The 72089-nt window shown below is 42.1% G+C and overlaps 1 protein-coding gene across 3 annotated transcripts; it reads left to right on the top strand.

Annotated features, from left to right (window-relative positions):
* Positions 1–36690: 36690 nt before the first annotated feature.
* Positions 36691–66721, top strand: LOC133151918 (neuronal membrane glycoprotein M6-a-like). 3 transcript variants are annotated; one of them, XM_061275333.1, is made up of 7 exons: positions 36691–36829; positions 53852–54044; positions 56954–57110; positions 58200–58353; positions 59282–59358; positions 59465–59530; positions 61803–66721. In XM_061275333.1, exons 1-7 carry the CDS (start codon positions 36793–36795, stop codon positions 61953–61955), a joined length of 837 nt encoding a protein of 278 aa, XP_061131317.1. In that variant the 5' UTR covers positions 36691–36792; the 3' UTR covers positions 61956–66721. The 3 variants fall into 3 exon arrangements, with proteins under 3 accessions (XP_061131317.1, XP_061131316.1, XP_061131318.1); XM_061275332.1 differs by lacking the exon at positions 36691–36829 and adding an exon at positions 46881–47063; XM_061275334.1 differs by lacking the exon at positions 36691–36829 and adding an exon at positions 48967–49178.
* The last annotated feature ends 5368 nt before the right edge of the window (positions 66722–72089 follow it).

Genomic DNA, 72089 nt, shown 5'->3' with positions numbered 1-72089 from the left:
GGTGGGGGTTAGACCTTCTGCAATCTCGCAGAGAAGGAATTACTATTTGCATAGAGAGCATTAAAGATAAAGAACTGGGACAAAATCTAACAGTACAGATAAGCAATAATATTTTCAGCTGATGGATTCCAGGTTCTTGGCCTCATGCATTCTCTGTGTGAGCACACACATGGACCTCTTCAAATCCTTCGTGAGTATCATTTTCGTCGGCTACGACAACGAGTTTCAGCAAGCGCCGAGCTGCCACCAGGTAAAAAGTCTAGTTTAGGATAAGCAAGTTATTTATCCTGACCGATTTATTGCAGAAAAGTTAAAACTAGTTGTAAATTACAATGCACTCAAAATGAGAATACAGTCAAACCTCGGTTTTTGAACGTGCCGGTTCTCGAACAAATCGGAATTCGAACGAAAAATTAAAGTTTTTTTGCTTCGGTTGTCGAAAAGAATTCGGAGGTCGAACCTCGCGAGATGAACCGAAAGGACGCTGACGGATGCTGACTGACTCCGTTCGTTATTGTATTTTCATTACTTTGAGGATTGTATTAACCCCTAATCATGCCTCCAAAGAAAGCAAGTGGGAGCAGTAAAGCCATCCTAAAACACAAAGACGGTCTTAAAGCAATGCGACAATGAGCGCCCGGCGCGCTGCGGTTGCGCGATTGAACCAAATTAAGCTCTCTGCGCACTGAGGTCCACTTAAATTTTGGAAAGTACATCAGGACTTTAAAAATATTTTCTAAATTTCATCGACGACTCTGTCACAATAATGCGACCAGCGCTCTACGGTTGTGCGTTCAGCGGTGCGCTGCAGTTGCGTGATCGGACAAAAATGCGCAAATGAAAAAATGCTTAAAAATGGCGGGTTTTTTTAGTCTTGGAAAGGACTAAATTTTTTTCCATAATTTGTAGTGAGAAAAATAAATTCGGAATTCGACCGATTCACTTCTCGAACCGCATTCTGGAACCGAGGTTCGACTGTATTGTTTTTATTGAAGTACACTCTCACTCTAGATATTTTACATCAATTGTATTTGGTTTATCCATAGGGGTGTAAATCGCGGGTTTTCTCACGATACGATATAATATCGATACAAAGAACTACGATACGATATTTGCCGATATCTTAAAGCCTGCTGCGATTCATTCACGATATATCGCGATATAGTGCTCTACGATCGATGTTTTTTTTTTAATAAAAAATATAGAACAATATCCTGATTTATAACAATTCATACGCAAAGTCAACAGGGTACTGCAAACTCTTTATTTAGGAAATTACAAGAGTATTGCAGTATACAAAGTGCTTATTTTAACACTGAACTTTGATGTTGTGTTTTTTCTTTAAATGTGCGGCGAGATTTGTGCTCCCTGAATATTTGATCACCGCATGGCAGGATTTACAAACTGCACGTGTCTTGTCGGTTGGGCCATCTTTTCTTTGGAATCCAAAGTGCTTCCAAACGAATGACTTGAAGCCTAAAGGGGAGCAAATTTCCTCGTCTTTTTGGACACTAGCCATAGCACCAGCCCAGGAGCAGCGTCCTAGTTGTCGACTCCCCTTTCACGTGCCTGCTCTGCTCACAACACAACAACGCCGGGCGCACTGCTCCCGGAAAGAGGAAGCAAGCAACAATGAACTGGATTTCAAAATAAAGTCGCGTCTAATGTCCGAGGTCAAACACGGCGATATAAATCGATGTTTACGTTTAGCATCGATGCCAATAAATCGTAGAGCATTATATCGATTAATCGATGTGTATCGATGTATCGTTACACCCCTATTTATCCATATTGTGCATTTGATAGATGCTCAAATTCAAGAACCACAAATTCGGCTCACGTTCCTACCGAAGAAACAAAACTGTCGTAAAGCGAGATGACCTGGATTTTAATATCCTGACATCTGTAGATGTGGTAATACATTTGAGCATGAGAGGGCAGCGTGTTGAAGCTGGTCTACAGCTGGTCTTTGACTCTTTCCTCTCTTTGCGTCACAGATACCCGAGCATGTCTCTGCGCCACAGCCTCACTTTGGGCATTGTACCCTCAGCCCAGGAGCAAATGAGGATGAAATTGATGCAGATCCTCAGATTGAAGTGTTCTTGGACCTAAAAGTCAGTCACCGAGTCATTGAAGTTTCCATATTACAAAAGCTGGATGGGAATGTGATCACTCATGAATGATGTTAATACTTTGCTTTTGGTACATCGACCTGTATTTTAAGTAACTTTGGCTTACAATGCCACTGAATTAATTAGTTTGTGGCACTTCCTGTGAAATGTTTGCTAGCCAATGCTCACGTAGGTCCTGGGTGATCCACGGGCATTTTGTTGCCTACCCCGTACTAACATTCCATCTGATTTATATTTTTGCATTATCAGAATCATCAAATTACTTTTTTTCCTGTGCAGACAAATTTGGTAGCAGCAGTCTACAAAAACATCTACGAATTGGTTTTCCTCCAGGCACTCAGGTCAGGACATAGCCCAGACGACTATTGTCAAGTTTAATTCACGTTTTTGAATGCGGGTGTCATATTTCAACGTGGTTGAATTTATTTTTACTCCAATAAGTAGCACCACGGCAATTGTACGTAATCTATTTTTATACTCGAAAGGTAAACAGTGACTTCCTCTCTTAGTCTTGACTTAATAAAAGGGCTGGTTCAACACTTCCTACTATGAGCAGAGAAGTAATTGAATTGACATTTAGCACATTATGGAAACATATTTATTTCCCTTTTGGTGTATTTTTAGATTCCATGTGTTTGCCCGGAGTTTACCCTTTGGCCAAAGGGTCGCAAAGATCCCTTTCAACTTTCTGAGGATGGTATGGAACATGGCTTATTACACCAGTCATCTCATCGGCCAAAGCAACAAAGGTTTTCCACTCAGATACATTGGATTCTATTTTAAGGTTAACTATCACATTATATGATTTCTTTATGGTTATGTGTGTTTTGATCTGAAAGGCTGCGAGTTGCTTTTCTACCTTTCGCTTTCACTGACATTGTTGCAACATTCCGCCACATACAAGGGGATGGCTCCCCATATGCAGAAACGTATGTGCCACTCAGGAAACCATGAAAATACTCAACATGCTTGATGGCTATTCTCAAAACAGAAAATTATTCTTACAGGCAAGCGCAGTCTGCAGCGCCGTCTGGGAGATTTGCAACTGGCCAGGGTGAGACAGGCGGCCAACCCTTGTGGAATGCTTGGCCATTTAAATCCAAAAGGTGTTCTGTTAAAAAAAAAAAAAACTGCAAGAAGATGGCATGTTTGGTCATGACATTTGGTGCTGTTGAAAATAAATCTTTCACTACCAGATATAATGATTATGATATAACCCATGGTGACAAAGTAGCACACAGTGGTACATTGTTTCGCACGTCTGCCTCACAGTTCTGTTTTAAGGGAAGGAAAGAAAACACGGAAGTCATGTATCTGCTGTGATGTTAAAAAAGAATTGAAGCTCACAGTTCTGTAAACACAGCAAACTCAGCCTTTCTCTGTGGACTTTGCATGTTGTCCCCGTGCCTGCACATTCCAAAAACTCACACAGTAAGCCTCCCAGACTGCTGGGATAGGCTCCAGCACACAAGAGACGATTGCTCTCAGACTGCAAGGGAACCTCAGCTTCCCCTAAAATGTAAAAAAAAAGTGATCAAATATATGTATACTGTTGTATGTACATGTCATTGACTAAATATGTGCTACAACGTACTCAAATTTTCTCCCGGTCCATGGGTCACTTGGTACCGGGCCGCCAAGCCACACAGGGAAAAAAAAACCCATTTATCGATGATCAATTAATTCAGGTCAAGACGCTCATACCGGTCACGTGACATGTTTCCTCAGTCGAGTCCGCAGAGGTAGCAAAAATGATTAAGAATTTATTTTGAGAAATTTAAAAAAAAATAACTGGCGATTCTCTCCCAATTACATCCGTCGGTTCAGGTCAAGACGCTCGTCTCGGTCACGTGACATGTCACCTCAGTCGAGCCCGCGAGGCAAGCAAAAATGAGCAAGAAACAGATGTTTGGAAAGCTTCTTCGGAAAGGGAAAAAAGCCCAATGAGGAGACGGAAGAAGAAGCTCGGACTTTTAAGAAAAGGATAGTTGCATTTAAAAGAAAATTTCTGGAGTCCTACTTAAAATATGGATCTATCGCCACAGGTGACTTACGCGCCAAGCCTACTCTGCATAATATGTGGCGACAGGCTAGCTGACGAGGCAATGAAGCCTTCAAAACTGCTTCGGCACATGGAGACCAAGCATCCTGCATTAAAAGACAAACTATATTCAAGAATTTTATTCAAGAATTTTATTCGCCATGTTTGAGCGTGCCAAACAAGGAATTTGACTTCGGTACATCACAGCCTCTGTTCATCATTTAGATGACTAACAACACTCAGGACGTGTGAAAAAATTACAAATCTTCTGAGGCATCCCCTGATCATAAACTCCCAGGAGGGCAAGGAAAAACTCCAAACTCCAACTAGGGGAAATGAGAAACCTTGAGAAGAGACCACAGATGGGAGGATCCCTCTTCCAGAATGACCAGGCTGCAATGGATGCAGAGAGGACACATAGTACAAATAGTGTAGACTCTTAACCACTTCGGGCGTCATTGTCTCTGATTCCGCCTAGATGGGACCGGGTCGTTTCTGTGAAACAACCTCAGTGCTCCCACTAATTCAACGTCCATGTATAATGCGCCCCCATGTATGATACGCACCCTAAAAACGGCATGTTGATGCTGGAAAAAAGCCTGTACCCATGTATAATACGCACCCAAATTTTGACTCCTACTTAAGTCCGTAAACGTAAAATTATTTCAGAAAAAAGATCATCTTTGGGAACAACCGGATGTTATTCTGCCGGTCAGTATCACTGCGCATGCGCTAGCAAACTTTATAGTGAAGAAATGTTTCGGATTTGTGTAGGGTACATTGTGACAGCAAACGAGCAGGTGATCGAGCAAGCGTCTGATACGAGAGCATTGTGTTCGTATGGAGCGTGTTTGAAGTGAACAGCAGAGAAGAAAGCGCATCTGTAATGGCGGCTTCCGTATCATATCCGGATAAAAAATAAATAAATATATATATATATATTTTTGTACTCATGTATAATGCGCACCCCAGATTTTAGGACAATAAATTAGTTAAATTTTGCGCATTATACATGAAAAAAACGGTATTTATTTATATAAAGGCCGGTCCGCGAAAATAGTTCTGACACGTAACCGGTCCGTGGCGCAAAAAAGGTTGGAGACCACTGCTTTAAACAGTGTAGACGTTGAACGTCCACCTAGTTCAATAGGGAAGCAAAGAGTGCAGCGAAACGATACGAGTCATTGGATAAATGTTGGGCTTTGTGCCGCCGGTCGGATTCCCACCATCTCTGGGGGTCTATGGGGCAGTGGGCTGGCCTCGTCCAGCCCGACGTTCAGCTTCTGCATGATGATTGGAGGATCTGTCTGGGACTAAATATTTTTTGATTGACAGCGAAATGAGCGAATCAGCGATTGAAGGAACGGAGTTGAAGAAATTTACTTATGTGGGCTGAAATTGAGCTCCCCTTCCTTGAAAGATCAGCAACCACCACTGGTTCTCTGCCACCCTCTGCTGGAACAACCAGTCTATAACAGGACCATCGTGAGTGGACCAGTAAAGGGACTTTGATCTGGCAGAGATTGAAATCCGTCAAATACTGAATGCACAAGACACAAGTATTTTCCAACTTTCAACTCTTAACCTTCAAGTGTCTGTCAAATACCAATTATCAAATGTTTTCAATGTTTTCAGTGTCACGAGCATGTAAAAAAACAGCATGTAGATTAGACTGATGGGAGACTACCGACTAGTCTTGCAAAATCAATGCACAGGTTTGTTTTTTGATGAACATATATACCGTATTTTCCGCCCTATAAGGCGCACCTAAAAACCTAAAATTTTCTCAAAAACCAACTTATAGTCCGGTGCGCCTTATATATGGACCAAATTCCTAAATTTAAACTGGCCCAAAGCATTGTGTCATGAAATCAATCATAAGTGGCCCGCTGAAGACTATGAATCATGAATCAAAAAGACTATGGATCATTATTTTATGATTATAAAGTAATTTGTTCCGTCTGAAGTTGAAATAAAAATAATAAAATGGAGAATGATTTGATTTGGATTAAAAATCTGACATGATGCATTAATGGTGCGCCTTATAGTCCGGTGCGCTTTATATAAGGATAAAGTTTTAAAATGGGCCATTCATTGAAGGTGCGCCTTATAGTCCGGTGCGCCTTATAGGCCGGAAAATACGGTAATTGAAAGTGTGAATTCTCTGGCTAATGGAATCATAAATTGGATAGTAAACATTATCCATGGCATGCAAATGAAGCCACACTTAAAATAATTGAGTTTTGGGGGCAAAAAACAACAACATAAAATCTGTATTCTCCCTGTGTCCTCTTCAGATGCGTAGGATGAAAATAAAAATGCTGTTGATAATTTAAAAAAAAAAAAAAAAACTCCGGATCAGGTCAGCTCTTGTTTCCATTTTTCTCAGCCCTCTACACTTAAATTAACTCTTCGGCGACAACATTCTCAGACAGAATTAATAGGTATCTATCTATCTATCTATCTATCTATCTATCTATCTATCTATCTATCTATCTATCTATCTATCTATCTATCTATCTATCTATCTATCTATCTATCTATCTATCTATCTATCTATCTATCTATCTATCTATCTATCCATCTATCCATCTATCCATCCATCCATCCATCTATCCATCTATCCATCTATCCATCTATCCATCTATCCATCCATCCATCCATCCATCCATCCATCCACCCTAACCCACCCACCACCAAAATAATAAGATCCCAGATATGAGCGGCTAGAATTTCCACCGCAGTGTGTCCGGGCTCTCCCTTAAAGATAAAGTGAAAAGCTTGGTCATCATGCTGGGATTTGAGCCGCTGCTCCTCCACATTGAGAGGAGCCAGATGGGGTGGCTTGGGCATCGGCGCACTGAAAGGAGAATGACCCAGAGACTATGTCTCACGACTGGCTTGGGAACACCTCGAGATCCCCCAAGGGAAGCTGGATAAATTGGCTAACGAGAGGGAAGTCTGGATTTCCCCTCTTAAATTACCATTTAACAATCCATCCTCGGAAAAGTGGCAGAGAATTAATGAATTAATTAACTAATCATTATTAATTCAACTATATTTTCTTCAAACAAATGTGATCTAAGCTACAATGGTTTCATTTGCTTCATTTGTTATTTTAACATCTGCCAACTCTGCCTGCACCAGTTGAATTTATGGACTTGTTCATGGCGTCCTCCATGTTAATCCCATCCAAACACACAACCCCCCCACTGTGTGTGCCTCTATCAGTCAATCCATTAGTTCACATTATGTTGCACACTGTTTCTCTCTCTCTCTCTCAATCAATTATGATCACACCTGGTGTACGCTGCATCAAACTGCCTCTACAAAACTCCTAGAGAGGAGGAATCTCTGCTGCGATCTAGTGCGTTCAGAAAAAAAATATTTCTTCCACCTAGCCACTTGTTTTTCTTTTTCGGATGTTTTCCCTTCTTTTCTTTTGCTTCATCACCCCCTCCCTCCTTCTAAACCCCTTTTCTACTTCTTCTGTTTTTTTTTCCCTCGTTTATGCTTTTTGGTTTCTTTCCTGCTTTTCTTCTTTTTGCTATAGTTATAGTATTGTAATTATACATAATTGAACCATTGGGGGCATTTTTGTTTCCGTTTTTGATTAAAATCTTATATTTTTCCTAACACCAAACACCAACTAATTATTTTTTTAAGTTACAACCCTCTTCCTTTTTCTAACCAAAACCAATTTCTTTCAAGGTTAATTTTCCTCTTCCTTCGTGTTAGTTTTTCTTCTAAAGAACATTTTCCCTCTCTATGATGATAATTTTTATAAATCAGAAGGACTCTCCCCCAAGGCCGGCCTGTGGGCCAAGGTGCCCAATCCGGCCAGTGACTGGATTCCATAATCACGAGGACCAAAGAGAAAATATCATGTAGTCCACGAAAAACAGCAAGGTTGTAGGAGCCTCACCCATAAAAGCTAAGAATACCTTCAGTTTTATCATGTGAAAAATATATTAACAATAATGCTATGTCAAAGTTAGATTTTTAGTTCATTGTTATTAGTGGGTGTGGCTAATAAGGTGATGAGACATTTTGGCCCTCTGACAAATATAGTTGGTGAACCCTGCCCTAAGGGAAAGAGCTTTATTTATTGAAATTGTAGCAGCACCAAACTGTCCCTGCATAATTTGTTCCTCCACACACGGATGCTATTTCTTTCTTATGTCTTGTATCCATAAACAAATGTAATTTCTCTCTGATGTCTGGTATTATTAACCTGACTAATAGGATCGCTCAAAGACCCAGTTATCTTATGTCCTCTGGGAGACCCTTGCGCTGGTTCACCGATATATAAATACCGTATTTTCCGCACCATTAGGCGCACCGGATTATAAGGCGCACCTTCAATGAACGGCCCATTTTAAAACTTTGTCCATATATAAGGCGCACCGGATTATAAGGCGCATAAAATAGAAGCTATACTGCAACAAACTGAGGTTGACTAGGGTTGCGGTATGCATCCACTAGCCAATAATCAACGAGCCCTCTGTAAACAATTGCGTTTCTCAAACGATCTCCTATAAAATGATCGGAACTGACTAAAGTTCGATCTAACGCATTGGTACTACTTACCTATGTTTCCCTTCCATATCGATCCGTAGATTTACTCGAAACATTAACAGAGCAGCCTATTTTGACATGAAATAGCCTCGCGCGTATAGCAGCTATCGTTATAGCATTAGCCATCCGCAATTTCCCATGAGCCTCAGCTCGCAATCTCCCATGAGCCTCAGCAAAGTGTAAACAATCGCGTTTCTCAAACAATCTTCTATAAAATGATCAAAACTGACTAAAGTTCGATCTAACGCATTGGTACTACTTACCTATGTTTCCCTTCCATATCGATCCGTAGATTTACTCGAAACATTAACAGAGCAGCCTATTTTGACATGAAATAGCCTCGCGCGTATTGCAGCTATCGTTATAGAATTAGCCATCTGCAATTTCCCATGAGCCTCAGCAAAGTGTAAACAATCGCGTTTCTCAAACAATCTCCTATAAAATGATCGGAACTGACTAAAGTTCGATCTAACACATTGGTACTGCTTACCTATGTTTCCCTTCCATATTGATCCGTAGATTTACTCGAAACATTAACGGAGCAGCCTATTTTGAAATGAAATAGCCTCGGGGGTACAACAGCTATTCATGACGCCCCCTGACCACGGTTGCCGTAATGCTGGGAAGCGATGCAACCTTGTAATTTACTAGTCATACTAAAACGTACTGAAACATTTCGGCAGAGCACTGTGTACAACCAGTATGGATCAACAAATTCATCAATTGATCCATATATAAGGCGCTCTGCATTATAAAGCCCACTGTGTTTTTTTTAGTAAAATGTAAGTTTTTAGGTGCGCCTAATGGTGCGGAAAATACAGTAATGCCAGTGTGTCAATAAAGAGTTACATCTCAACTTTTAACTCGCTGTGAGCTTCTCTTTACAAACCTAAGGCTAAACTGGAGAGGATTTGCAGGTTGCCATGAAAAGAATAAGAACATTTACAAAAGAGCATCAGGTACTATGTTTTCATGTGTATGGACTTCAGACACACTATCCTTTAAGATGCATCAACTGGCCTTCCCACATGGTTGAAGTTTGTAACTGTCACAGAAAATTACCATTCAAATGTGGTATATTTTCCTTAAGGTGTGGGTCCATCCCAGTGGTCCTCTGGAGTGGCCACCAGGCAAGACTGGGTGGTGAAGGAAAATCACTTCTCTGACACAACCATCTTTGTGAGCCAAAGATTGTACTCTGCTCACATGCTGATGTCAGGAAGTCTTCCCCAATATATGACATCCGCAAGTCCTTGTGTTAAGGGCACAGCCTGAATATTCAAATTCACTAAGCATACATTCCTCTTTAGGATCATGTTGCCTTTGAGGCAAATGGTCAAGATATAATGCAATTACCTTCGTCTCCAGCCAGGAACTGACAACACCTCCAGGCCAACCATAAAATGGGTAGGGGGATGCACTATTTGTTTTCTCTCCTTAGCAAGGCGCAAGAAACGGTAAGGCCAAGGGAAACAAGCAAACAACCTAATTCAGGGGTCGGGAACCTATTGCTTGCGAGACAGATATGGCTCTTTTGGTGACTGCGTCTGGCTCACGGACAAATCTGACATTTGTTTACACAATTGAAGTTATAAATAATTGTATTATATTATCAAAGTAAAAAATAGACCTACTCAAATCAAAATGTTAAATTAGCTTTCAAAGTATAAAATATGATCACGTTTGCGATCCATCCCATCTGTTTTCTACCGCTGAAATCCACTGTTGCGTCATATCAGCCAATCTCAGCTGCCCTTCGGTGTACAGAAGGGTGATGCCAGGTCGGACAAAAAAAGCGAGATTTTTATTGGACAATACGGTGCCTACGTGAGAGGTAAATTCCATCCGCTTTATTTAAAATTTCAGCTACCTAGCTGATGTGTGCCAGGCAAGCAAGAAAGATGTCGAAGAGAAAAAAAGATGACGATTACCGAACATTTCAGAGTGAGTGGACTGAAGAATTCGCATTTGTGGAGAGAGGAGGCTCTGCTACATGTCTCATATGTAATGACAAAATCGCATCAATGAAATGCTCCAATATCAAGTGCCACTTTGAGACACGACATGCTATATTTGCAACCAAATACCCAGCTGGGGACAGCAGAAAGAAAGCGTGTGAAGAGCTCTAGAGGAAGGTCCAAGCTAGTCAACAGCAACTCCGTGTATGGACCAGACAAGGTGACTTTAATTCAGCTAGTCTTGCTGGCGTATCAGCAATTGTGAGGAACGGAAAGCCATTCACGGATGGTGAGTATTTCAAAACATTTTTGCTTGATGTGGCTAATGAACTTTTTGACGACTTCACGGATAAAGAAAAGATACTCAAACGGATAAAAGACATGCCTCTGTCAGCAAGAACCGTTCACGATCTGGCCATTATGACTGATGAGACCCTCAACGCCTTCATGAAGCTCAACCTCACCACATATCAACCGGACTACAAAGCCATCACCAAAACGATGCACCCCCAGAAGTCTCATTAATGGTGAGGTTTTTTTCTAGGCCTCAATATAAACACGTTATTAAAAAGAATACATTAGTACACTCAAAAAATCGTTGGTCTTAATTAAAATACATGCATTTAATTGTGTTTAGCCTATCGTTTTTTTTTAAAATGGTATGGCTCTCATGTAAAACTATTTTTTAAAAATGGGCATTTATGGCTCTGTCCGCCAAAAAGGTTCCCGGCCCCTGACCTCACTGGTAACACCTGTGAACTAGTACATGGACATTGAAATAATTCTGTAGGCACTTTGTGTATTTTTACCTGTAAAAGAGCTGTAAAAGTATGTTTCTGTAACTTCCTGTTTATAATTTCCGTTGCAAAACTAAAAATTAGTAGGCTGCACAATTTGCCACATAGCCCAATCAGCTTGATGTAATGTATACAATTGTCCCTCCTTTCCCAAGCAGATAACAGTGGAGCAGTCCCGTCCCACATTGATACTGTGAAGAACACCGTCGAGTGATTCTGACGGGTCAACCTACAGCACTAATGTACAGGACTGTCTCAGAGAAGTAGAATATTGTGATAAAGTTCTTTATTTTCTGTAATGCAATTAAAAAACTAAAATGTCATACATTCTGGATTCATTACAAATCAACTGAAATATTGCAAGCCTCTTAATATTTTAATATTGCTGATTATGGCATACAGCCTAAGAAAACTCAAATATCCCATCTCAAAATATTATAATATTTCCTCAGACAAAGTAAAAAAAAAAAAGATTTATAACAGCAAAACAAAATCAAACATTTGAAAATGTCCATTAATGCACTCAGTACTTGGTTGGGAATCCTTTTGAATGGATTGCTGCAACCAATGCGGCGTGGCATGGAGGCAATCAGCCTGTGGCAATGCTGAGGCGTTATGGATGCCCAGGATACTTCAATAGCGCCTTTTAGCTCATTTGCATAGATGGGTCTGGTGTTTTTCAGCTTCTTCTTCACAATACCCCACAAATTCTTTAATGGGGTTCAGGTCATGGGAATTGGCAGGCCAATCGAGGACAGTAATGCCATGGTCAGTACACCATTTACTGGTGGTTTTGGCACTGTGGGCAGGTGTCAGGTCCATCCATCCATCCATTTTCTGTACCGCTTAGTCCCCACGGGGGTCGCGGGCGTGCTGGAGCCTATCCCAGCCGTCATCGGGCAGTAGGCGGGGGACACCCTGAACCGGTTGCCAGCCAATCGCAGGGCACACTTAGACAAACAACCATACGAACTCGCACTCACACCTAGGGACAATTTGGAGTGCTCAATCGGCCTACCAAGCATGTTTTTGGGTTGTGGGAGGAAACCGGAGTGCCCGGAGAAAACCCACGCGGGCCCGGGGAGAACATGCAAGCTCCACACAGGGAGGGCCGGAGGTGGAATCGAACCCGCACCCTCCTAACTGTGAGGCGGACGTGCTACCCAGATCATGCTGGAAAATGAAATCATCATCTCCATAGAGCTTTTCAGCAGACGGAAGTATGTAGTGCTCTAAAATCTGCATTTACTCTGGACTTGATGAAACACAGTGGACCAACACCAACAGCTGACATGGATCCCCAAACCATCGCTGACTGTGGGAACTTCACACTGGATTTCAAGCGTTGGATTTTGCTCCTCTCCACCCTTTCTCCAGACTCTGGTGCCTTGACTTCCAAATGAAATACAAAACTTACTTTCGTCTGAAAAGAGGACTTTGGACCACTCTGCAATTGTCCAGTGCTTCTTTTCCATAGCCCAAGTCAGACGCTTCTTCCGTTGTCTTGAGTTCAGGAGTGGCTTGACCATGGGAATATGGCTATTGTAGGCCATTTCCCGGGCACGTCTGTGAACAGTGGCTTTTGATACCTGGACTCCAGCTTCAGTCCACTGTCCTTGAAGCTCCCCCAAATTCTGGAAGCGACTATTCTTCACAATGCTGTTAAGGTCATCTCTATTGGTTGTGCAGTGTTTCCTGCCACATTTCCCCCTTCCAACAGACTTTTTGTAGACGTGCTTTCAAACTGCACTCTGTGAGCAGCTTGCTCTTTGAGAAATTTCTTTTTGTGTCTTACCCTCCTGATGGAGGGTGTCAATGATGGTCCTCTGGATAGCAGTCAGATCAGCAGTCTTCCCAATACTTGTGATTTAGTTTACTGAACCAAGCTGAGTGTTTTTCAAGGCTCAGGAAGCCTTTGCAGGTGTTTCGAGTTAATTAGACGATTCAAGTGATTAGTTGAATATCCTACTAGTATACTTTTTCATGATATTCTAATATTTTGAGGTAGGATATTTGAGTTTTCTTAAGATGTATGCCATAATCAGAAATATTAAAATAATAAAAGGCTTGCAATACTTCAATTGATTTGTAAGGAATCCATAATGTATGACATTTTTGTTTTTTTAATTGCATTACAGAAAATAAAGAACTTCCATCCATCCATCCATCCATCCATCCATCCATCCATCCATCCATCCATCCATCCATCCATCCATCCATCTTCCGCTTATCCGGGTTCGGGTCACGGGGGCAGCAGCTTTAGGAGGGACTCCTAGACTTCCCTATCCCCAGCCACTTCATTCAGCTCATCCCGGGGGATCCCAAGGTGTTCCCAGGCCAGCTGAGAGACATAGTCCCTCCAGCGCGTCCTGGGTCGTCCCAGGGGTCTCCTACCGGTGGGACATGCCCGGAACACCTCCCCAGGGAGGCGTCCAGGAGGCATCCTGATGAGATGCCCGAGCCACCTCATCTGGGTCCTCTCAACGTGGAGGAGCAGCAACTCTACTCCGAGTCTCTCCCGGATGACCTTATCTCTAAGGGAGACCCCGGACACCCTGCGGAGGATACTCATTTCGTCTGTTTGTATCCTGGATCTCGTTCTTTCGGTCACGACCCATAGCTCGTGATCATAGGTGAGGGTAGGCGGATAGATCGACCGGTTAATCGAGAGCTTTGCCTTTTGGCTCAGCTCTTTTTTCACCACGACGGACCGGTACAGAGTCCGTATTACTGCTGACGCTGCACCGATCTCGCGCTCCATCCTGCCCTCACTCGTGAACACAACCCCAAGATACTTGAACTCCACTTGGGGCAGGATCTCATCCCCGATCCGGAGAGGGCATTCCACCCTTTTCAGGCCAAGGATCATGGACTCGGATTTGGAGGTGCTGACCCTCATCCCGACCGTTTCGCACTCGGCTGCGAACCGCTCCAGTGAGAGCGGCTTGATGAAGCCAACAGCACCATGTCGTCTGCAAAAAGAAGAGACGCGATGCTGAGGTCCACAAACCGGACCCCCTCAATGCCTCGGCTGCGCCTAGAAATTCTGTCCATAAAAATTATGAACAGAATCTGTGACAAAGGGCAGCCTTGGCGGAGTCCAACCCTCACTGGGAACGAATCCGACTTACTGCCGGAAATGCGGACCAAACTCTGGCATCTGTGATACAGGGACCAAACTGCCCTTATCAGTTGGCTCGCCACCCCGTACTCCTGAAGCACCTTCCACAAAACCTCCAGAGGGACAGGGTCGAACGTCTTCTCCAAGTCCACAAAACACATGTGGACTGGTTGGGCAAACTCCCATGCACCCTCGAGGGACCTCACGACGTCCCGAGTTGAGGTCAGCAGCACACCATCCCCACTGTAATCAGTGTTGACGGTGCACTGCTTCCCCCTCCTGAGACGCCGAATGGTGGACCAGAATTTCCTCGTAGCCATCCGGAATTTATTCTCCATGGCCTCGCCAAACTCCTCCCACGCCCGGGTTTTTGCCTCAGCAACTGCCGAAGCCGCGTTCCGCTTGGCCATCCGGTACCTGTCAGCTGCCTCCGTAGTCCCGCAAGCCAAAACGGCCCGATAGGACTCCTTCTTCAGCTTGACGGCATCCCTTACCACCGGTGTCCACCAGCAGGTTCGGGGATTGCCGCCACGACAGGCACCAACAACCTTACGGCCACAGCTCCGGTCGGCTGCCTCAACAATGGAGGCGCGGAACATGGTCCACTCGGACTCAATGTCCCCCGCCTCCCCCAGGACGTGGAAAAAGCTCTGCCGGAGGTGGGAGTTGAAGCTCTTCCTGACAGGGGATTCTGCCAGACTTTCCCAGCAGACCCTCACAGAGCGTTTGGGTCTGCCAGGTCGGACCGGCATCTTCCCCCACCATCGGAGCCAACCCACCACCAGGTTTTGATCAGTTGAAGCTCCGCCCCTCTCTTCACCCGAGTGTCGAAAACATGCGACCGCAAATCCGATGACACGACTACAAAGTCGAACATCCAACTGCGGCCTAGGGTGTCCTGGTGTCAAGTGCACACATGGACACCCTTATGTTTGAACATGGTGTTCATTATCGAAAATCCGTGTCGAGCACAGAAGTCCGATAATAGAACACCGCTCGGGTTCAGATCGGGAGGGCCGTTCCTCCCAATCACGCCCTTCCAGGTTTCACTGTCATTGCCCACGAGAGCATTGACTTCACTCAGTAGAACGATGGAGTCCCCAGAAAGAGTGCTCTCCAGCACTTCCTCCAGGGACCACAAGAAGGGTGGGTACTCTGAGCTGCCGTTTGGTGCATAGACACAAACAACAGTCAGGACCCGTCCCCCCACCCGAAGGTGGAGGGAGGCTGCCCTCTCGTTCACCGGGATGAACCCCAATATGCAGGCACCCAGCCGGGGGCAATAAGTATGCCCACACCTGCTCGACGCCTCTCACCGTGGGCAACTCCAGAGTGGAAGAGAGTCCAGCCCCTCTCGAGAGGGCTTGTACCAGAGCCCAAACTATGTATGGAGGCAAGTCCAAGTCGAGTCTGAACTTTTCTGCCTCACACACCAGCTCGGGCTCCTTTTCAGCCAGAGAGGTGACATTACATGTCCCAAGAGCCACCCTCTGCAGCCGGGGATCGGACCGCCAAGGTCCCCGCCTTTGCCCGCCGCCCAGCTCACTATGCACCCGACTACTTTGGCCCCTACAGGTGGTGAGCCCATGGGAAGGGGGACCCACGTTTTCTTTTCGGGCTATGCCCGGCCGGGCCCCATGGGCGAAGGCCCGGCCACCAGGTGCTCGCCTTCGAGCTCCACCTCCATGCTTGGCTCAGAGGGGGGCCCCGGTGACCTGCGTCCGGTCGAGGGAAAACCAAGTCCATTTGTGTTTTCTGTCATAAGGGGCTTGGGTGAGCCGTGCTTTTTCTCGTCCCTCACCTAGCACCCTTTTGCCATGGGTGACCCTACCAGGGGCATGAAGCCCCATACAACATGGCTCCTAGGATCATATCGGCACGCAAACCCCTCTACCGCGATAAGGTAACGACTCACGGAGGGGAAAATAAAGTACTTTATCACAATATTCTAATTTTCTGAGACAGTCCTGTATGTGCATTTGGCACCTGGACACCCTAGGCCAGACATGGGCAAACTCCGGCCTGCGGGCCGGATACGGCCCGTTGGGCTTTTTTATCCGGCCCGCCGAATTTTTACAAATTATCATTCATTTCCCTTTCACCTGCAATCCATTGTTTGCCCGTTAGATGGCGCACTAGTCACAATGACAGTGTTGGAGTGTAGCATTATTTACCCCCCTGGTAATAATGAGCGGACCAAAGGAAAAAAAAGTGGACGCTGAGTGTCAAGTTTTTCAAAAGGAGTGGACAACAACATATATTTTTTACTGATGTTCGATCAACGGCTGTATGTCTGATATGCCAAGAAACGGTTGCAGTTTTCAAAGAGTACAATTTCAGCCGTCACTTTGCCTCAAAGCATGCTAACTACGCGAGCAAGCAATCAACACAAGAACGGGTGGCTACTGCTCAGATGTTGGCAGCTAATTTACATACTCAGCACAATTATTTTCACCGACAAATTGCGATTAAAGAGTCAAGTACCAAGGCAAGTTTTTTTGCTGGCCTTCAAGTTAGGAATGGCTAGCAAGCCTTTCTCCAAAGGCAAGTTTTTGAAAGAATGCATGGTAGAGAGACAGCAGATCTTCTGTGTCCCGAAAGCAAAGGCAAGTTTGAAAAAATTAGCTTATCACGCAGGACAGTGACTCGCCGTGTGGAACTGATTGACAAAGATATCATTAGCGAGTTAAATAAAAAGGTGGAGTCCTTTCATTTATATTCACTAGCATTGGATGAAAGCAACGACATGAAAGACACTGCCCAGCTCCTAATTTTTATCCGAGGGATTAATGACAGTTTTGAAATAACGGAGGAGCTTTTGAGCATGGAATCGCTGAAGGAGAAAACGCGAGGAGCGGATTTATATGAACAGGTGTCTGCTGTCATCGAGAGAATGAAGCTGCCTTTGAGTAAACTTGCCTGTGTCACTACGGATGGATTGCCAAATTTAACCGGAAAAAACGTCGGGCTGCTGAAGAGAATCCAGGATAAAATGAAAGAAGAAAAAGCTGACCAGGATGTTATTTTTCTTCACTGCATCATTCATCAAGAATCTCTGTGTAAGTCTGTATGCAGCTTAATCATGTTGTGGATCCAGTTGTAAAACTTGTTAACTTCATACGAGCAAGGGGACTTAATTACCGTCAGTTCATTGTGTTCCTAGAGGAAACCGATGCGGATCACCAAGACTTACTTTCCCACTCTCGTGTCCGCTGGTTAAGTTTGGGGAAAGTGTGCCAACGAGTGTGGGAGCTCAAAGAGGAGATTGGTTCGTTTTTGGAGCTACTAGAGAAATCCGCCAAATTCCCTGAGCTGAGTGGAGGACTGGCTTTGTGATTTTGCGTTTGCCGTGGATATATTGTTACACATGAATGAGCTGAATGTTAAGCTGCAGGGGAAAAATCAGTTTGTGCATGTCGTGTACACAAATGTGAGAGCCCTCAAATCCAAGCTGATTTTATTCTCCAGGCAATTGTCAAACAAATCTTTTGCTCATTTTCCCACACTGGCCATGCAGAAGGCCATCCCAAACGTGAAGAAATACTGCAAATCACTGGACGACATGCACAGAGAATTCTGCCGTCGGTTCACTGATTTTGAAAAAATTGAAAAGTCACTTCAGCTGGTGTCCTGCCCCCTGTCACAAGACCCCGAAACAGCACCGCATGAACTACAATTGGAGCTGATCAATCTTCAGTCTGACTCCGTCTCGAAAGAGTTCAGATCTCTTAAATTGAATGACTTTTACGCTTCACTTAACGGAGCCACATTTCCAAACATCCGGAGAACGGCACAGAAGACGCTGGCATTGTTTGGCTCAACTTATGTGTGCTAGCAGACTTTCAGCATCATGAACATTAACAAAGCCCGCTACAGATCTCAGTTAACTGACCAACACCTCAGATCCATTCTGAGAATTGCCACAACGAAACTAACTCCAAACTTTGATGCACTGGCAAAAAAGGGAGAACAACAACACTGTTCCCATTGAAATGTGAGTTTCTCTACTGTGTTGTGAAAAAATAGCAACTTGCGCATTTACGCACAGCAGCGGTACAGTAGCTTAATTATCATGCTGCACATCGCTCTCAATTTAAAGACCCCTTTCTTTCGTTGGGTTCTGAATGTTGAAAGTGATTCCATTGATCTTTTTCCAGTAAATGTTGGTTTCTTGAAATGTGCACCTTTAATTGTGTCTGTTTTTTACACATTTCAACCCCCAGGTTTAATAAATTACATTGCGTGTTCAAATGCTCCTTGCCCGGCCCCTCTGTCAAATTTCTTAACCCAATCTGGCCCGCGAGTCAAAAAGTCTGCCCACCCCTGCCCTAGGCTGTAATGTAATGACCGACTTTGTGGTTGTGTCATCGAGCTGTAAACTAATTACAACCCGGTGGTGTGTTGGGTTCGACTGTGGGGTAAGATGGTTGTCTGACCTGGTGGTTTGTTGGGAACGTCTACCTGTGTCCCCTGTCAGAAGGCATTTCAATTCCCACCTCCGACACACCTTCACTCACATCCCTGGGCAGGGACAGTGAGGCTCAATTATACTGTATTGGCCCAAATATAAGAGTACCCTGATTATAAGACGACGTCCTCTTTTTCAAGACTCAAGTTTGAAAAAATACTTTTTGAACACCAAATTAAATGTTTATACAGAAAATGATTACATCTGAAACAAATGATAATAACAATATATTCGAGAGAAAAAGAATGTTATTTTGCCTCATTCAAATCATGCAAAAACTATCACATCCTAATATCTGAACATTTAAATATGTAAACTAAAGTGCAATCACATTTGTAAATGAATGGCTTCTGGTTTTTGAAATGTAAATAAACCAATCTACTGTGATAAAACAACAAAATTGCAATAACTGCATTAACCATCAAAGTGAAGTCTAACTGTTGTCTTGAAACAAATCTGGATAGGGAAAAACATTGCAATAAAATAATGCAAACTGCTACCGCTATTGTTGGGGAGCCTGAGGACTGTATAGGAAGTTGGCTCGGATAGTTATGCTCTTTTCAAATCATGCAAAAACTGTCTATCACATCCTAATATCTGAACATTTAAATATGTAAACTAAAGTACAATCACATTTGTAAATGAATGGCTCCTGGTTTTTGAAATGTAAATAAACCAATCTATTGTGATAAATCAACAAAATTGCAATAACTGCATTAACCATCAAAGTGAAGTCTAACTGTTGTCTTGAAACAAATCTGGATAAGGAAAAAGCTTTGGTTATGTCAGTTCAGCATAAAGCAAACCTTCCAAAACATAAAATGTGATTCACAACATTTTGTGACATTTTATTTTTATCTAAGACTGGAATTTTACAGTGTGAGTTCTGCAGCTCTAATCGTCAACTCTGAATTACAAGATGAAAACTCGGCTCCTCTGTTCCTGAATTAATTCAGCTCTTGACCATCATGAGTGCCACCACAGGACTTAAAACTTAGTTGAAGTGAGTCTGAGTCTGCAACCTTAAAATGATTATCAGCTATATACTACATGAACAACAATATTAGACATTTTGGACGTAGGGAGATTTTTTTTCTTCTTCTTCATTTCCATAGTAGAATTTTTGTACTCCACTGTATTTGCTTAGTAGCAGGCTTTCTTTGATTCACTCCTCATTTTTTTACATATCTGTGCCAACAGCTTGGGCAGACAGTGGCTTTTTTATTTGTAAAAACATAAACTTGCTTGCATATATAAATAAAATGAAATATTACACTTGTGTACTTGTTGATAAGGAAACAATTGTGTTTGTGTCTTAATTTCATAAGAAAATGTAACAACAAATCCAACAAGCTGACAAAAAATTATTCCTTGAATGAATGAATAGTATTGCTCTACTGCCCAATTTAATCATACAGAAGCATCGGAGCCATGACACAATGTGTTGAATTTCAAACATCAAACAAATTTGGCAACTTGCTTAAGAAAGTAACTCTTCGGTCCAATATATATCAGTTAATAAATCCAAAACAGTGGAGCTTTGTATAATTGTTTAAAGGATGTACATGTTTTTGTTTTGCCAAAATTTTCAGGGACACACAGTCAGATTTAGCACTTACGGAAGCTCAGTGTGGGACGTTGGTATAATGCAATTAAGTATAATGCTGACTGCTCACGGTTATGCAATTGGCACCAAGATATCCAAGGCCACGGTTTGATGGACGAGATGGACCTTTCAACTGATCACCCCCTCTGTTGCCTCTGACAGTAGGGGGAGATGCCGGTCCGACCTGGTAGACCCAAACGTGTTGGAAGAGTTTGCTGGGAACATCTAGCAGAGTCCCCTGTCAGATAGAGTGTCAACTCCCACCCCAGGCAGAACTTTTCCCACGAGCCGAAGCAGGCGGGGGATATTGAGTATGAGTGGACCATGGATCCATTGATGTGGTGGTCAATCGGAGCTGTGGCCGTAAGGTGGTTGGTACCGGTCGAGATGGCAATCCCAAAACCCACCCGAAATTTGGGCACGTGAGGAGTTGGGCAGTGGTGGGTGAAGCATTTCACACCTAGGCCTTCAGTGATGTTCAACTTGGTCAATAGATAACTTTCATCATGCCAGCATTTATAACACCAGTACTGGAGAATAGTTAGAAACACACTTAAGCAATACTAGGCATTGCATCACCTCAGTTGTATATAAAATGGACTAGTTTCTCATGACCTGCTCAGAGGTGGTTCACGGCCAAGTGAATGTGCCCGCTCTTATCTGTTTACGAAGCTTCCGAATCAACAGACCCTCATCAGCAATTAAAACATATCTGGTGTGCGCACCTGTTCGTAGAGCTGTGAGTACACTCTGGTGTTGCCCAAAGTTTTCAAAAGCACCGTAGCTTGCAAGTGTCCAGACGTGTTTTGGTGTCTCGCTATTAAAAAAATCTAAGTTTGCAAATCCAGTATAGCTTCTCACACCAAAGTGATTCTTTACGAACAAAAGGCATTCCCAGCAGAACAATTTGCAATTGCGGCGTCCATCAGAAACCGTAAGCCAGGGGTACCGCTCGTAGTTGCTTGCGTGGGAATGGTGAACAAACCCCTTGCCCACCTGGGACAGGTTAGCTAGCTCGGGGGTCAGCCGTCCTCCTCTAACGAGATCTAGCTTTTGTTGAAAAGATTGTCTTGAAAACGGCCTTGCCAGTATATCAGCAACCACAACCACATCTTGCTATCCTTTGGCCATTGTAGGTTGTACACACCAAATCAATAAAGAAGACATACACGTAACTAGACATTTTTGGATAGGTGGTAATGACAAAAGTTTTTATAACTTTATGATCTGATATACGTATATTTCTGAGCACTTTGAAATAACAAATGGTTTTTGATATATGGCCTGAATAGCTTAATGACCCTTAAGGAACTGTTTAACGCATACCTGATGATTTTCTAAATCACGGACACTGCCAAAGTCGTCTAAAAATGTTCAGTACTTGATTGTATCTTGTGTTTTGACTAATGCTAGACGCCAGTTTTCGATTACTACTGAACGTTCTGGACAGAGGGAAATATTTTGCCTAACAAAGAAAAGAGATGGTTGAAAGCATGATTAAACTAAGAATACGATGACGTAAGCAAGTACATGGAGTATCAAAAGAACAAACAAACAAAAACATGGGAAGTGGTGAGTACAAACTTTGCATAGTCAGGGAACATTAATAAATAGATAATGTCACAGGCAAAAGCTCACATAATTCCGTACAAAATGACAAAATTGAAAGAATGATGAATGGATGAGGTGCGACAGTGTATGTGCAAGAATGGAGGAGAATGTTTACAGGAAGGTCACTTGGAGATAAAACCAGCAGGTGCCATAGGGAGACAGCCAAGATCCCGGCCAAAGATGATCGTCAAGGCTGAAAGACGGAAAGGAAAACAACAGCCCCCACACACATCGAATCGCCCATAATCAGCACCCAACCCCACGGATCCGGCTCTCACCGAACCAGCACCCACTCCCATGGAATCAAACTCTACTGCGAACATGCCCCACCCCAAAGACTCATCACCCATCCAACTCGGCCCACACCGGCATGTGCAACTGAATATAAGCTGACCAAAGAACCTTGAACGTTGCCTTTTCTGAATGGAGACTTTCTGCTCTTGAGCATGGTCGCACGAAAGACCCAGCGCTGGATTGTACTTTCCTGAAAACAGAGCTTTCTTAACAAGAATTGTGATTGAACTCAACCAACCTGTATAAGTCTAATTTCTGCTTCAGTGTTTTAGCATTTTCCTAAATCTAAAGAAATCAAACGAGCACGCAGTGAGTAAATTGGATAACAGGAGATTGGCAATGGCTTTTGCCGTGAGGCACAGATAGCGCGCTCCCTAAATTGTGGACAAAATCCAACAATCCTAATCAGATGTCCAAGCCTCCTCTCTGGTTCCTCTCAACGATTCGGAGTCCCTCTAGAATTACCTATCTGATCTCTAAGGGACACCTTGCGCAGAGAACTAATTTCAGCCGCTTGTATCTGGGATCTCGTTCTTTCGGTCACGGGTCGTACTTGAGGGTAGGAACAACGTTGATCAACCAGTAAATTGAGAGCTTTGCCTTTCAGATCTGTTGCTTCTTCACCACGACGGACGGATGCAGGGTCCGCAGAACAGCAGACGCTGCTCGGATCCACCTGTTGATTTCCTGCTCTGTCCTGCCTTTACCCGTGAACAATACCTCAAGCACATCTCCACTTGGGGCAAGATCTCATCCCCAAACTTGAAAGGGAATTCCACCCTTTATCCACTGAGGACCATGGTCTCAGATTTGGAGGTGGTGATTTTCAAGTCAACCACTTCACACTCGGCTGCGGACCGCTCCAGTGAGAATTGACGATAACGGCTTGAAGACGACAGTACCACATCCGCAAAAAGCAGCTACTTTATTTAATTTTTTGAAACACCCAGACACACATCAACCACTCTTGTATATAATAATTAGTAATATCTTCAACTGGAAATGTAATGTACTGTAGCAAAGAGGAAGAACGACAAATTAGGTCCTGTCTGTATACGGGAAACAAGTCACATATATTGTGAGGAGCACGTACAGTTTTGAGCAGCCTGTGGTATTTTTTACTGGCCAGCAGGTGGCGACTACTGATTGCAAAATGCGTCAATAGGCTACAACCGGGCCTTCTTGTCATTTCAGATAACAATTGGTAACAAAATAGATACTGTAAAAGAATGAAATAATTATTATTGTTATTATTGTATCTTAATAAAACAGTTTAAGTGTCATCTCAGTTTTTAATGATTATTATTAACATTATTAATAATATTACAACCCGTCCATCCATCCATTATCAGTATTATTATTATTATTACTCTTATGTTAATTGTAATCATTCTTAAGCGCAAATGACTTGGACCAAATTCTTTCTCTTTTAAAGTACCCTTCTTGGGGGGGAGAAGGGGTGGGCACATTGTCAAACAGTAAATAGGACAAATTATACTCTTTCAGCGAAGAAAGTTCCAGCAATAAATAGCATAGTTCAAGTCAGCGTTGACAATCCATGGCCAACCCTAACCCTGGAAGTATAATTTAAAAAAAAACAAATCGAATAATTCTATAATGATTACAAATTTCTATAGTTAATTAATAATTCTGTAATTAATCAGGAATTTTGTTCATTGTAATTTTATTGAAAAGAAATTGATTTATCACAAATAAATTTGAAAACACACAATAGAAAGAGATTTTTTTTTATTTAAAAAAAAGTCAACTTTCAACTAATTGCAAATAATAGATTTCAATAATACATGTAAATTTTTACATTTACAGTACATTTAACCTTTGATATTTTCTTTCAGATGTGTTTGTGTGCAAAACATGTTGTTGTATTAATGTCACGACTCGTCCCCGGTTGTTTTATTATGTGTATGTTACCATGGTTTCTGTTCGCGTCGCCCCTCCCCTCCTGTGTTACCTCACAATCAATGTAATTCACAGTCACCTGCCTCTTGTTACCTGTCGTGTATTTAAGTCCTGTCTGCCCCTCACTTCCCTGTTGTTCTCGTCTCTCGCCTGTAGTCTCGTCGGTTTGTCTTTCGGTTTGTCTTTCGGTTTGTCTTTCGGTTTGGTTAGTTTCGCTCCAAGTTGGTCTGTCGGTTACCTCTGTGTCCGTTCAGTTATGTTTGCCGGTTCTGTTGGTCAAGTCAAGTCAAGTTTATTTGTATAGCCCTGAATCACAAGCAGTCTCAAAGGGCTTCACATAGACAAAAATGGACAAGGGAGAGGGAGAGAAAACAAACTCCAGCCGAATCGGCCACTACAGGTTAGTTAAAGGCCATATCATAGAAATGGGTCTTTAAATGTGTCTTAAATGTTTCTACTGAGGTAGCAGTTCTAATATCCATTGGTAGGGCATTCCAAAGCTCTGGAGCCCAAATAGAAAAAGCTCTAGACCCTGCAGACATTTTCTTGGCCCTCGGTGTCGCTAAAAGAGTAGCGTTTTGCGAACTAAGGTTACGAGACGGAACATGGGGAACAACTAGGTCGACGAGATATGAAGGCGCTAAGCCATGCAGTGATTTATAGGTTAATAGAAGAACCTTGAAGTCACATCTTAAATGGACCGGGAGCCAATGTAAGTTGGCTAATATTGGGGTAATGTGATCAAATGTTCTTGTCCGTGAGAGCAGCCTTGCAGCAGCATTTTGTACTAACTGTAGACTTTTGATGCGGGACTTAGGAAGACCAGAGAATAATACATTACAGTAGTCCAGGCGCGACGTGACGATTGCATGTATAATAGTTTCCGCATCACCGGTCGAGAGGATCGGACGAATCTTTGCAATATTACGAAGGTGAAAAAACGCAATTCTGGTTATATTCTTAATGTGCTTTTGAAAGGAGAGAGTTCGGTCAAATATTACCCCGAGATTAGTTACAGTATCGCTCTGAGTGATAGTACGGTTATCTATAATAATAATAATAATAATAATAAATTATATTTATAACGCACTTTACATTTGGGGAAATCTCAAAGTGCTACATGGCAGATAAAAAACAAGAAAACAAAACAAGGACAAGTTTAGAACAACTGGACGACAACCAAGATATGAGAAAAAAAAAAAAAAATTACGGAAATGCTAAGGTAAAGAGGTGAGTTTTAAGTCCAGTTTTGAAAGTGTCAGTGGATTGGGGTGCTCTTAGGTGGTCGGGGAGGGAGTTCCACAGTGTAGGGGCTGTATAGCAGAAGGCTCGGCCGCCCATGGTGCGCAGCTTGGTTTTAGGAACGTGGAGAAGGTGAGAATTGGATGAGCGGAGGCTTCGGGTGGCAGGTTTTGGGGCAAGGAGTTCTTTGAGGTATGGGGGAGCATGTCCAAGGATACAATGGTGAGTGAGGAGGGCGATCTTATAATCAATTCGGAATTTGATGGGGAGCCAGTGCAGAGAACGGAGGATGGGTGTGATGTGATTGCTTTTCCGCACCCCCATCAGGATCCTAGCAGCGCTGTTTTGAATGTACTGAAGCCTCTGGAGGCTCTTGCTAGGGATCCCGATGAGGAGTGCGTTACAATAGTCTATCCTTGAGGAGACAAAGGCGTGGACAAGTTTCTCAGCATCCGTCAGGGTAAGTGTGGGGCGGAGTTTGGAGATATTTCTGAGGTGGAAGAAGGAGGTTTTGCAGATGTGTTTTATGTGTGACTCAAGGTTGAGTTGAGGGTCCAGTTTCACACCCAGGTTGGTGACAGTGGCTGAGAGGGGAATAGTGAGACCGGCGAATAAGATGCTTGTTATTGGGCAGGTGTGGATCTGATGGGGAGTGCCAATTAACATGGCTTGGGTTTTGTCACTGTTAACTTGCAGGAAGCTGAGATTCATCCACGCCTTTATCTCCTCCAGACACAGGGAGAGGATGGATGAGGGAGATGGAGAAGGCTGGGTTATGGAGGGCGGGGGGTCAAGTTTGAGGTATAGCTGGGTGTCGTCCGCATAACAATGAAATGAGATGCCGAACTTCCTGATTATATTGCCGAGGGGTAGTATGTAGAGAGTGAAGAGGGTAGGACCGAGTACAGATCCCTGGGGGACACCGGAGGTGACAGTGTGAGTGTCGGATTTTTTCCCCCCCAGGGAAACGTACTCGGTCCGGTTTGAGAGGTAGGACTGAAGCCAGGTTAGAGCAGTGCCAGAGAATCCAGTGGAGTGAAGCTGGTTAAGGAGGATATTGTGGTGGACAGTGTCAAATGCAGCGGACAGATCCAGCAGGATGAGAAGTGACGGGGAGCCTGCATCGGCAGCCATGAGAAGGTCGTTGGTGACCCTAACAAGTGCTGTTTCAGTGCTGTGGCCAGAGCGGAACCCGGATTGAAATTTCTCAGCGATGTTATTGCGGGTAAGATGAGTGTGAAGTTGGGCAGCTACCACTTTTTCCAGAACCTTGGAGAGGAACGGGAGTTTAGATATTGGTCTGTAGTTGGCAAGGTTGTCCGGGTCAAGTGAGGGTTTTTTGAGCAGGGGGTTAATAATGGCAGTCTTCAGTGCAGGGGGTACAGAGCCAGACTGGAGTGAGAGGTTGATGACATTGGTTATTAGGGGACTAATGGCTGAGGTTTGTTGTTTAATGAGGGCTGTGGGGAAAGGGTCCAGGGCACATGTGGAGGGTTTCATCTTTTTGATGATGTCCTCTACCTCCGACTGCAAGATAGGAGAGAAGCAGCGGAGAGGCTGGACTGTCCCGGGTGGAAGGAGGGGGGGAGGAGGTGAAGTGGTGGGGCCAGAAGAGGAGAGGAGCTGGGTGCGGATGTTGTTAACCTTAGCGGTAAAAAAGGTCATAAAGTTATTGGACACTACCTCTGAGGATTCTGTTGGAGTGGTGTGAGGTGGTTTGAGAAAGTGGTTGATGGTTGAAAAGAGTTGTTTTGAGTTTCCAGGGGTATTGTTTATGATATTGGAATAGAACTGAGCACGTGCAGTCCCAAGGGCTTTTGAGTAGGCCTTCTGATGTTCTTTGTAGGCCTGTTTGTGCACGGTCAGTCCTGAGGCTTTAAGACGACGCTCCAGGATGCGCCCAGTTGACTTCAACAGACGCAGCTCACTGGTGTACCAGGGGGCTGAGTGTGAAAAAGTGACTGTTTTGGTTTTTTGGGGGGCATGGATACTTAGAAGGTTGGCCAAAGAGTTATTGTAATAGTCCACTGCCTTGCTGACTGATGTAAAGGTTGCAGAGGAGGAGGAGAGAAACTGGAGGTCCTGTGCTATAGTGTCTTGATTGATGTTTTTGAAATTTCTGAATGAGATTTGCCGCTTGGGTTTGGAGTGGGGGCGTGGGAAAGGAAGTTCCATTTGAATAAGTTTGTGGTCAGACACACCGACCTCGAGAACTTGCAAGTTGCTTATTGCCGATGAGGAGATGACAAGGTCAAGTGTATGCCCTTTGTCATGTGTGGGGACATTTACATATTGGGTGAGGTGTAAACAGTCCAATAGTTGCAACAGGTCAGAGGCAGGGGGGCTGGAGGGGGTGTCAACGTGGACGTTAACATCACCCAGTATGATTAGATTAGAGGAAGTGGAGGTACAGAGGGTAGTGAGTAGATCGTGTAGTTCTGGAATGAAAGAGGAGTTTGGTTTAGGAGGGCGGTAAATAAGTAAAACTGTGATGGGATATGGAGGTTTACATTTGAATGCAAGGGATTCGAATGAGGAGTGATCAGGTAGAGGGAGGGGGGACAGCTCTAGATCAAGACGGTGGAGTACAGCCAGGCCACCGCCACGGCCAATGCTGCGAGGTTTAGTTATGTATCTATAACCAGAGGGACAGGCTTCATTGAGGGATTGATAGACATCAGGTGGTTGCCAGGTCTCAGTCAGGCACATTATGTCTAGGCCTTTGTCCAGGATAAGGTCGTGAATAAATGATGATTTACGGGTGAGTGCTTGGATGTTGAGGAGATCCATTTTGATTGTGGCTGTGGGGCTGTGTTTAGGTAGGGGGCGAAGTAGAGAGAAATCCACTCCACGTTTTCTGTGCCGCATGCAGTGCAGTCCACTCTGGGTTAGAGTAAGATCCACTCCGTGTTGCTGTCCGTTCCGTACTGGAGAAATTAACACTCCGTGTTTTCCCGGCGACCCGGTGTCCGTCTTGTGTCGGAGTCCGCTCCGTGTAGGAGTAGTGTTGGCACCATGTTTTCCAGGCCACCTGGAGTACTGCAGCCCCGCATGCTTGCTAAAATAAGTTCCAAGTGCGCCAGGTATCTGATGACGTGTTTTACTTGCGACGGGGTGTCGGGCGCAGGAGGAGCAGATGGATGGTACACTGTTATGGACGGGTTGGGAGAAAACAAAGTTACGACGGGTGCTTCTGTGGATGTAACGTGGTCTGCGGAGAAGTCCAAGTTGTTTGATGACTGAGACACACCCTGGAATGGTGTGATTACTCAGCTCCAGCAAGCGGGGGATGGAGTAAGTTAATATAGTGCCGGTTGGAGAACACTGAACTTGAGTGTTAGCCATTGGCTAGCCTAGCCAGGATGCCTTGGCGGGGGGTGGTGGGGTGGGCGCGCCGTAGTAGGTAGCCGGCTCTGTGGAGGTTCGCCGCGGTCCAGGCGCACTGCACACTAAAACTAGAAGCTAAAAACTAAACTTAATAATGGCTAAAAAATAAATAAATAAAAACACTAAAACTAAACTAATTCTGGTGGAGAAGCGGCGAACAAGCAGCGCCAGCGTCCTCTCCCCAGATTACTTCCGCCTTGGTCCACACGCAGCTGAACAATCCAATAGCCGTCTATAGTTATAGTGGTTTCCTTAAATAAGTGTTAATAACGAGTTGGACCAATTATCAACATCTCAGTTTTATCGGGGTTAAGACGAAGGAAGTTGAGAGGCATCCATTGCTTGATCTCCGGAAGGCACGCCTCAAGATTACAACAATCACGCGGATCTGTCATCGATAACGGCATATATAATTGGGTGTCATCCGCGTAGCATTGAAAACTCATATTATATTTACGTATTATGTCCCCAAGCGGAATCGTATAAATATTAAAAAGAATTGGTCCGAGAACCGATGCCTGTGGGACACCACACGTAACATTATAGAGCTCCGAGGACGCATTGCCATGGACCACTCGGTGCGTCCTGTCTGATAGATAGGAATAGAACCAGCCTAGTGCTGACCCTGAAATACCAACACAACTTTTAAGATGCCCTAATAAAATATCGAAGTCTACAATGTCGAAGGTAGAACTAAGATCGAGTAGTAACAGTACAGATGAAGTGTTTGAATCCATAGCTATGAGGAGATCATTAGTCACTTTAGCAAGTGCTATCTCAGTGGAATGATTAGCTCTAAAACCAGACTGAAAAGAGTCATATCGATTATTGGCGACCATGTAATCAATAAGCTGCTGCGCTCCTACTTTTTCAAGAAGTTTTGCTATGAATGGGAGGTTTGAAACTAGCCTATAATTACTGAGACAGTCCGGGTCAAGAGTTGGTCGCTTAAGTAACGGTTTAATGATAGCGGTTTTAAAGGCTGTTGGCACTATCCCAGAGGAGACAGATTGATTATATTTAAGACGGATGGTCCTAAGATTTGAAAAAATTCTTTAAGTGGTTTGGCTGGAAGAGGGTCGAGTAAACCTGTTGTTTGTTTAGCCGCACTAACCAATTGTGTAAGCTTTTCAAGGGACACGCTTTTAAAATTTGAGAGAGTTATTGGATGATCATCAGCGCTGGTAAATGGCGGTCTCGACTGAGCGATTGGAATGGTATTCTTGATCTCCTCGCTAATGGATTCAATCTTTTGAGCAAAAAATTTCATGAACTCGTCAGCTGAGTGGAAGGAACTATCGGGGGTCGGCTGGCGCTGAGTCAGCTTTGCCACTGTATCAAATAGGTGTTTAGGATTGCTTTTATTGAGATTAATAACTTGCAAAAAATACCGAGTTTTTGCTAGGATAAGCGCATCTTTATATTTAAGGAGGCTATCCTGCCATGCCTGATGGAAAACCTCAAGTTTGGTTAAACGCCATCTGCGCTCATGCTTTCTACATAATTGCTTAAGCGTACACGTTTCATCTGTGAACCACGGAGTAGGCAATCTACGGCGAGTTTTCAGACGTAACGGCGCCACAGAGTCAATGGCATTTAACAATGTCGCATTGAATTCATTTGTAAGATTATCAATAGAGCCGATGTATGCGGAAAATATGGCGGTTGCCGGCGACAGTAACTCAGATAGCGCAGTTGCAGTCATGGAGTTAAAATTACGGCTCCTATAATTCTGATTGCTCTCTTGTCTTTGACAAGGAACTAAAATTTCAAATTTTATTGAGTAATGATCAGACAGAACAGTAGTGTATGGCAGTACTACTATATTTGAGGTTGCAAGTCCTCGGGATAATACCAGATCTAAGGTATTTCCATTCTTATGCGTTGCTGCCTGTACGGCTTGCGTAAAACCAAACCTATCAGTTAAAGTCTGAAACGCCAAAGTAAGTGGCTCTGACAGTAAATTCATGTGGATGTTGAAATCGCCCATGATAATTATATTATCCGCATTGGTTACTAGATCAGCCATAAATTCTGAAAATTCATCCAGGAAGCCAGAGTAAGCCCCGGGTGGACGGTTGCAAGTCCTCGGGATAATACCAGATCTAAGGTATTTCCATTCTTATGCGTTGCTGCCTGTACGGCTTGCGTAAAACCAAACGTATCAGTTAAAGTCTGAAACGCCGAAGTAAGTGGCTCTGGCGGTAAATTCATGTGGATGTTGAAATCGCCCATGATAATTATATTATCCGCATTAGTTACTAGATCAGCCACGAATTCTGAAAATTCATCCAGGAAGCCAGAGTAAGCCTCGGGTGGACGGTAAATAACAGCAAGATAAAATGACTATAAAGCGGTGGATCGGACAGTGAGAACCTCAAATGTTTTAAATACGTTGATCGAACGAGGCCTAAATCTAAGCTCGGAATTCAAGATGAGGGCGACACCCCCACCCTTTTTTCGAGGACGTGCCACATGCAAACTCGCAAAATTTGGAGGCGAGGCCTCATTAAGCGGCATCAGTTCATTAGGTTTTAACCAGGTCTCGCAGAGACCAAAAACGTTTAGATTATGTTCTGTGATGAGATCATTAACGAGAATGGCTTTCGTATGAAGCGATCTAAAGCAAAACCTGTCGGGGTGGAGTGATTGGATTTGTCTACTACCCCAGTAGAAAGTGTGTTTATGTGTACTGTAGCACTATTCAAACTATAACGCTCTAGTCTACACGAGGAGCTATGTGCATGCTGGGAATCTAGCCTAGAGCTAGTTAACTTTATCTTAAGACTCCAAACCCATCCTGACAGGTGGTCTAATCACCTGTGCCCCGGCCTGCTCTAAAGTGACCTGTCATGTGTGGCTCAAACAGTAGTCTATATTCCTAGAAAGAGTGAAGGCGCCTTCACGGTTAGGGTGAAGGCCGTCCTTCCTCAGCAGATCGGGGCGGCCCCAGAAGGAAGGCCAGTTATCTATAAAATACAGTCCCTGCTTCTTACAGAACCCAGCCATCCATCGATTAAGGGAGACTAATCTACTAAACCTCTCATCAGTGCCTCTCCCAGGCAGGGGGCCAGAGACAAATACTCGATGCCGACTGATCTTTCTGGCGAGATCACAAGTCCTCGCTATGTTTCTCTTTGTGATCTCTGATTGCCTCACCCTAACATCATTGGAGCCGACGTGTATCACTATGTCCGAGTAGCTAGTGTTGTTGGAACTACGCTGTTGACTAGACCTATTGCGAGTCAGCTCCCTAAGATTAGCTTCTATGTCGGGTGCTCTGCCCCCAGGAATACATATTACCGTGGCTGGATTTTTAAGCGTAATGTTTCGGGTAATGGAGTCACCTATGACCAAAGTGCGAGGGCCAGCAGACCGAGATGACTTTGGGCGGCTATGCGTCTTACCTGGCTCATCGCGATTAGCAAGCCGCTTGGGGCTAATGCTAACTGGGGTAGCGGGCTGACAACAGCCCGCGTCTGTATCCGCCACATCTACAGTTATCGCGCAGTTCTGCTCTAACTGGCGGACACGTCCCTCTAGCAGGGACAACCTCTCTAAGAGAAGGGTGCAGTTGGTGCACGAAGCCGCACAAACCTCTTGATCCGCAGCCATACTTTGTCTCCGATGATCGACGCCAGACAAACGACCACGAAGCCTCCGCTCTCCCAGGCACTCCGGCTCCGTCAGGTCGACGAGATACGAAGGCGCTAAGCCATGAGATTTATAGGTTAGATAATAGAAGAACCTTGAAGTCACATCTTAAATCAGAATCAGAATCAGCTTTATTGGCCAAGTTTGTGCATGCCAAACAAGGAATTTGACTCCGGTTGATGGACCGGGAGCCAATGTAAATTGGCTAATATTGGGGTAATATGATCAAATTTTGTCATCCGTGTGAGCAGTCTGGCCGCAGCATTTTGTAATAACTGTAGACTTTTAATACTGGATTTAGGAAGACCAGAGAATAATGTGTTACAGCAGTGGTTCTCAATAATTTTCTGTGATTCCCCCTAGGGGGAAGAAAAGATTTTGCCGCCCCTATGTCATTAACATTAAAGAAAAAAATATAAATAAAAAAGAAAGACCAACTTAAAATAAAGAATAACTATTAATAACAATGTTTTTAGTCTAGGTCAAAACAAATTCATTGTGCATCACTTTGCCTGAAATTAAAAATAAATTATAATTATTTAAACTATAAATATTGTTGACCTACTGTCATTTTATGCTGGAAAAAATACAATAAAAATAATAATAAACATACATGATATTAAATTAAATAACAGCAATAAATAATATTCAATTCAAAGTAATCAGCAACATTAACTCAGGAGCATAATATATAAAACATTTTAACCTACAAAACAAAAATGAATAAAACAATTTGTGCTCAAAATGAGGCAGCATGACCATATCGATAGCTGGAGGTAGTATCAGCTCTTCGACAATGGTGTGTTTTTTTTCCTGCACTGAGCAATTTGGTACGCTGATGCTTACAGTGCTTGCTGATTGACTGAAGTAGCATTCACAAAGTGGGATGATTGTTGGGAATATTCACTCCGTTTTCGCTGAAAATCCACAAGCATCTTATCAGCGTGATTGGGGTGCAATGACTTTGTAAGTGCCGCCTTAATTTATTTGGCTTCATACTGTCCGCTGCCAACATTATAAGGCACAGTAAATACACCGGTCTTTCCTCATCTCCTATCTTAGTCGCACTGAAGCCGAGCGCTACGTACGCTTCGTCATATTTCCTTGTCTTAGCTTTCGTGTGACTCTCAATTCTCTTATCTCAGTCTCTCTCCGCCGTTCTTTTCAACCCTGTTCAATATTTTTCCATGGTGTCCCACTGCACTTTTTATCGCCTGCTCTGTGCTGTGTGGGCGTATGTTTCGTGCGCTCTACGCTGTAGACTGTAGAGCGACTACTCCTTGCGCACACTCTTCCAGTGATACCGCCACTCCCACCTACTGCAGTGGATGTCTAGGTAGTTACCCTTTAATCTAGTACAGTCCAAAGAAAAGCATGTTCCCTGGTGTCACACACGCCCCTTGGTATCGCACCCCTGGGGGCGGCGCGCCCCACCATTTTGAGAAGCACTGCATTACAGTAATCAAGGCGCGACGGAATAAATCCATGCATACCGTTTTTTTCCGTGTATAGTGCGCAAAATTTAACGAATTTATTGTCCTAAAATCTGGGGTGCGCATTATACATGGGTACAAAAATTTTTTAATTTTTTTTTTAAATTTTTTCTTTTTTTTTTTTTTTTTTTTTTAGAAAACAAAACCAACAACAGGACTGACCGACAAAGTCGTGGAACAAAAAGACAGGGTGACATTACCAAAGACAGGAACAGAAAGCAAACAGACATCATGACAGTAACACATGCAATGATCCGACGGTGAGCGAGGGGCAGACAGGACTTAAATACAAAACACGTTACATCGATTGAGGTGACACAGGAAGAGAGGGGCGACGCGAACAGAAACTATGGCAACCTAGACACATAGCAAAACTGGGGACGAGACGTGACAAATGTCCCTCGAAATGAAACTTGAAATCACCAAGTTTTGGTTTCCAAGGGTGTTTTTATTCCTCTTCAACGTCTCTCCCATACAGAGCCGCCTTTTTCACGTCCGCACGCCTCTTTCCCGTGCGCGTACGGAGCGCGGTGGTGCGTTTATGGGCAGTCGGAGAAATCAACGCCAACAAAAAAAATTACATCCAGCCTAGTTAAGACCATACCAAAGACTATAAAAATGGGACCCATTGCCTCCCTATGATCATTGGGACTTAAAAAAAAAAAAAAATTTCATAAAAAAAAAATTCATAAAAATTGGGTGCTTATTATACATGGGTACAGGCTTTTTTCCAGCATCAGCATGCCATTTTTAGGGTGCGTATTATACATGGGGGCGCACTATACACGGAAAAAAACGGTAATAGTTTCCGCATCACTAGTTGAAAGAATCGGACGAATTTTAGCAATATCACGGAGGTGAAAAAACGCAAGCGATGGAAGAAAAGTAGTTAGAGGACGCTCAGCCGGCAAATTCCCTCAGCCAGACCCCTTCATTACCGTAATGACTGTCACCTGCTCCCTCATTTATTTAAACCCTGTCCGTGTGTTTCCTCTCTGTCGGTGTCTACTGTTTTTTTTCCGTTTATGTCCGCGTCTGTTGTCTTCATCTGTTTCCCCAGGTCTCGTGTGGAGGCTCACTGTCAGAACCTCTCCCTAGTCTGTTCTTGGTCCGAGGGGAATTCCGTTTCCCGCTCGCTGTCCGTGAGCCTCTTTCCGCCTGTTCCTTTGTTCATCTTCCCTCTTCCCTTCAATAAAACCTGGTCCAAGCTGCATTTGGTCGCCCTGCTCCACTCACTCCATGACATCACCCAATTCTTGTATGTGTAAAACCTGCAGTTAGGAGTAGGTTTAACGGATGTTCTTTGTTGCATCGTCTTGTCTTTGTTCTTTTGTTCACTTGTCTTGTCTTGTCTGACTTGTCGGCAGTCAGTCAGAGAATAAAGATGTTTTTCTTCTGCCACAGTATTACAGTATGGTAAGTATAATAAGTATTTTAGACAAACTAAGACGATGGCTAGCAATTTAGCACATGCTAACACCGGAACTTGTTAACGGCGACGTCAGTCATGAAGAAGAGAATGAATAATATGAATGATGTCAGTGTGTTATTTGCTTATATTTGCACATATTTCTCACCGCAGAGTACTGGATTTTGAAATCTACACAGTTATAGTTCACAGAATTATGGACATCAATTTTAGCTTTGCTGAGGGACTGTGTTTTCTATTTTATTATTGTTATTGTTGTATTTTTATTAGACTTTATTGCAAAAACCAGACATATTTAGATGAAAATGCAAACTTTGGATGAAGAGAAGCTGAGCAGAGAAAAAATATTTTACAGCCAATCACAGTGTGTATAAAATTACATTTGCTACTTGATTTCTAAATTTAGAAATTGTGCTTCAACTTCTATGAACTACTTAATAAAACCAAGCCACCGATAATCTCATGAAATGCGGATGAATGAATATTGAACCTTGTAGTTTGATTTCAGAAGCAAAACATGATATCACAAATGTTTAGTGTTTTTAGTGTAGTAGTGTTGCACAAAGCATGTATTATTTAGCCTAGATGAGGCCCATTTTTTTCACATATTATAGTGCAAATGCCATTTTGAAATTATCACAACACATTTAGTCAAAATCCCTTTGTTTGCGAGCATTGAATAAAATCTTTAACCCGCAGGCTCATTAGCATGGACTTTTTTCCATATTTGATATTGTCTTAAAAAATAGTCATATTATTATTGATAATAATTTTCCAAAAGGGGTGCAGTGTATAATATACACATGTACTATATCTACATAGAGAGATTCATATGATTATAACGTCTATAAAATAGGATGCAAAAGAAGCCCAAATGAGGAGAGACGGCGCTAAAAGCAGGACTTCCCTGATCCTCCATCATTTGCAGGGAGAGAAAAAGACATACGCGCGTGCACAGACAGCCTCCCACGTACACGCACAAGCACACTGTGCTGAGCGCTAGCAAGGAGCTTTGAGACGTTTCACCCGATACTGAGACAAAAGGAATCTAATCTGCAACAATGGAAGAAAACATGGATGAATCACAAAGCCAGAAAGGTAGGATATAAAGGAAATATGTTATTTAGTTTCATCTCATTATCTGTGTGCATTCTGGCATTCTTTCATTGTTCTGTTCACACATCCTTTCAAGTGGCTTTTTATATTGTAGGCAGTCACACTTTGCATGTGCTGCATCTAGAGGAAAAACACGATATTTACTGTATATGTATTGCTCATGGTCAAAATAACATTTTTCAATATAATTTTCACTCCCAGACTCATTGTTTCTCATTATTTACCAGTGAGCGCATTCATCGAGTGACTAGTCTTGCAGAACATACGGCCATATTCTGTTCTGGGTCTTTTGATGAATGGATAATGAAGCAGATTGGGGATGAGATGAAATGGCAGACGATGTTGTTTTGCTTAGGAAAGGCTGGATGGACAGATGATATGGATGGAAGGAATTGTTGGATGGATGGGTGAATGAAGAACGTTTATGTAGAAAGGGGGAAAAACGTTAGAGTGGAGCAGTGATTGATGCCTCTATTGGGATTTTCTTTGTTAGCCTCTATTGTTGCCGCTTCACGCTTGTCTGAGCGCTTTTTCCTCTCCTCTCTACATGTCTCCTGTTTTCAGCTGTCTGTGCCCCTCTCCCCTGCCTACCCTCCAATTTTTGTCTATCTCATGAGAGCCCCGCGCTGTTTTTTTTTTTTTATCGGTGTGACCATTTATCAGTTTTTAACTGGATTTGCCGGGATTGTCTGTCCATCACAATGTTGCTGCATTTTTACTGTCTCGCTCTCCCTGCTCCTCACCATCATTGCTTCCCCTCTCTACAACCGATCAACCATTTTGTGTTCTTATTATACTTTTTTAATTACATGCTTTATTTAGCTCATCATTAGTCCCTCTGAGTATTTCATTTTTCAATCATGTTTAGACGATAGCCGTGTTTTTACAGTATGTTATTTGTCGCCTGTCAAAATGGGCGTGTCCATTTTCTTCCTTGCATTCTGTGAAACATGCATACTCCAGGCACACAAATTGTGCCAATGACACAAATAATTTTTGCTTTGAATAAGTATTACTATTTTAATTGCATTTAACATTACATTGAAATTCACTTCTGAATCCATAGAACCTTTGTCATTTTCTTCCATGGATTTTTTTAATTCATTTTTTTGTCCGGAAGATATTTGATTTGATCGATCGGATTTGCGGTTGGTATTTGATGCAAACATGTTTTTCATTGTAATGATCTTTTATCCGTGCCGCTGTTTGTTCAGTCACTCTTCCCTGTCCTTGATATTATTCATTTTTGTCGAAATAGGAACAAGATTCAAACCTGATAATTAATATGTGGTTTGGCCTACGCCCACAAGACCCCCTTTCTCCTCCTGCAAGGCAGCCAGAATCATACTTAACAGCACAATAATTACACGCAGATGAGATTTAACGGCATCACGAGTATTTTTTTCGTAAAGAAAATAATTTGGGAGTAATTAGAATTTAATGAGAGTTTCAATCATTTGTGGTACCAGCCTAATAACGTTTGTCTTCATAGATTTTATGTTCCACCTGTTTTTATTATGATCTATTAAGGGTTAATAGATCCCTTATCATTATGTCATTTAAAGTGGAGGAGGAAACTGTACAATCATAGCTACTGGATCTTCTAAAACAATTTCCAGTTATTTGTCTGTTGGAACCCCTATTATGATGGGGTGTTACAACTTCAAGTGGACTGCGGGAGGCGGAAGATGTTTTTTTTCCCCTATACGTTGCCATTGCAAGTTTGAACACTCCCTTGTTTAGTATTCTTTTCATCTCCTCTAGATCATTTTGTTATCTTTCTGTAGTGTGACTGTCTGTGGACTCACTATTCTGTCATGTAATGTGTCTTCTATTGATCCTTCGAAAATGCAAGCAATAGAGCTATAAATAAGATTCATAATTAATACAATGGAGAATGACATTGTGGTGATTAACAAATTGGTTAATAGTTATTAGGATCATAAAATCAAGTAAACTATTTAACATATTAATAAATGCTGCAAAGGAGAGAACATCTATTAACTCCTGTTGTTTATCTGCACTGTGTCGAGGATTGATTAACTGAATGTAAATGAAAAAAAATTGACAAAATGTATTCAATCTGATCTGATTCAACGTTTTCATGGATATTAAAAATATTGATTATGATTTAGGAACAACTCATGCTGACATGCGCAGATCAACAAATTATACCGGAAATAGCAGTAGAAGAAGAAGCCATTGCGACTTGTGTGTCAACAAAACATTGCTCCATCTATTTCCACTTTAAACGTTAGCATTATTCTGCGTATTTTCCCATCTACGCTGTTATGCCAAATTAACACTTCTTAATGGAGCTGCAATGTTTCCTCCAGGACAATTCGTGCGTCTGCCGAGTCTTTTGGTTGCTCTGCTTCAACTTGTTTCCGGGACTAACAGAATCGCATAAACTGGCAACACAGAGATGCGCGGGAAAGAGGGTTTGTTCCGACTTTTGGAACAAGTGTTTTTATGTACGCTCTTGTTTGAAATAAATTCATAATCTGCATTGTCTTGATCCGATCAGAATATTCAGAATGGGTGTGTGTTCATTTTTATTCCGATCGGGCTTCTAATCTGAATAAATGCGCATCCATGTAAACGTAGCCAATGAGTAAAGTCCCTAGTGGCGAATAATTGCGGGTTTTTTCTAAAGGAACGAATACTGTTTTCATGTCAGAGTTCGTCAGGGCTAGTTCAAGGTCGCAAATCTTCGCCAGATGTTTGCCAACTGTTTGAGTAATTTTTCTTGTTGCGAGGAAATCTTTTACATGTGCAGGCGACCGACTGGCGACCAAATGTTTTGGCTCAAAAAATGCCTTAAACCATTCAAGAACAGGATATTGTGCGAGAAGGCTCCTTGTCCAGATGGGTTTCCACGTCCTTTACTGAATGTCTGCGCTGATCGCGCCAATGTTCACTCAGTCACTGTGAACACTGTAAAGGTTTCTCTGGAACAGAATGAATTACCACTCACTTGAACTGCTCCAACTTTGTCACTGTTCTCCAGAAACGTGGCAGTTGGCACTAAATGCTTACAGGTCTGTCAATCTCACATCTGTGGTCATAATGTCCTTTAAGTACCTTGTTTAGACCACCTCAAGAGCATCTGACCACCATGTTGGATTCTTTGCCGTTTGGCAACAGTGCAAATAGCTCACTGGCTGATGCAGTCAACATGGGGCAGCACTTCTTTCCAACACTTTGACAATGCATTTCAAACCATCATCCTTGAAGTTCTCCATTCTCTACTTGCCACTGAATTAACAACTTCTTAACAGGCGTGTCAATGTGTCTATGGAAAACTCACCCACATGCACCATCAACACCAGTCCTCTTTTCACTCCTATTTGTTCTCTATATAAGAGTGTACCTCAGTGCTTCCAGCTTTAAACAGATGTCACTTAAGTTATTGTCTGCTTCAATGATGGAATTAAGTGTATCATATCAACAGTAACTGGAGAGGCTGGTGCACCAGTGCAACCTGCACAATCTGGAGCTGAACATGCTCAAGACACAAGAAGTTGTGGACTGGAGGAGACATCTTTCACAAAGCCTGCTCTTCACATTGCCCAAATTATCTGTGTGAACAATCAAAACTGTCAAGTTTCAGGAAACTACAATCTCTGTGCACTGAAAATGGGAGTCCAGCAGAGGAAGTTCTTTCTGCTGCCACTTGGGAAATCTACCAGAGCAGTTGTGGAGACAGTCATTGAAACAGTTATGTGTTCACTTATCACAGTCTAATTTTATACTACTCAAAATGATTGTGCTTTGCATTATTTGGTAGCAGTGGGTCTATGGCAAAGCATCTCCATAGAGCAAACTCAGAATATGGTGATGTCCATTGAGTCTAGATTTTTGGTTTACATATCCTCCATAGTTTAATCACCCAATGAACATACATAAAACAGGTCAGACATGTCATGTTGCTGGAAAACCAAAAGTGGAAGACATTAAGGACCTAACGCCACTCTGTCTAGGGATTTTCGGAATAATCAAGAATGAGTTGTGGCATATGATGGTGCCAGAAAGGCTGCTGCTCTTTACAGGAAACAGCGAGTGGTCATTTCACTTGTAGAAAAATAATTCCACAATTTCTTTAGTCTGTACAAGTGTTCAATTAAGTCTGAAGGAAAGCTGACAAGAGACTGAAAATAGACCCTGTATATATAAGCCTCGTATACATTTCATTATTATGACCACTAATAGAGAAGAATTTAATGGAGCGAAGAAGTAGTCGATTTATATCGACTTAGCACACTCATAGCGGGAGCGCGTTAGTAGAGTGGTGTGAGAGCGAGAACAAAATACAAGAGGGGAAAACCAAATACATCTGATTGTTGGAGACAGGCTGGCAAAGCATCATCATTTTTTCAGGTTGATATATCTGCTTCTCTGCATATGAGTGGTTTGGCTCCTGTGTTATGTTCATGCACACAACAGTATGTACAACAACAGTGAACATGGAATTTGCCTTCAGAGAATGAAATTAGAGTACCGTATTTTTTGCACCAAAAGGCGCACTGGATTATAAGGCGCACCCTCAATGAATTTTTTATTTTAGAAATTATTTCATATATAGGGCGCACCGGATTAAAAGGCGCATTAAATAGAAGCCATACTGCAACAAACTGAGGTTGACTAGGGTTGCGGTATGCATCTACTAGCCAATAACCTATGAGCCCTCTGTAAACAATCGCGTTTCTCAAACAATCTCCTATAAAATGATCAGAACTGACTAAAGTTCGATCTAACGCATTGGTACTACTTACCGATGTTTCCCTTCCATATCGATCCGTAGATTTACTCGAAACATGAACAGAGCAGCCTATTTTGACATGAAATAGCCTTGTGCGTATACCAGCTATTATTATAGCATTAGCCACCCGCAAACTCCCATGAGCCTCAGCTCGCAGACCCCCATGAGCCTCAGCAAAGTGTAAACAATCGCGTTTCTCAAACGATCTCCTATAAAATGATCGGAACTGACTAAAGTTCGAGCTAACACATTAGTACTGCTTACTTATGTTTCCCTTCCATATCAATCCGTAAATTTACTCGAAACATTAACGGAGCAGCCTATTTTGAAATGAAATAGCCTCGCAGGTATAACAGCTATTCGGTGACGCCCCCTGACTACAGTTGCCGCAATGTTGGGAAGCGATGCGACCTTGTAATATACTAGTCGTACTAAAACGTACTGAAACATTTTGGCAGAGCACTGTGTACAACCAGTATGGATCAACAAATTCATCAATTGATCCATATATAAGGCGCTCTGCATTATAAGGCGAACTGTGTTTTTTTGAGTAAAATGTAAGTTTTTAAGTGCGCCTAATAGTGCGGAAAATACGGTAATACATTGTTTAAATAATACATTGTATTAAATTGAGGATTAATAGAACATATCCACCAACAAACAAACAAAATCAGATTTAATTCTATTGGATTGTTCCAGGAAATACATGTAGTTTGCTTTCATGATACAGACAAAATGATCTCTGATGATGTCCGATGCTGTTCTTATATCAGTGTAAAAGGTACTCAAAGTCATGTAAAATTTTTCAAACTGTGCACATTTTCAGTAAGTGGAGACTCAAAAAAACTATAACTTAATGTTTATAAACTTGTGTGCAAGGTGAATAATAAAGAATCTAATGTGCATATACTTGCAAATTCCTTTTATTGATATTTAATAGCTATATGGACCAGTCTTAAATTGAAGAGCCACAGCAAACGTTATGAATACTGGGAGTATCCTAACACAACGCTTGACTTTCAACTAATGACTAGTGACTTTCAACTAGTATCCATCCATCAATCTGCATGTCCATCTGTCCAACTATTTGTTCATCCATCTGTCATCATCCCTGGCACCGCTTATCCTCATCATGTTTTTTTTATATTTACATTCAGATTAAAGTAATAAAACAAAAGAGAATGCGTAAATTGTGAGATGGATTATGTATGGATTAACTCTTTTAATTGTCAAATATGGTTACAGAATGCTACGGTGGATATAAAAATTCTACACACCCCTGTTCTAAAGCCAGCTTTTGTGGTCAGATTAGTTAAAACCTTTTGACCATTTTGATTGACCAATAGCCTGTCCAATTAAATCGGATAATAAGAAAACTAATAAGAGAAGAGAATAACAAATAAATAACTGCAATAATAAGGTTGTACAAATGTGTACATCCTTTTTTCACTGGAAATATGACTGTGTTCAGAATCAACCAATCACATTCATACTCATATTAAATGGACATCAGCGCACACATCCGTGACGAATGGTGCCGGGACTCTGTGGTGGGATGCAAGCACTGCTCGCCTCTGACGATGTTTGTGATCTCCAGGCTGTTGGGGTCCTGAACTCTCTCCCCCGTTGTTTACTTGTATGTTACTCGTGTACTGTGTCTCGTCACCGTGGGATGGAGGAAACGTAATCTCGATTTCTTTGTGTGTCTTGGCATGAAGGAATTGACAATAAAGCTGACTCTGACTCTCTGACTCTGATCTGCCTAACCTTTTTCAAGTAATGGGGTGGGTCCAGCTGGTGCGATAGCAGGGGTGGTGCGTGGGACCCCTTGGAACATGTTAATTAGGTTAATGTGATGCAGAAGTGTATTTATTACAATTTTACAGACAAATACAGTCAAACCTTGCTTTTCGAACGTCCTGGTTCTCGAACAAATCGGAATACGAACGAAAAATTCGAGATTTATTTTTGCTTCGGTTGTTGAACAAAAATTCGGAGGTCGAACCTCGCGAGATGAGCCGAGAGGACCCGAGAAAACCTGACCGCGCGACCCAGATGCCGACTGACTCGGTTTGTTGTTATTGTACTTTTGTTACTTTGAGGATTGTATTAACCCCTAATCATGCCTCCAAAGAAAGCAAGTAGGAGCAGTAAAGCCATCCTAAAACACAAAGACGCTCTTAAAGCAATGCGACAGTGAGCGCCCGACGCGCTGCAGTTGGGCGATCGGACCAAATCAAGCTTCCTGCGCACTGAGGTCCACTAAAAATTTGGAAAGTACATCAGGACTTTGAAAATATTTTCTAAATTTCAGCGACGGCTCTGTCACAATAATGCGACCAACGCGGTGCAGTTGCGCGGTCGGCGGTGCGCTACGGTTGCGCGTTTGGCGGTGCGCTGCAGTTGCGCGATCGGACAAATATGCGCAAATGAAAAAATGCTTGAAAAAGGCACTTTTTTAAGTCTTGGAAGGGGTTTTTTTTCTTCCAATATTTGTAATGGGAAAATAGATTCGTAATTCGAACGACTCACTTCTCGAACCGCCTTCGGAACGGATTGTGGTCGAAAACCGAGGTTTGACTGTAATACTAATTATAATCACTGGGAAGAGTTGCGAGAGGGGGACTTTTTTCCTGGGGGATAATAACAGAGAATGATTGAGAAGCACTGGTACCCCAAATAAAATGTTGCTATTCTGGTAGATATTTTTTTGTAGTTACATTCAACAGTACATGCCATGGTCCAGAGTTAGCTTCAACAGAGCAACCTCATTGTACAAATATATTTTTAGGGCAGTAAATACTGTCCACCATGAATAAACAGTATCGAGAGTCATCATCAAACAGTGACATTACCAAAAGTTGGATGTGCTTTGGAACTTGATGAAAAGATGAGAAATCTGGTCAGGAGGTGTACCAAAGGATCGACAGCCCCATGGAAGATTCACAACTACTGACTATTTAGTTCATGTGACAGCAATCTCTTCATGTGTCTTGGCTATGGAGTAAAGTTGCTCATCTTACAAAAAAAAAACCCACTTCAACTTTTTGACCCTAATTCCAAAAGGTATGTTTGGCGCAAACAAGACTGTTGATCAGCAGAAGAATACCAAACCTACAGTGAAGCATGATGGTGCAGCATCATGCCATAACGTCAAAATCGCAATTTTCATTTGAACGTGTCCCTTCTTTCAGCATAAAAATTGCCATATATTCATTCAGGTGCCAGGGCAGGCCTAGTTCTATGTGTTTCAGCTCAGTGGCCTAGTGGTAGAGTGTCCGCCCTGAGACTGGAAGGTTGTGGGTTCAAACCACCGGCCGGGTTATACCAAAGACTATAAAAATGGGACCCATTGCCTCCCTGCTTGGCACTCAGCATTAAGGGTTGGAATTGGGGGGTTAGATCACCAAATGATTCCTGAGTGCGGCACCGCTGCTGCTCACTGGTCCCCTCTCCCCCAGGGAATGGGTCAAAATCACACGGGAATGGGTTAAATGCAGAGGACCAATTTCACCACACCCAGATGTGTGTGTGAAGATCATTGGGACTTTAACTTAACTTTTAAAGCTCCAATTGTTCCATGCGCTGTCTTCTACTAGCTTTTATTTAGGAATTCCTTTAAAATGGTCACAGCTGTTTTAGCTCAAATTGTTATCTATTGTGATTTTGTAATGATAATTTCAAAGTGTATACCTAAAGAACCACATGCACGCAGACATGCACGCACACACACATACACACACGCGCACACACGCACACACACACACACACACACGCATAGATAAACAGCCCACATGCAAGTACATGCAAAAAACAAAACCCAGATGTGTGTGTGACGACGCTTATTGAGACTTTTGACTAACTTTTTTTGCGCATTATTAGACGTCCTGGCAGATTGAGAGCAATTTGTATAACACTTGCTCTGCTGGCTAATTTGGTGAGAAAAAGAAGTCTAATTAGCGCAATTAGGTGGTGTATTTTCTTGAGGGGCAAGCAGACAGTTTTGTCACTTTGCGTACTTGTGTGGTGGATGCCATCGTATTTCATCCAGAGATATGACAAGAGTGTGGCAAAACCTCTCTGAATCATTCTAGAAATGAATTCATTGAACAAATTAGCCCCATAACGACAGCGCAACACAGCTATTGTGGAGGTGAAGGGGGGGGGGCAGAAGTGGGTGCAAGGCGGTCTCCAATTGGCCACATCACATGTGCATTGGGCTACATTATTTGCAAGGGGAGATCTTGCAGTTTACCCATATAAACACAATTTTTTGCACAGACCGCAGCAAGTCTGTTTTCGCTTCTGTAATGTAAATCCCTGTGTGCACTTAGACTTTGACAATTTTTATGAGGAGATCCACGATAATTGCCCGTGAGTCTGCTACGTCCCATCCCAAATGCCCTGTTCTGTCCATTTCTAGCTGTACAATGTCCAGGAAAATACTAGAAAAAAAAAAACTCTAATGTGGACAGTTAGACTGTGTTTTGCTTTAGAATTGAGCACAATAATAGGGCCCATGATCTCAATTGTTTATATTTACCGTAATTTTCCATGTATAATATGCCCCCATGCATAATACGCACCCTAGAAATGGCATGTTGATGCTGGAAAAAAGCCTCTACCCATGTAAAATACGCACCCAAATGTTGACTCTTACTTAAGTCCGTAAACGTAAAATTATTTCAGAAAAAAGATCATCTTTGGGAACAACTGGATGTTATTCTGCCGGTCAGTATCACTGAGCATGCGCTAGCAAACTCGATAGCAAAGAAATGTTTCGGATTTGTGTAGGGTACATTGTGACAGCAAACGACCAGGTGATCGAGCAAGCGTCTGATACGAGAGCATTGTGTTCGTATGGAGCGTGTTTGAAGTAAACAGCAGAGAAGAAAGGAACAAGGCAAAGTGTTGTGAAATAAAATATTACCTGTAATACGCATTTAGGTAGAGAACTGAACTCTCGCTTTTTATATAGCTGACGTGTCTTGCGCATCCGTTCTGCGCATCTGTAATGGCGGCCTCCGTATGATATCCGGTTTGCGATGGAGATTAAAAAACAAAAAATATTTGACAATAACACACCATCAAGGATTGCACCATCGCATCAAACGATGTGTCGTCAATTATGAATTTTACTGGCTAAGTGTGTTGGGCAGGATGGCTGAATGCAATGCCCGATTGACAACAAACATAGGTAGAGAACTGATCTCTCGCTCTTTATACAGCTGACGTGTCTTGCGCATCCGTTCTGCGCATACTGTCATGGCGGCCTCCGTATGATATGCGGTCTGCGATGGAGATTAAAAAACAAACAATATTTGACAATAACACACCATCAAGGATTGCACCATTGCATCAAACGATGTGTCGTCAATTATGAATTTTACTGACTAAGTCTGTTGGGCAGGATGGCTGAATGCGATGCGCGATTGACAACAAACAAGAAGAAAGGTGATTTCAAGTTTTATTTCGACGGAGATTTTCTTCAAAAATTGTTGTAGATTTTAGGACAATAAATTAGTTACATTTTGCGCATTATGCATTGAAAATCATGGTACTTCTCCTTTTATTCAATGGAGTTGTATAGTTTATACATGACATTTTTAGGAATAGTTTATTTATTTCTATTTTTTGATGAGATCACAAAAACCTTGTGTTTAAACAGGAGTGTGTATACTTTTTATATTCTCTGTAGGTCAGATATTATTGTCGTTATCACTCTTATTACTAAATGCCTAACAGTGCTAAGAGAATGTGTTGGTCATGTCTTCAAAGCAGAAATTGCTGGCACGAGTGTGAGCTATGGACAGTCATGGAGAGGCAAGGAGGGATTTAAGGTTGAATAAACATTCTGACTGACAGTTAGAATAATTTCAGAAGGGCATGCCAGCAGCACGCGTGTGTGATTGCGTGTGACTGTGTGCATGATGAGGATTTCAAGAATCTACAGTATATGGGACATTTGCTGTCATTTGCTTTTGAGTTCAGCAATTGCATACATATTTTTGTTGACCAAAGCAAAATAAGTAAACAAGTAAATGAAATGACTAAATACTAACACAACTGAGCAATCAAATAACAGCAATGTTAGCTTGGCTTAACCACAATAACAATATAGAATCTATTAACTCAAATTTATAGGCTGATTAAGTAACTAAAAACAAAAATTTTAAAAGGTTCGACATTAACTGTGGTCTGATGGTCCGAAGCAAGTATTGGACTGAAGTGCATCGTCTGAAATGCACTGAGCCAGATTTCACTCAAACAATGAGCGGCAAAATACCCAAAGTCCATTTTGATTGCTCGAGAGTGTAGATTGGCGAGGTAAATCAAAGGAGATTGAGTTTGAAGATTCACTAAGACGCCAGCACACTTCCCTCATTTGCTTTGTCGATAACAGGCCCCACAAAGTGAAGCTGCACCCCTCTAATTATCCCCCAAAATTTTGTAAAAATTGGCGACAGAAAATGGTGCAGAATACGCCGCCTGACGTTTAGCAGGTCTTACCTTGTGTAAGTGACTGGTGTAGGGTCATCAAAAATGAAGAAAAATGACTGCACTATTAATGCTGTACCTCCATACAAAAAAGAATTACCCTCATGTTTATGGAGCACATACAGCCATTTGTGCTTATCGTGCCCCAGTTTTTACCAGGTCACGGGTCTTGCCTGCTTATCAAACCCATCTAAGGAAATATGTGATGGATTATAATATGACTGAAGTATAGAACACACAATGATAAATACCTGCTACACACATACTTTGTCTAATACAACTTAATTAATATGCATCCTCTACATATTTTGAGTACCGTTTTTTTCCGGGTATAATGCGCAAAATTTAACTAATTTATTGTCCTAAAATCTGGGGTGCGCATTATACATGGGTACAAAAAATTTTTAATTTTCTTTTTTTTCTTTCTTTATTTTTTTATTTTTTTAAGTCGTGTTACAACAAAACCAACAACAGGACTGACCGACAAAGACTTGGAACAAAAAGACAGGGTGACATTACCAAAGACAGGAACAGAAACCAAACAGACATCATGACATCATCCGACGGTGAGCGAGGGGCAGACAGGACTTAAATACAAAACACGTTACATTGATTGAGGTGACACAGGAAGGGAGGGGCGACGCGAACAGAAACTATGGCAACCTAGACACATAGCAAAACTGGGGACGAGACATGACAAATCTCCCTCGAAATAAAACTTGAAATCACCTTTCTTCTTGTTTGTTGTCAATCGCGCATCGCATTCAGCCATCCTGCCCAACACACTTAGTCAGTAAAATTCTAAATTGACGACCCATCGTTTGATGCGATGGTGCAATCCTTGATGGTGTGTTATTGTCAAATATTGTTTGTTTTTTAATCTCCATCACGGACCGGACGTCATACCGAGGCAGTATCACTGCGCATGCGCACTATGGATCCGATGCGCAGAACGGATGCGCAAGACACGTCAGCTATATAAAGAGCGAGAGTTCAGTTTTCTTCCTATTAGTTTCAATTCACAGTTTAATTAGCAGTTTCAATCAGCAAATAACAAAATGCGTATTTCAGGTAATATTTTATTTCACAACACTTTGCCTTGTTCCTTTCGTCTGTGCTGTTCACTTCAAACACGCTCCATACGACCGCAATGCTCTCGTATCAGACGCTTGCTCGATCACCTGCTCGTTTGCTGTCACAATGTACCCTACACAAATCCGAAACATTTGTTGCGGCTCCGAGTCACGACGAGGGTCAAGTTTTGGTTTCCAAGGGTGTTTTTATTCCTCTTCGACGTCTCTCCCATACAGAGGCGCCTATTTCACGTCCGCACGCTTTTTTCACATGTCCGCATGAACGCGGTGGTGCCTTCACGGGCAGTCGGAGAAATCAACGCCAACAAAATAAAATACATCCAGCCTAGTTAAGACCATACCAAAGACTATAAAAATGGGACCCATTGCCTCCCTGCGTGTGTGACGATCATTGGGACTTAAAAAAATAAATAAAAATAATTAAAAAAAAATTTTTTTAAAAATTGGGTGCGTATTATACATGGGTACAGGCTTTTTTCCAGCATCAACATGCCATTTTTAGGGTGCGTATTATACATGGGGGCGCATTATACACGGAAAAAAACGGTAATGTCATATTCATGCAATCACAAGCAAAAAAAACAAGCAGTCCCTCTCCACACATGCATAACACAGTGTGTCATATTTCCTCCATCTGGCTTAAAACTGCCTCACTAATGTGACAAATAATCATGATCTTTAATCATAAAATGGTTGAATGGCTATTGTTTATGCAAATGTGTTTTTATACAGTAAGTATTGTTGCGTATTGTGAGCGATGCCCGTTGTTGAGCCAGACAAAAAACAAAGGTGCGGAGTACAGAGTTGGTTCTTTATTGGCTAGATCTTGGGCTGTTTAATGGCGGTCAGTACACATGGCATGGCAGCAGATGAAACAACAGTTTCTCCAGGTCAGCTTTTTTTATACTGTCCGGAAATGGCAGGAAAATGTCACATGACCATTTGGTATCTGTTAGTGCGGGGGGGGGGGGGCGTGCGTGTGTGTGTATGTGTGTGTATCTGTGTGTCTATACAGTTCTGTGTGTTATATTCGTGTTCTGATTGAGCAGTTATGTTTATATGAAATAATGAGAAGATTTGCACATATATGAATATTAAAATATGAGATTGTCTAAACCACAGGTGTCAAACTCAAGGCCCGCCACATGATTTTATGTGGCCCGCGAAGACAAATTGTGCATCAAATTCATGTGTCATTACTAGAATTGCAAATTGTCTTCACTTTTAATATCTTTTTTTTTTAAATATCTGACCAGATTTTACTCATCTAATTTGAAAACGAGTTATTTGTCAGTTTGTTTTGTAGCTTTTACTGTATATAATATGAGGTGCTCATACATTTATTTGGGTTGACAGTCATAATGGCCCTCCGAAAGAAGCTGACTACAATGCGGCCAGCGAAAAAAAATATTTTGACACCCCTGGTATACATGATCTTAATTGTAATTAATATTTTCAAAATATTAGCTCTTCAGTGCAAATTATTATATTATTATTACATGTTTCCACCGTTATGGCTCTCATTTTGACATAAAACATTGATCTCTGCAAAATAAACCACGGAATAAACTGACATGATTTGTGCCTGTGAATCTATGCAGGAAAATGTGTATTAGCTGTGGCTGTGATGCTTGCCGAGCTGCACTGTTGCCATGAGAACGCTACAGGCAAAGTGGGTCAGCAGGCTCCTGCCACACCCCTGCTGGCATGGCAACATGGCTGGTCAATTAAACATGAGCAGTAGGATGACTCACATAAATGGAAACACACAAGCTCTTTTCTAAGAACTAAGGAGATGCTTTTATTGTTTTCAATACATTTTGTTTTTTTGCATGTACTTGCAACTGGGCTGTTTATCTATGCGTGTGTGTGCGTGTGCGTGTGTGTGTGTGCGTGTGCGTGCATGTGTGCGTGCATGTGGTTCTTTAGGTATACATTTTGAAATTATCATTACAAAAGCACAATAGATAACAATTTGAGCTAAAACAGCTGTGACCATTTTAAAGAAATTTCTAAATAAAAGCTAGAAGAAGACAGCGCATGGAACAATTGGAGCAATAAAAGTTAAAGTCCCAATGATCTTCACACACACACATCTGGGTGTGGTGAAATTTGTCCTCTACATTTAACCCATCCCCGAGTGATTTTGATCCATCCCCTGGGGGAGAGGGGAGCAGTGAGCAGTAGCGGTGCCGCGCTCGGGAATCATTTGGTGATCTAACCCCCAATTCCGCCCTTAATGCTGAGTGGCAAGCAGGGAGTCAAAGGGTCCCATTTTTATAGTCTTTGGTATGACCCGGCCGGGGTTTGAACCCACAACCTTCCAGTCTCAGGGCAGACACTCTACCACCAGGCCACTGAGCTGGTTAAAATGATCCAAAGCTATATTAAATGCTGTAAATTCAGAGGCAGCATTTGCCCCTCAAATAAACTCAGTGACCCCACCCCCGCTCACTATAATATTAAATACATTTTGCTATATATAACAAGTACCGGAGTTCAGGACAAGCCACCATATATCATTGACAGACGGATAGATACCTACTGACCATGCTCACACTCACAGTTGAATAGAATGATGTCCTGGCCTTATTCAAATTACAATTGGTAAATGGATTGCCAAAACCTGCAGGATGATAAGGAAAATAAGCACAAGCGATGACAAATTTGTCATTTCCTTCCTTTCCATTTTGTCATTAAATTTAGTTTGCTTGAAATAAAATCATGTCGTGGATGAGATCCGCCCGGCGTTCTTAAGGGCTCTGGATGTTGTAGGGTTGTCATGGCTGACACGCCTCGACAACATTGCGTTGCCAGTGCCTCTGGATTGGCAGACTGGGGTGGTGGTCCCCTCTTTAAGAAGGGGGACCGTAGGGTGTGTTCCAATTACAGGGGAATCACACTCCTCAGCCTCCCTGGTAAGGTCTATTCAGGGGTGCTAGAGAGGAGGGTCCGTTGGGAGATTTAACCTCGGATTCAGGAGGATCAGTGTGGCTTTCGTGGACCAGCTCTACACCCTCAGCAGGATCCTCGAGGGCGCATGGAAGTTCGCCCAACCAGTCCACATGTGTTTTGTGGACTTGGAGAAGGCGTTCAACCGTGTCCCTCGGGAGGTTCTGTGGAGGGTGCTTCGGGAGTACGGGGCGCCGAGCCAACTGATAAGGGCGGTTCTGTCCCTGTATCACCGATGCCAGAGTTTGGTCCGCGTTTCCGGCAGTAAGTCGGATTCGTTCCCAGTGAGGGTTGGACTCCGCCAAGGCTGCCCTTTGTCACCGATTCTGTTCATAATTTTTATGGACAGAATTTCTAGGCGCAGCCGAGGCGTTGAGGGGGTCCGGTTTGGGGACCTCAGCATCGCGTCTCTGGTTTTTGCAGACAACGTGGTGCTGTTGGCTTCTTCAGGCCGTGATCTCCAGCTCTCACTGGAGCGGTTCGCAGCCGAGTGTGAAGCGGTCGGGATGAAGGTCAGCACCTCCAAATCTGAGTCCATGGTCCTCGATCAGAAAAGGGTGGAATCCCCTCTCCGTATCGGGGATGAGATCCTGCCCCAAGTGTAGGAGTTTAAGTTTCTTGGGGTCTTGTTCACGAGTGAGGGGAGGATGGAGCGCGAGATCGACAGGCGGATCGGTGCAGCGTCGGCAGTAATGCGGACCCTGTACCGGTCCGTCGTGATAAAGAGAGAGCTGAGCCAAAAGGCAGAACTCTCAATTTACCGGTCGATTTACGCTCCTACCCTCACCTATGGTCACGAGCTATGGGTCGTGACCGAAAGAACGAGATCTCGGATACAAGCGGCCGAAATGAGTTTTCTCCGCAGGATTTCCGGGCTCTCCCTTAGAGATAGGGTGAGAAGCTCGGTCATCCGGGAGAGACTCGGAGTAGAGTCGCTACTCCTCCACGTTGAGAGGAGCCAGATGAGGTGGCTCGGGCATCTCATCAGGATGCCTCCTGGACGCCTCCCTGGGGAGGTGTTCCAGGCATGTCCCACCGGTACGAGAGCCCGGGGACGACCCAGGACGCGTTGGAGAGACTATGTCTCTCAGCTGACCTGGGAACGCTTTGGGATCCCCCGGGATGAGCTGGATGAAGTGGTTGGGGAGAGGGAAGTCCCTCCTGAAGCTGCTGCCCCCGCAACCCGATGTGTCGTCAATTATGAATTTTACTGACTAAGTCTGTTGGGCAGGATGGCTGAATGCGATGCGCGATTGACAACAAACAAGAAGAAAGGAGATTTCAAGTTTTATTTCGAGGGAGATTTTCTTCAAAAATTGTTGTACCCATGCATTATCGCACCCCAGATTTTAGAAATTAGTTGAATTTTGCGCATTATGCATGGAAGATCACGGCAGCTTCAATTGCTATGCTATAGACACACCCACTAGCCATTTCAACAGCTTATTTCATAACATGTCACAACAATAAAATACAAAATAAAGGGGTGCTCACTTTGCCCTTTACCAACATTTACCGTGTTGTGAATTTGTGGTATAGTTTTTAATATTTGTCTTCCATTACAATAAACAAACAAACAAACAAACAAACAAATAAAGTCAATAAAGGTCATTCCTGTATTGTCAACTCGATCTTCAACATGATAAATTTACTGTAAAGGCATTCTTGCATTACTTAATAATGGTTTTTTTTTTTCAGGTTGTAAGGAATGTTGTGAGCGATGTGTGGGTAGTTTGCCCTGGGCATCTCTCATCGCAACTATCATCCTCTACATGGGTGTGGCCTTGTTCTGCGGATGTGGTCATGAGGCTTTGAGTGGAACCGTCACCATCCTCCAGAACTACTTTGAGGTCATCCGAGCACCTGGAGAAACACTGGATGTGTTCACCATGTGAGTGACAACAACAATCCAAACCATATCTCGTTATCTGATCATGATTAGCCGGAACTTTTGTTTACATTTAAATGACTAACTGTCATGATGTCTTGTTTAAAAGATGCACCAATACTTTGGGCTTTTGTTACAGTTTAAATCATAATGTCGTTTTTAACATGTGTTAAGTAAAATCCCTATCAATCAGAGATAAGCAAGCATATAGTCATTTATTCACAAAACATGTTAGTTTATGTGGTCCTTCGACTCCTTTGGAAGATGCTACGTTACTCTGACTTAAGTAAATATTTGGTGGGTTTGAAGTGGAATGCAGGATTAGAAAGTTAAAAGCTTAAATTCTGGAATTGTTCCTGCAAAACAAAAACAGGAGATGGGGGGTTGGTATCACTGGATGAAAATATGAACATCACACTTTTGTTTAGGCTAACAATTTATATTAAATGAGACACTGAAGTTGCCGTACATGCCCAACTGTAGTAGTGGTACAATCAGAATTAGTACCTGCCACTGCTGATGATGAAGCCATTCATTTAAGTCTTAACTGGGGTATCTATCCTTTTTTATTCTGAGGGCTACATCCAGAAAAATAGAATGATGCTAGAGCTACATTGAATATTTTCAATTTATCTTGCTAAACACGGAAAAAAACAATCAGTGAAGCAATTATAATTATTTTGTATAATATCGCTATTTGTTGTTTTTTTAACAATATTTTGTGTTAAAGACAATAAGGGAAATCATTTAGGAGGCGGTGGATGTAGCTAACTAGAATAAATCAGCCCCTATAATGAGTCACAGTTGAATCCCATCTCCACATTTAAAACCATATCAAGAACATTCTGTGGTAAAATGACCAGATTTGAAAACCATTAATTTAATATCGGACTTTGACATCCAGCAGAAAGCAAAGGAAACCACTTTTGTTTCTAAAACGGAATTATCTGAATTCTCCACAGTGATTTGAAGAGAAATTGTGTTACCGTTTTTTTCCGTGTATAGTGCGCAAAATTTAACTAATTTATTGTCCTAAAATCTGGGGTGCGCATTATACATGGGTACAAAAAAAATTTTTAATTTTGTTTTTTAATTTTTTTTTTTTTTTAAGTCCCAATGATCGTCACACACGCAGGGAGGCAATGGGTCCCATTTTTATAGTCTTTGGTATGGTCTTAACTAGGCTGGATGTAATTTTTTTTGTTGGCGTTGATTTCTCCGACTGCCCGTAAACGCACCACCGCGCTTCGTGCGCGCACGGGACAGCAAACGAGCAGGTGATCGAGCAAGCGTCTGATACGAGAGCATTGCGGTCGCATGGAGCGTGTTTGAAGTGAACAGCAGAGAAGAAAGGCAAAGTGTTGTGAAATAAAATGCACAGAACGGATGCGCAAGACACGTCAGCTATATAAAGAGCGAGAGTTGTTTTCTTCCTATTAGTTTCAATTCACAGTTTAATTAGCAGTTTCAATCAGCAAATAACAAAATGCGTATTACAGGTAATATTTTATTTCACAACACTTTGCCTTGTTCCTTTGGTCTCTGCTGTTCATCCTAAAACACAAAGGCGCTCTTTAAGCAATGCGACAGTGAGCGCCCGGCGCGCTGCGGTTGCGCGACCGCACCAAATTAAGATCCCTGCGCAGTGCGCACTGAGGTCCACTTAAATTTTAGAAAGTACATCAGGACTTTAAAAATATCTAAATTTCAGCGACGGCTCTGTCACAATAATCGACCAGCGCGGTGCAGTTGGGCGGTCGGCGGCGCGCTACGGTTGAGCGTTCTCTCGCGCGCTCTCGCTCTCTCTCGCTCTCTCTCGCTCTCGCACACACGCAAACCGGATATCATACGAGGCCGCCATTACAGATGCGCAGAACGGATGCGCAAGACACGTCAGCTATATAAAGAGCGAGAGTTCAGTTCTCTACCTAAATCCGTATAACAGGTAATATTTTATTTCACAACACTTTGCCTTGTTCCTTTCTTCTCTGCTGTTCACTTCAAACACGCTCCATGCGACCGCAATGCTCTCGTATCAGACGCTTGCTCGATCACCTGCTCGTTTGCTGTCCCGTGCGCGCACGAAGCGCGGTGGTGCGTTTACGGGCAGTCGGAGAAATCAACGCCAACAAAAAAAATTACATCCAGCCTAGTTAAGACCATACCAAAGACTATAAAAATGGGACCCATTGCCTCCCTGCGTGTGTGACGATCATTGGGACTTGAAAAAAAAAAAAAAAAAATTAAATTTATTTTTAAAAAAAATTCATAAAAATTGGGTGCGTATTATACATGGGTACAAGCTTTTTTCCAGCATCAGCTTGCCATTTTTAGGGTGCGTACTGTACATGGGGGCGCACTATACACGGAAAAAAACGGTACTATTTTTTTAGCTGTAAATTTATTTGTGTCTTTGCCTATCTAGAAATTTTTTTTGTGTAATTGGTAGTTAGTTGTAATGGAAGGCCTCATTATTCACATCCCTTCGGATTTTTGAAAGCTCTGTTTCTAATGCTGTCCACCCCCACTTTTTTATTTAAGTAGCATTACAGACCATGTCAGTTATTTATAGTGTATGCCGCAGCCTACCCAAAATGGACAGTAGGCCGCAAATGGCACCCGGTCTATAGTTTGGACAACTATGATTCAATATATGTTCTGGATCATCGGATCATTATATTACATGAAAAAGACAGGCTCTCCACGATGCACCAAAAAATATTGTTACATCATCACATTTTATCACAATAGACATACTACAGGACTATTTCCACTTTTATATCTGATTTCCTTTCTTTGAAAAATAAAATCCACCTCTGTAATTATTCATGATTTGATGATGAAATGATTCATAATGTAAAAATTTAGAATGGACCTTGGGAATGAAAGAGTGATGTTTATTTTCCCTGTAGCATTGACATCCTGAAGTACATCATCTACGGCCTTGCAGCTGGATTCTTTGTCTTTGGAGTGCTGTTGCTGGTGGAGGCATTTTTCACTACTGGAGCAATTAGAGATCTGTATGGAGAGTTCAAGATTACTGCTTGTGGACGCTGCCTGACTGCATTTGTAAGAAATCTTATATCCAAACACAACAGGATTTCACAGTTTTATATATTTTGTTTCAGCTCATGCCGCCTAAGAGATGGGTGACTCACTTTATGGTCATCAACTGGAACCATATTCTATTGTTGTGAATTTTCGAACCAGGAAAAACAGAATAATACATTAATTTCTGAAACATGAATATTTTATTCAAATTTGACATCAAATAATTAGCACAGGAGGCATAACAGGACATTTTAAGCTGTGTTTTAAAGTTTTCCTCCTATTGAAAAATGAAAATGTTACTTTGCCAAGATATTGATTGTGAAAATTGCATTTAAGGGGAAACTTATTAAAAAGTGTTAAACTTGTAGAAAAACTTGAATGTAGTCTCACTTCGCTAATCACAATGACTACGTGAAAACAGAAATAGACCAACTGGGGTCCGTGCATGACATTGGCAGGTAAACAGCAAAATCTCCCCTTGCAGAGCACATGGCCATCTGTCTACCAAAATAGGGGCCTCGATGTTACTCTTTTGAAGTTTTATTTTTTTGGAACATACGAATATCTAAAAAATTAACAAAGGTATATTGCTAATTCTGCATTTTAAATCTTCTCAGCTGACCTTTTCACTCTGCTTATGTCTGCCAGTTTAATGCCCAGTTGCCAAATGAGGGATGGGGATTATTTGCTTATTTTACAGAGGTGAATCTTCCACCACAGTTTCAGCAACCCCTTGAAGGCCAACATAACATGCCACGTCGGTGTGCCCACTAAGAATGTGCTGTTGAGTGCTCTGCAAATGACTGAAACCTTGTTAGCCAGGCCTTGTCTCGAATTGGTTGTTTTCCATCTGGCTTGGTGGCTTGTTGGAAATCAAATTTGAAGTACAAGATGGGGTCAGAGAGGACTCTTTTTCATAGATCAATTTACTCGTGCAACATTGTCTGGACAAACGAGAGTTTTGACGAATATGGTTTTTTTTGTCTGAAAATTTTAAACTAGTAGATAATGGCCCTTGGATATATTGACTATTGTCTCACTAAAAGACTAGAAAAGCACGATTTATATTTCTAGTTTTGTGTTACCGAGTTCGTTCTGTCTGTTCAGCTGATGTTCCTGGCCTACCTGTTTTTCCTGGTGTGGCTGGGTGTCACAGCATTCACCAGCTTGCCAGTCTTCATGTACTTCAATGTTTGGTCCATGTGCAAGAACACCAGCGTGGTTGAGGGAGCCAACCTCTGTCTGGACCTCCGCCAGTTTGGTATGTAAATATTGTTAATGTTTGGATCAATGAATAACACCCATGTTTCAAAGGGTAGTTCCGCATGCGCTAATTCGACCTTGACCTTTGCAGCAAAACATGTGTTCCTCACAATAATCAAAATTGTTCATCCCTGTACCTACATCTGTAATTATTATGCAAATTGGAATTAAAGTAGTTGTTTTGAAAAAGATATACTCACAGGTGGGTGTGGTGTACTGTTACTAGTAAGACCAGCAAGGGGCGCTGCTGCAATGTAGTTGACAATAGGTTGTGAGTTAGTGCAACACTAAAGTGACCATCGAACCCCAGCAAGCCGTCTCAGCCTCTTATTATACAGTACAACACAACACAAGCGAGTATTTATCCCACAATACAGCAAGTCCAAAATCAGCATACAGCTACATCGGGGGGCAGCGAAAACAATGCAGGGAAATTAGCGCCAAACTTTTTAGCCTACCAGTGCACTGTGGGATGCATTACAGCAACATCCGGAGTTCTGTAGACATGATGTGTGTCACTCCCCTTACTTCCAACATTTCTGTAAGCAACTGGGGGCAACAAGTTGTCTATTATCTTCAGTGTCAGCAGCTCCTCATGTTTTTATATATATATATATATATATATATATATATAGGTCAGTGCGTTTTGTACTTTCATCAAATAAGTTAGTCTAAGTATTATTTATATTATTATTAAAAGTAATTCATTTACATTTACACTAGGATGACAATTAATGTTAAAATATGACTTCAAACATTGACAGTAAAATGAAAAATCTTTCATAGCTATTTTGAAATTACAACATGAACGCCAACCGGCGCCACAGGAGGAATTGTGATCAACTTTGGAGGCTCCATTATACATATAAATTAAAGACACAAAAATTACAATTTCATTTAGTCTTGATCAGGTTTCTGTTCATCAGGGGCCGTGACCATATCTGAGGAGAGGAAGGTATGCACGGGATCTGAGAAGTTCTTCAAGATGTGTGAATCTAATGAGGTAACAAGTACAGTATGATTTGATCTGACTAAAATGATAACAAATATAAAACAAGCATAAAAATAGCACACATGAACAATTGTAAGCCTTCTTTTGACTCTTGCAGCTGGACTTGACCTTCCATCTGTTTGTGTGTGCACTGGCTGGAGCAGGAGCTGCTGTGATTGCAATGGTGAGCATGAAACTTATTGCAAAGAAAACAATATTTAATTTCAACCAGTACCCCACCTCCTGGCCAAAGTCAGAGGCTCAATCTCACCCACGACCCTATTGAGAATAAGCAATGCAAAAAAAAGATCGATATTCAATTGATCATACGTATATACCGTATTTTTCGGACTATAAGTCACACCGGAGTATAAGTCGCACCAGCAGTAAAATGCACAATAAAGGGAAAAGAAAACATATATATATATATATATATATATATATATATATATATATATATATATATATATATATATATATATATATATATATATATATATATATATATATATGTATGTCGCACCGGAGTATAAGTCGCACTTTTGGGGGAAACACCAAGAACAGACATGAACCAGCAACAACAGGCTAAACAATACGGTATGCTAACATGACATAAACACAAATGAGGAGCCGAGAATGGGCCTGACTTAACATTAACAGTGATTCATATAACTATAACATGAAGAACACGTTTATCAAACCATCTGTCCGTATAACAGGTAATATTTTATTTCACAACACTTTGCCTTGTTCCTTTCTTCTCTGCTGTTCACGTCAAACACGCTCCATGCGACCGCAATGCTCTTGTATCAGACGCTTGCTCGATCACCTGCTCGTTTGCTGTCCCGTGCGCGCACGGAGCGCGGTGGTGCGTTTACGGGCAGTCGGAGAAATCAACACCAACAAAAAAAATTACATCCAGCCTAGTTAAGACCATACCAAAGACTATAAAAATGGGACCCATTGCCTCCCTGCGTGTGTGACGATCATTGGGACTTAAAAAAAAAAAAAATTAAATTTTTTTTTTAAAAAAATTCATAAAAATTGGGTGCGTATTATACATGGGTACAAGCTTTTTTCCAGCATCAGCTTGCCATTTTTAGGGGTGCGTACTATACATGGGGGCGCACTATACACGGAAAAAAACGGTATGTATAAACTATATATCAAACTATAATATAAACAACAATTTTATCGAACCATCCGTGTCACTCAAAATCATTAAATCCATTGAAATCTTCGTCCTCTGTGTCACGCACCCCCCCCCCCCCCCCCCCCCCGCTGCCTTCACGGCCTCCCTAGACAATGTGAAACTACTAATAACTAACATAAATAACAAGTTTGTCAAATTTTCTTTCTGCTGCTCGATTACCGTTTTCGGCTGCATATTTTACTACTGCAGTTTGTAATCTGCAGAGTATGATTTTCTTTTCGGTGCCATTTTTGTTAAGCCCTTCTCAGTTGATATGAGTTACAGCCAATGGTGAATTTATCAAAGCACGCCTAGAGCGCCCTCATCCGGTTTAGTCTGAAAAAAACATGTGAAGTGAATCTACTTCACAATGACGGTAATGACGGTGTGAATGTGTGAGTGACCCCCAAAAATTTTTATTTTTATTTCACGTATAAGTCGCTCCTTAGTATAAGTCGCACCCCCACCAAAACTATGAAAAAAGGTGCGACTTATACTCCGAAAAATACAATAGTTGTTTCAAAATGTTTTTTCTTTTTTCAGTTAAGTACATTGCCGACTGAGCATATAACTGAATTCAGCTTCCTTTTGAAGGCAACAGGGAGGGGGGTGCTTGGCAAGTGAGTCACTAAACTGTGCAGATTTGCACTGATGGCGAGATTCAGTTCTTTCAGAGATCTATCTCTATGCCGTATATAGTGAGTAAATCTACCAATATCACTGCTGTTAATGATAGTACCTCATAGTACCTTTGTCTTTGTCAGCCATTGCGTAAAAAACAACATTTTGTCACAGACCTCCTTCTAGTCCTGTTTTGTCATTCCTTGGATTCACAGGGAGTTGGTATTCATCCCAGAAACACTCCACCCACTCACATGCTGAATTCAGAAGAACAAATTGCAGTTTAAAAAATGTGCTAGGCAAGAAAATAGGGCTATGGGCGGCACAGTGGATCACTGGTGAGCACGTTCGCCTCAGTGCAGAGGTTGTGGGTTCAATTCTGGCTGCAGCCTTGCTGTGTGGACTTTGCATGTTCTCCCCATGCCTGCGTGGGTTACCTCTGGGTACTCCGGTTTTCTCCCACGTTCCAAAAACATGCATGGTAGGCCGATTGAGCACTCCAAATTCCCCATAGATATGATTGTGAGTTTGAATGGTTGTCTATATTCCCATATGAAAACAGGTTCCACCGTAATCTCAGCAATGAAAGTACGAAAATAACTTCTTCCTTCCTTCCCTTCTTGCTTTCCTCTTGTCCCTGTAGGTCCATTTTCTGATGGCCTTAGCTGCTAACTGGGGATACCTGAAAGATGCAAGTCGGATGCAGAAATATGAAGATATCAAGTCGAAGGAGGAGCAGGAGCTGCATGATATCCACTCTACACGCTCCAAAGAACGCCTCAATGCCTACACATAAACACATATGTTGCGAAACAATGCATGCACCTACCAAACAGACACACTAAAGTATTTATTCACACACACAAACCTGCAGCACACAGTCATCCATACGAACATAACATTAATCAATATAGATCAGTATGAAAAAATATATATATATACAGACTTGTGGTAAGCAGCAAAAATGATGAAGAAAAGAAACATTGATATCCTCCGTGTGCTGGCCTAGACTATGAAGACTTAAACTGACGATTCAAAGTTATGCAATATGAATGTGCAGTGCTTAACAATTTTAGTAGACCACCTGTCATTAAAGTAAGAAGATACCTTTCAGCATCATGAAGTGTATGAAATGAAGAGTTTTGATTTCACTGAGCTCTCGACTGGTCTGCTAGGCTTGTCTGAGAATTCAAAAAATAATTAACAATACCAAGTGAAACCATTGAAAGTAAATAGCTATGTGACTGATAATGTGGTTTAAGTCAAGTTTATTTGTCAAGTTTATTTTACTCTCTCAGTTTACTCTCTCTATATATACTATCTTTTGTAGAACAGTACATTTGAAAAATCATAACTATCATAACTGTAATTACAATTTAGCATTTCAAAAAACTACTGGGGTGTTAATTGTTAAAAAAAATTAAAGGTTGTGTCATAAACCATATACGTAATTGTGTAGTGGTTTAATAAAAATGCTAAGCACTGCAGATGAATTAAATGAAAGAACTATCATCAGAAATGTCTGCTGCTAGCATGACACTAAGTAACAGTCAGTCGAAGACACACGGAAGACTTCATTCGATGTAAGATCTTTTCATCGAGGATGTGTAATATCAAGAAACCGCTATCAAAAACCTCGATACCGACAACGCGCAGATCACACACATGCACAAAAACACACAAACATATATTTGTGGATGAATGGTCAGTGTTGTCCAGGCAGTGTCCGTATGATGGTGTCATGCTGTGCTATGTCATTTATCCACATTATGATGACTGGTATTGCAAAGAAATATGGTTTATGGGAAAGTTTGTACTTAAATGAGTGCAAATGGGTAGCTTGACTCACATAAACCCTGACCAAATATTTTCCCAACTCTCATCTGGAGCCCAGTTTCATCGGTTGCGTCCTTGACAGTACTCACTTCCAATTACAATAAATACAAGTAGCCTATGCCACCAATGTTCATTCGCATCGCAGGCTGTGGCTTTTTTTTTTTTAACAAAATGCACTTAAAAATGCTGATGCTAGTTAATCGTGATATTAATCCAAACATATTGCCCAGATAAGGTGGCATCACGGACCAGTAAATTGATAGTGAATTAGTGTTATTCTATTCGTAATGTCAGATTAGATTGGTTCACAATTAGCATTAAAGGTGGTTGATGATTTGGATTAACTGTCGAAACTGGGCTTCTTTACCTTTCTCTGACAATGTTTGTGTAAACTTGTGATTTGTACTCCAGAAACAGCACATCTTAGCAGCACAAAATCTTTTACAATGTCATATCAATGTCATATTGTCTTATATATGTCTGTTAAGACTACATTTTTCTCACTTTTTGGAATTTTTGCCACATTTTACCAGCATCGTTCATGTGTAATTTTAACAGGGGTACATATAAAGGGCAGTGTGTAGGGGGTTGGGGGCTTGGTATCACATTCACCTTTTCATGTGATTCTGCACACACAACAACACAGAAAAACTCATCTGTACACGTATAAACACCAGCCATTGTGAGACTTTGATTCTATGGTTTTGCTATCATGTTCAGTAGTAGCTATGTCTTTGTGTATCTGGCTTTAATTGGACCAAAATTGTTTTTTTGAAATGAAATTAATCCAGATCCTCACTACAACAGACAACACGTCATTGGCATCAAGGAGAGATAAGTGTGAATGGTATCTCGGCTGTTTAATAGTGGCTTTTTTTGTATGTAGCTTTCAATGTAAGAGTGAGTGTGCGTGTTCTTTCCAGTCCTAACTGTGTCTTTTCAGAAGATACAGGAAGGAAATACTTGATAGCTTTAACAGCAATCATTTTATTTGAGTTTAGTGCTTATTCCTTTGAGAATGCCACATTACCCTTTTATGGATTGAGAGCTACATTGCATCTTAATTGTAATTCTGTGAAAATACATGTTTTGTTCGCATTAAGTGGCAAGAAACTGATTAGTAAAATGATTGTATGATCGTAATAAGCGCTGAGGGAACATGAGTCTCTATCTGCCAGTAGAGATGGTTGAAAGTGGAATAGCTGAGATGAGGATGATTGATTGACTGATTAATAGATTGATGACGAGACAACCAGCAGAGACACGCACACACACATACACACACGCACACACAAACTCCACTATTGCCATCACTCTGAGCCATAATTCTGCTCTTTTACTGTTCACAGCAACATTTCACTATTTTAGTAAGAACCTTTAATGCTTTTTTGTCAAATCATAATTATGGAAGGGTGTCCAAAAAGGCAAATTCATGTTTTTTGTAAGAAGTATTGTGCACGGCACCTACATATATTCTGTGTAAAGATTACATTTATGTGAAACAGTTGGGGGGAGCAGCCGAGAAAATGATTTCTGATAGGTAACAGTCTGAAAGGTGAGGTTTAGTCTCATTGTACAGCTTCTCACCCTTAGAAGTGTATTTACACACACACAAACACATACACAATATTGATGGAAGACAAAACCATGTAAAATACATTTTTTAAACAATTAGGCTGGTTAATAAAACAAATGTTGAGATTTTGACATGTTATGATTTGGTAAAATTAAACAAGCATCTTACACAAATTGTAGTATATAAGGTGCAACGGTTTGACATTGTCTTGACTATGAATTGGAAATGAACACAAGGTTAGACACAATGTTTTCTCAACATTTAAGAGCTTTTGAAAGATCGAATTTCATTATGTGGAAAACCACAGTACTGTGAAAGAATATATTGAAATAGAGTTAAACCAACTTAGAATCGACAAGGCGTCCTGACAGTGTGTGAATGCAGCCTGGATGAGGCACAATAGGCAACCTTCACCAGATTGTGTCTGTATGCTTGTGTGTCTTGGCTGAATACATTTCAGTATTTATAAGGGTCTAGTTTTGCATTAACAGTATTCATTTCATAACCTTTCATTGCCTGACAATGGATGTCTTGTCAGTGTTTTTAACCTCAGATAAAAAAATGTTTTGTGCACTTATTGACCATTGTGAGCTCTCTATCTCTTATTATTGGTGTGTATGTGCATTGATGTCCCCTTTGTGGGACCTGTGTATAGTCTTGCAGCATTGGTATAACATGAAGAAGTAACAATGATGACAATGAATTAATTCATAAAAATGAAGAAAAACTTATTCTAGGTTAATGAAAAAAGACAGTGAATCTAGTTGTTGTTTGTGGCATGGTTATGCATTCAATGGTCATAATTTTAATGATTAAACAGTATGAGAAATAATTTCCACTAGCGCTGTTCTGCTATTTTTGTTTTGTTCCTCACTTTTTAGCTTGCGGTATTGAAGTCCTAGTTGCTAATGGTGTTGCTAAGCTAGCTAGCTTCTTTAGTTGTTTACCACCAGAGCAATATATTGTCCCAGTTTAACAAAACTACAATTAAATATAACATTTTATCCTTGAATTTCTGGAATAGGCGTGCATGATGAAACTGCAAGTCATATTCATTGGCTTTCATGAGATTTGCAGCTATGATGTAATGTATTGCTCTGGTCACCCATAATGCACCAACCAGCCTCAGCTCACACCCTTTGCCTCTTTCTCTCACATGTAGTTATAACGAGCAATTCCCTTTTGGCAAATGTGAAATTGCACTGAGGACTTTCAGTCTTGGTCCTTCAAACCATGTTGTCACTAAATCAACATGTTACCTCGCAACAAGCCCATGCTGCACAGCTTGTGTAGCCAAAGCAAGTCTACAACAACTGTTTAGAAAAAAGATAAAATTAATGAAAATCTTGATTAGCTACAGTCGAAAGGGGACACGATTTTTGCTGGCTGTGGTAGCATGCTACAAAATGATGGAAGAAACAATCACAGATTTCCTGAACTGGAAATCTTCTGTGTGAATCAAAAATGTTACAGCTGGTGTGAGAAAGAGGAGCGGACATGAGCTGCTTGCTCCCCATTTGTTTGAAACTCCCTGTGAAAATGTTTATATTGACTCATGCCAATCCTGCATCCTTCTTGTCAACCTGCTGTCCGGTGCTTAGTTGGACTCACACTCCCAACACTTCCACAACTATAGCTTTGGTTATGTCAGTTCAGCATAAAGCAAACCTTCCAAAACATAAAATGTGATTCACAACATTTTGTGACATTTTATTTTTATCTAAGACTGGAATTTTACAGTGTGAGTTCTGCAGCTCTAATCGTCAACTCTGAATTACAAGATGAAAACTCGGCTCCTCTGTTCCTGAATTAATTCAGCTCTTGACCATCATGAGTGCCACCACAGGACTTAAAACTTAGTTGAAGTGAGTCTGAGTCTGCAACCTTAAAATGATTATCAGCTATATACTACATGAACAACAATATTAGACATTTTGGACGTAGGGAGATTTTTTTTCTTCTTCATTTCCATAGTAGAATTTTTGTACTCCACTGTATTTGCTTAGTAGCAGGCTTTCTTTGATTCACTCCCCATTTTTTTACATATCTGTGCCAACAGCTTGGGCAGACAGTGGCTTTTTTATTTGTAAAAACATAAACTTGCTTGCATATATAAATAAAATGAAATATTACACTTGTGTACTTGTTGATAAGGAAACAATTGTGTTTGTGTCTTAATTTCATAAGAAAATGTAACAACAAATCCAACAAGCTGACAAAAAATTATTCCTTGAATGAATGAATAGTATTGCTCTACTGCCCAATTTAATCATACAGAAGCATCGGAGCCATGACACAATGTGTTGAATTTCAAACATCAAACAAATTTGGCAACTTGCTTAAGAAAGTAACTCTTCGGTCCAATATATATCAGTTAATAAATCCAAAACAGTGGAGCTTTGTATAATTGTTTAAAGGATGTACATGTTTTTGTTTTGCCAAAATTTTCAGGGACACACAGTCAGATTTAGCACTTACGGAAGCTCAGTGTGGGACGTTGGTATAATGCAGTGCTTCTCAAATAGTGGGGCGCGCCCCCCAAGGGGGGCGCGGTGCTATTCCCGGGGGGGCGCGTTTGCGACAGTGCAACATTTTACGACTTACAAGACAAGTTAGGATAGTCACGGTGGGGAAGGGGGGGCGCGAATAGTTTTCTTCTTGCTAGGGGGGGGGCGTAACAGAAAATGATTGAGAAGCACTGGTATAATGCAATTAAGTATAATGCTGACTGCTCACGGTTATGCAATTGGCACCAAGATATCCAAGGCCACGGTTTGATGGACGAGATGGACCTTTCAACTGATCACCCCCTCTGTTGCCTCTGACAGTAGGGGGAGATGCCGGTCCGACCTGGTAGACCCAAACGTGTTGGAAGAGTTTGCTGGGAAGATCTAGCAGAGTCCCCTGTCAGATAGAGTGTCAACTCCCACCCCAGGCAGAACTTTTCCCACGAGCCGAAGCAGGTGGGGGATATTGAGTATGAGTGGACCATGGATCCATTGATGTGGTGGTCAATCGGAGCTGTGGCCGTAAGGTGGTTGGTACCGGTCGAGATGGCAATCCCAAAACCCACCCGAAATTTGGGCACGTGAGGAGTTGGGCAGTGGTGGGTGAAGCTTCCGAATCAACAAACCCTCATCAGCAATTAAAACATATCTGGTGTGCGCACCTGTTCGTAGAGCTGTGAGTACACTCTGGTGTTGCCCAAAGTTTTCAAAAGCACCGTAGCTTGCAAGTGTCCAGACGTGTTTTGGTGTCTCGCTATTAAAAAAATCTAAGTTTGCAAATCCAGTATAGCTTCTCACACCAAAGTGATTCTTTACGAACAAAAGGCATTCCCAGCAGAACAATTTGCAATTGCGGCGTCCATCAGAAACCGTAAGCCAGGGGTACCGCTCGTAGTTGCTTGCGTGGGAATGGTGAACAAACCCCTTGCCCACCTGGGACAGGTTAGCTAGCTCGGGGGTCAGCCGTCCTCCTCTAACGAGATCTAGCTTTTGTTGAAAAGATTGTCTTGAAAACGGCCTTGCCAGTATATCAGCAACCACAACCACATCTTGCTATCCTTTGGCCATTGTAGGTTGTACACACCAAATCAATAAAGAAGACATACACGTAACTAGACATTTTTGGATAGGTGGTAATGACAAAAGTTTTTATAACTTTATGATCTGATATACGTATATTTCTGAGCACTTTGAAATAACAAATGGTTTTTGATATATGGCCTGAATAGCTTAATGACCCTTAAGGAACTGTTTAATGCATACCTGATGATTTTCTAAATCACGGACATTGCCAAAGTCGTCTAAAAATGTTCAGTACTTGATTGTATCTTGTGTTTTGACTAATGCTAGACGCCAGTTTTCGATTACTACTGAACGTTCTGGACAGAGGGAAATATTTTGCCTAACAAAGAAAAGAGATGGTTGAAAGCATGATTAAACTAAGAATACGATGACGTAAGCAAGTACATGGAGTATCAAAAGAACAAACAAACAAAAACATGGGAAGTGGTGAGTACAAACTTTGCATAGTCAGGGAACATTAATAAATTGATAATGTCACAGGCAAAAGCTCACATAATTCCGTACAAAATGACAAAATTGAAAGAATGATGAATGGATGAGGTGCGACAGTGTATGTGCAAGAATGGAGGAGAATGTTTACAGGAAGGTCACTTGGAGATAAAACCAGCAGGTGCCATAGGGAGACAGCCAAGATCCCGGCCAAAGATGATCGTCAAGGCTGAAAGACGGAAAGGAAAACAACAGCCCCCACACACATCGAATCGCCCATAATCAGCACCCAACCCCACGGATCCGGCTCTCACCGAACCAGCACCCACTCCCATGGAATCAAACTCTACTGCGAACATGCCCCACCCCAAAGACTCATCACCCATCCAACTCGGCCCACACCGGCATGTGCAACTGAATATAAGCTGACCAAAGAACCTTGAACGTTGCCTTTTCTGAATGGAGACTTTCTGCTCTTGAGCATGGTCGCACGAAAGACCCAGCGCTGTATTGTACTTTCCTGAAAACAGAGCTTTCTTAACAAGAATTGTGATTGAACTCAACCAACCTGTATAAGTCTAATTTCTGCTTCAGTGTTTTAGCATTTTCCTAAATCTAAAGAAATCAAACGAGCACGCAGTGAGTAAATTGGATAACAGGAGATTGGCAATGGCTTTTGCCGTGAGGCACAGATAGCGCGCTCCCTAAATTGTGGACAAAATCCAACAATCCTAATCAGATGCCCAAGCCTCCTCTCTGGTTCCTCTCAACGATTCGGAGTCCCTCTAGAATTACCTATCTGATCTCTAAGGGACACCTTGCGCAGGGAACTAATTTCAGCCGCTTGTATCAGGGATCTCGTTCTTTCGGTCACGGGTCGTACTTGAGGGTAGGAACAACGTTGATCAACCAGTAAATTGAGAGCTTTGCCTTTCAGATCTGTTGCTTCTTCACCACGACGGACGGATGCAGGGTCCGCAGAACAGCAGACGCTGCTCGGATCCACCTGTTGATTTCCTGCTCTGTCCTGCCTTTACCCGTGAACAATACCTCAAGCACATCTCCACTTGGGGCAAGATCTCATCCCCAAACTTGAAAGGGAATTCCACCCTTTATCCACTGAGGACCATGGTCTCAGATTTGGAGGTGGTGATTTTCAAGTCAACCACTTCACACTCGGCTGCGGACCGCTCCAGTGAGAATTGACGATAACGGCTTGAAGACGACAGTACCACATCCGCAAAAAGCAGCTACTTTATTTAATTTTTTGAAACACCCAGACACACATCAACCACTCTTGTATATAATAATTAGTAATATCTTCAACTGGAAATGTAATGTACTGTAGCAAAGAAGAAGAACGACAAATTAGGTCCTGTCTGTATACGGGAAACAAGTCACATATATTGTGAGGAGCACGTACAGTTTTGAGCAGCCTGTGGTATTTTACTGGCCAGCAGGTGGCGACTACTGATTGCAAAATGCGTCAATAGGCTACCACCGGGCCTTCTTGTCATTTCAGATAACAATTGGTAACAAAATAGATACTGTAAAAGAATGAAATAATTATTATTGTTATTATTGTATCTTAATAAAACAGTTTAAGTGTCATCTCAGTTTTTAATGATTATTATTAACATTATTAATAATATTACAACCCGTCCATCCATCCATTATCAGTATTATTATTATTATTACTCTTATGTTAATTGTAATCATTCTTAAGCGCAAATGACTTGGACCAAATTCTTTCTCTTTTAAAGTACCCTTCTTGGGGGGGAGAAGGGGTGGGCACATTGTCAAACAGTAAATAGGACAAATTATACTCTTTCAGCGAAGAAAGTTCCAGCAATAAATAGCATAGTTCAAGTCAGCGTTGACAATCCATGGCCAACCCTAACCCTGGAAGTATAATTAAAAAAAATCAAATCGAATAATTCTATAATGATTACAAATTTCTATAGTTAATTAATAATTCTGTAATTAATCAGGAATTTTGTTCATTGTAATTTTATTGAAAAGAAATTGATTTATCACAAATAAATTTGAAAACACACAATAGAAAGAGATTTTTTTTTATTTAAAAAAAGGTCAACTTTCAACTAATTGCAAATAATAGATTTCAATAATACATGTAAATTTTTACATTTACAGTACATTTAACCTTTGATCAAAGTCAAAGTCAAAGTCAGCTTTATTGTCAATCTCTCCACATGTCACAACACACAAAGAGACCGAAATTACGTTTTTCTCTATCCCACGGTGACGAGACACATAACACGATAGACATACATGTACGCGACACAATATAAAAACAAGAAGGCAAAAATTCAAACAATCAATAGTAAGAGTGATGAATAAATAATAAATAAACAGATAACACAATAAATAACGGAGCCAGCAAGGATAGCGCAAAAGTAAAAAACATCATAAACAAAAAGGCACAAACAATAAATAAGAGTAATAACAAATAATAAATAATAAGAGCCAGTGTGCATTCAGACAGTTCAGACAGTAAAAGTACAGGACGCTACGCAGAACGGGGGAGCGAGTTCAGGATCCTAACAGCCTGGAGTATGAAGCTGTTTGAGAGTCTGGAGGTGCGGGAGCGCAGGCTTCTGTACCTCTTCCCAGAGGGCAGAAGCTCGAACAAAGAGTGAGCGGGGTGACTCGCATCACTCACAATCGTGGTCGCCTTGCGGGTGAGATGGGAGGTGTAAATGTCCTTCAAGGAGGGGAGCGAAGCACCAGCAATCTTACCAGCAGTGTTCACTATGCGCTGCAGGGCCTTCAAGTTGTAGTCAGTGCAGCCGCCACCCCAAACAGCAATACAGCTGGAGAGGACGCTCTCAATGGTGCCGCGGTAAAATGCAGTCATGACGGCCGGAGGAGCGCTCGCTCGCCTGAGTTTCCGCAGGAAGTACAGGCGGCGCTGGGCTTTCTTTGCCAGTGACGCGGTGTTGGTGGACCAGGAGAGATCCTCACTGATGTGCACCCCCAGGAACTTGGCGCTGCTCACTCGCTCCACCACAGCACCGTCGATGGTCAGCGGCAGGTGTTGGGTGACCCTTCCGGAAGTCCACAACAATCTCCTTGGTCTTGTCGACGTTCAGCAGGAGGTTGTTGTCCCTGCACCACGTGGTCAGAAGGTCAACCTCCAGCCTGTATTGAGTCTCGTCTCCCTTGGTGATGAGACCCACCAGAGTCGTGTCGTCAGCAAACTTCACGATACGGTTGTCGCTGTAGGTTGCAGTGCAGTCATGCGTCAGGAGGGTGAAGAGCAGCGGACTGAGCACGCAGCCTTGGGGGCCCCCGTGCTCAGCGTGATGCTGGCGGAGATTTTGTCGCCAACACGTACTACCTGTGGCCTCTGACAGAGGAAGTCCAGTAGCCAGTTGCAGAGGTAGGTACTGAGGCCCAGCGCGTCAAGTTTGCTGATGAGGCGTTGTGGCACAATGGTGTTGAAGGCAGAACTGAAGTCCACAAACAGCAATCTCAC

This window comes from Syngnathus typhle, linkage group LG3 (genome assembly GCF_033458585.1).
Source record: "Syngnathus typhle isolate RoL2023-S1 ecotype Sweden linkage group LG3, RoL_Styp_1.0, whole genome shotgun sequence".
Classification (NCBI taxonomy): domain Eukaryota; kingdom Metazoa; phylum Chordata; class Actinopteri; order Syngnathiformes; family Syngnathidae; genus Syngnathus; species Syngnathus typhle.
The sequence above is the reverse complement of the archived record's forward strand: the minus strand, read 5'-3'. Positions and strand labels throughout refer to the sequence as shown.

Bases quoted from the DNA above. Each gene is read 5' to 3' on its own strand.
- LOC133151918 (XM_061275332.1), top strand. From the start codon at position 47,021: ATGGCTGAATGCGATGCGCGATTGACAACAAACAAGAAGAAAG. The intron at 47,064-53,851 runs GTGATTTCAAGT...TTTTTTTTTCAG, and splicing joins GACAACAAACAAGAAGAAAG to GTTGTAAGGAATGTTGTGAG. The intron at 54,045-56,953 runs GTGAGTGACAAC...TTTTCCCTGTAG, and splicing joins ACACTGGATGTGTTCACCAT to CATTGACATCCTGAAGTACA.